The 70,127-nt window shown below is 52.7% G+C and overlaps 1 protein-coding gene across 2 annotated transcripts; it reads left to right on the top strand.

Moving 5' to 3' along the window:
* Positions 1-15,212: 15,212 nt before the first annotated feature.
* PKP1 (plakophilin 1) lies at positions 15,213-57,340 on the top strand. Of its 2 annotated transcripts, none has more exons than XM_037496118.2 (14): positions 15,213-15,419; positions 25,441-25,547; positions 42,310-42,704; positions 45,495-45,639; positions 46,386-46,593; positions 47,373-47,550; positions 48,918-49,032; positions 50,273-50,428; positions 50,930-51,106; positions 52,603-52,756; positions 53,064-53,250; positions 53,789-53,873; positions 55,903-56,009; positions 57,186-57,340. In XM_037496118.2, exons 1-13 carry the CDS (start codon positions 15,218-15,220, stop codon positions 55,975-55,977), a joined length of 2,184 nt encoding a protein of 727 aa, XP_037352015.1. In that variant the 5' UTR covers positions 15,213-15,217; the 3' UTR covers positions 55,978-56,009; positions 57,186-57,340. The 2 variants fall into 2 exon arrangements, with proteins under 2 accessions (XP_037352015.1, XP_037352017.1); XM_037496120.2 differs by lacking the exon at positions 15,213-15,419 and adding an exon at positions 23,210-23,330.
* The last annotated feature ends 12,787 nt before the right edge of the window (positions 57,341-70,127 follow it).

Raw genomic sequence — 70,127 nt, 5'->3', positions numbered from 1 at the left:
AAGGGATGATTGGAAAAACAAAATACACCATGGGATACCTTTGGGGTCTACACCACATTATTATATAGCAAAATGGAATATTATTTAGCTTCAAAAGGAAGGAAATTCTGACATGTAGAACCTAGAAAACATCATGCTGAGTGAAATCAGCCAGACACAAAAGAACAAATACTGTACCATGCCACTCCCAGGACCTAGAATATCAAATTCATAGCCGATAGGATGGTGGTTGCAGGCGGAACAGGGAATGAGGAATTAATGCTTTATGAGTACAGAGTTTTCACTCAGGTGATAAAAATTTTCTGGAACTAGAGAATGGTGATGTTTGTATATTGTGACAGTGCTTTATAGCACTAAGTTGTACGACTTAAAATGGTTCAAGTGGTTAACTTTTATCTTGTGTACTTCACCACAGTGAAAAATACAGCCCCATTCTGGATTCTGTTCCCTGGGGCCCAAGTGTCACCAGCTTGGAGGCACAGATTCCCTCCAGGAAGTTTCTTGGAGAGTCACTAAGAACAATAGCGTGAGGGAGTAAGAGAACCAGGGCTGGGCGGAGGGGACTTATGAGTAAGTTTCACTGGGAAGGATGGACGCTTTCTGGATGGACGTGGATGGTTGTGATGATTGTACAACAATGTGATACTCTTACCACACTTAAAAATGGTCAAAATGGTCCAGTTTTGTGTTATGTCTATTTTATCACAATTTTTTAAATGTGGTAACTGGACCTGGAGGGGACTTTAAAAATTTAGATTGCTGGACCTCCCCGCAGACATGGGTTGGGTTCCTAAAATGTACCTTTTTAAGCAGGTGCTGCCAGATGATTTTTAGACTCTCTGATTTAACCACTGGCCAGGATACAGAGGCCGGGTTAGTGATAACAAACTGGGCTGGGACCTCCCCAGTGGCGCAGTGGTTGAGCGCTGGGTTGCGAAGCTGCCCGCAGCCTCTGCAGCGCCGGTTAGATCCCCAGTCGCTGGGCGAGGGTCCCACATGGCGCGCAGACCTCTCCTGCAGCCCGCTGCTTCCCTCAGCAGTGTGTTTCGTCAGTCTGCCTGTTCTGCTCCCCGCTCTGGCTCTGGTGAATTCTCTCACCCTCCTGTGCTTCTGACTGTACCAAATGCTTGCATAAATAAATAAATAAATCTTTAAAAAAAAAAAAGAAAGAAACTGGGCTGGAGGAGGATCACAGTGTTCCCAAGGCCAGTGGGCTGTGCCCAGGAGCCTTCAGGCACCTGCACCATTTCACACTTTCTGTGGGCTCTGGATCCCCTCCTAGCAGCAGCTTGCCCAATCTGGTTAAAGCAGAACCTGGCCTGCTGCCGCCCCTGCAGCAGCTCCACCTCTGCTTCCACCTGACACTGGCAGGGCTGTTCCCTGAGAAATAAAGTCTTACAGGTCATCTACACCCTCATCCATCACTGCCAGGTTCCCCTGTACCCCAAACCTCCCATGTCTGGGTCCCAGAGCAATTCCCCATCCACACTTCTCTGCCAGTCTGCAGAGAAGTGTCCACAGGAAGCACCTGAGAGGGTGGACACTGGCTGGCAGCCAAGAGGGCCACACACCATCATGTGAGCCAGAGTGGAATCACCTGGTAAATGCGTGCTCTATCGTCATTGTTTTTATTCCCCATGGACCAGGCCCCTCCCCTGCTCAAAACACTCCATTATTTGTTATCACAGTTCCCAAACACAAGGGTACTGCAAGGTCACCTGGGCAGCCTGAATCTAGAACTCGGCTGAGACTCACTGCACCACTCCCCGGCTCTCTGTGATCTGCTTTCTCCTCTTTTGTCTCTCTGTGCACAGAGTTCTCTGCATGCCATTCAACAGGGGGGACCAGCCTCCTAGCACAGTCCCAGTTCCATATTCAGGGTTGCTATGTGTGGAGCAGTTGAAGGAAGCTGAACCAATCAGCCATATCTGGGGGTGGTGCAGAGCCAGCTCCGTTAACAGGGCTCCTGCAGAGGAGCTGCTGCAAGCCTGGAAACTGCAGAGAGTCCTGCAAAAAGGCCAGGAGGGCCCAAGGTCACAAGGTCAAATATGCTTTCCTGGCTCCCACATACCAGTGCAAATTCTCCCTTGCATGGCACATAGTAGCTCTCCAGCTCTATCCCAGCAGCCCCTACTCCCAGATCTCCCCTAACTGTTCCCACACCTCTGTCTTTGCTTGTGTACCTTCTGTCTACAAAAGACCTAGGAAGGAGCATGCCGGGACACAAACCAGTCCTTCTGGCTCCAAGTCCCAGCTCGTCCCTCTCCCCTTGTTGCTATGAGTTTTCTGTGTAAAATGATTGCAGGTTTTCAAATCTCTCCTGATATAATCCAGATCTTTTCCTCCTTTCCCTACAGTTCTTCTGTGGTTAGGCTAATTCTGGAGGTTTATTGCCCAGGGAAGGATATTAAAAAGGGGGATGACACAGAGAATCGTCTGTTCACAGGATGAAGAAGCTCTTGTGTAGCCTGGGAGACGGGACAGAAAAGACGACGGGGGAGGGAAGAAGAGGGCCCTGCCCTCCTCCCAGACTGCTAGGTTCAAGATGGAGGCTGAAGGGTTGGGGGTTGCATGTGGGAAGAGTTGTAAAATACCGGTAGGAATACCTTGCTGGGGGTCCCTGTGCAGGAGTCTCATTCCAGCATCTCAGAATAAGAGTTTAGAAGATTGCAAGCCCCTCCAAATTTCTCATGTTCCTCCTGGGGCCACATCCAGGAAGGGACAGAGCAGTAGATTGGAAATGATGGTGCTTCCTCCATGTGTAGAGAGATGACCCTGAGCTTTTGCCCCTGGTGTCATGTGGTTTGCAGGGCTTCTAGAAGGTTCTGCATGCCCCCAAGAAAGCTGCAACAGGGGCCAAGAGCACAGACTAGCAGATTTGCCAAGACTCACAGTTGGACCTACCAAGCAGTCAGGCTGCAGGGTGGCACAGCCAGGCTGGGGTGGAGTCCTTTTCACAACCAGCACTTGGGACATCTTCAGGGACAGTGAGAGCTGAAATAGGTAGGTCTATCCAGCAGACGACATGGCCGCACTCCCTGGGAGCAACCCCAAGGCCCCTCCTCAGACATGGCAGAAGGATCTACAAAGGGCAGTGTAAGAGCCGCATGGCAGTGTGAGAGACACCAGGGTGGCTTTGGGACAGGGAACAGGAGGGGACCCTTGAGATAGCTAAACACAGCCCTGATAGGGAGTTTCAATTTTAAACTGATCTCTTATCCAACTAACTTTCAATGAATACAAACAAGGTTGCTATAAATAAGCACCCCAGCTTCCATGTTGGTTTGGTTTCTGCTGTCTCCCCACCATCACTGGAACTAGAAGAGCATCTGTGAGCCTCCTAGGACTGGGCACAGACAATGAGGGAATTTGCTTGCGTTGCTGTGCATCCTGCACACCAGCCAGGTCCGACCTCACATCCAGAAACCGAGAGCGCCAACTCAGGGCCAGAGACCTCCACAGGCGTGCAGGGTGGGCAAAGTGGGGTGGGCTGGGTCTCGGGGTCCACCTGAGCCACCTCTCTAGGACTCGGGGCTCTGGTCTGCAGCAAGCTGCTGTTCCTGGCCAGTTGGGGTGAGTAATGCCTATCCTATTGTCAGACTAATGATGACAGTATAATTAGCACAAACAGCAATTAGGGTAATTGTTCTGTTTAGACTTAACCAGACTTCACTGCACAGGTTGGGAGTCTAACCCGCAGCCTCTCCAGAGAGCTGCACGCTTCTGCCTCTGCCATGCCCACCTTGCCAGGTACTCAGGTTGCAGGAGAGGAGAGGACACTGATGTGGAGGTCGGGGAAGGCCCCGTGATCAAGAGCCCACATCTGCGAAGAGGTTGGGAGCTCTGAGTGTGCCCCCAGCACCCAGAGGGCGCTGTGCCTCCTGCTGCCCATTTACACCCACAAACCTCATCACCATGGAGACTGACCGCTGTTCCTGCCAAAGCCCAAGCACCTTCAGGCAGCAGGCAGTTTCCCAAGGGAAGTAAAATGCAGATTCCCCTGATGGGAGCCAAGTGGCCTCCCTCCTGCCCAAACCCCAACTGCTGGTGGTGGTAGCTGAGGCTGCACAGACAGGCTCCCCCAACAGCGCTGAGGGTGGGTGGTGGGGGAGCACATGCTCATAGGGTGTTGACGGAGGGAGCTAGGGTCCGGCCTCCACAGAGCAGGAAAGCAGAGGCACCTGAGCGGGACCCGGGGGCCAAGTGGCCACTATCTTGTAACCCTGTGGGTTGGAGTCCAGCATGGGAAGGGAAAGAAGAGGTGCGATGGGAGCACCAATCTCCTCCGCCTGGTGCCATGCTGTCTGGAAAGGGGACAGTGGTCCAGAGCAAGCATGAGAGCAGTTGTCACCAGTGTGCAGGTGTGCTGGTGCTGCTCTGGGCCTCACTTGATGTGCACCACAGCCCAGGAGGGAGACGCCGTCACCTCTGTTTCACAGGCTCAGAGAAGCATTTGCCTAAGGGGCCCTTGGCTGGTGAGAGGAGCTGAACTTGGTCTTGAACCAAGTCTCTTGGCTTCAAATATCAAGTCTTAGTCATATTATTGGTGATCTTTTTTTAAAACCATATATTTCTATGGTGCTTTATAGCTCACAAAGTGGCCTGCACACAGCAGCCCATTTGTTTCCCCAGTAGCACCGGGGGAGGCGGTGACGACGAGACGGTGTTTTAATGGTCACAGTGAGGTGGCTGCCTTGAGACATGTTGCTCTGCGTGTGGCACAAGGACCTGCCACACGGCATCAGCTGTTTGCTGATTAGAAACACAGAGTCGGACCCCTCCCCAGACCTGCTGAATCACAAGCTGCACTTTTAACAAGATTCCTAAGTGATTCAATCACATTAAGATTCTCGAAGCACTGACTTAGAGCATCCAACCCCCTCACTTTACAAGCAGGGAAACTGAAACCCATAGAGGGCCACTGACTTGTCCAAAGCCACACAGCAAGCTGGAGGCCACGCCAGACCCCATTTCTTCTGTCTGAGGCAGCGTGAGGACTCCAACCGCAGTGCTGTTCTACTTAATGGCCACCTTCTCCTGCCCACCACCTCCCACCACCAGTCAGTGTGGGCCGGCTGGCTGAGCCTGCTAGAACCATAGAGATTCCTGAGGACATTTTTCCGGGGCAAATGTCCTGAAACTACTAAGCTTCCTGCTGACCAATGAGGGAACCGGGTGGACCTTCAGAGCCAAGTTCTTGGCCAGCAGTATTGATATAACTTGACCAGAGACGTGTTCTGACTCGCTTCCTGGATAGTGCCTCAGTTTACCCATCTGAAAAAGAGTATCAAGGGCCTCCCAGGGTTCATAAAACTGCCTGTGCATTCAGAATGAAAGGCTCCATAGAAAGACAAAGTCCTATTATGTTTTCTTGTTGTGTTTAATTGTGGCTGTTGCGTGGACTGCCTAAAGACATCCCATTAAGTGGGGAAGTATGAAATGATGGGCCGCCAGGCTGGCGGTTATTAGAGGCTGGGCCCCTCTGACTTCCTGGCAGAGGCGTAACTGGCTTCGTAAATTCCTCCTGCTGGGGAGGTGACGTCGCCCTCGGCCGCTTCTCTTTTCCCAGGGCCATGGAGCATCATTCTCTCTTGGTGTGGAGTGAAACCAAACAGAGAGTGGGTTGGCAGGGGGCAGGGGAGGGGGCGGATGGCTGGGCTCACTGTCCTGTGCCGGCCTCCTCCAGCCCTGCATGGTGCCATTGCTGAGGGGTTTTGTCACTCTGGCATCCTCCCGCCCCCCAGCCCTGGGTCTCACACCCCCACCGGGGCTCGTGCCGAATGGTTTGCTGCCAGGCTGCCAGCTCATGGCTGGTGACGGGGTTTCGGGCTAGCATCGCTGTTTCCTGGAGTGGCTACAGAAATTACGACAAACTTGGGGCCTTAACAACAGAGAAGTTGGCCCCATTTGTCCTTGGTCCTTGGTAGTGTCACTCTGGCCTCTGCTTCACCTGGCCGTCCCCCTATGTGTCTTAAGGCTCCTTGGACCTTTCTCTGTCAGACTTAGCGCCACCCTAAATCCAGGACAGCCTCATCTGCAGAACCTTCACTTAATTATATCTGCAAACCCCTTTTTTCAGCATGTCACGGTCACAGGTTCTGGGGGTCAGGACCGTGAAGCTCAGCACCCTCTCTACCCACAGGTGTCTCGTGTGGGTGGGGAGGAAAGAACTTGGCTTGGGTTGCAGGAAGAACCTCTGAGTCTTGGCTCTGCCCTTGGCATCAGGGGCTGTGGGCTAAGGACTGAGCCTCAGTCTCTTTTGTGATGGGGTAAGAACAGGATGGAAATCCCCCAAGGAATCGAGGGGAAGACCCCAGAGACAAAGGACAGGGTGCCACTTTGTAGCCTGGTAAGGACTAGACGTCTGTGAGACAGCCTGGTGACACTGCAGTAGGGAGGAGCTGAGAGCCGCCACGGTTTCCCTTGGCAGCGTGAACAGCAAAATACTTGTCCCGTGCACTGCCGAACAGCAAAATGCTTCTCTGGTGTTCCCTGTTTCCTAAAAGACCTCCAAGTTCTGTCTGTCAAATACCCACCCTCCCAACCCCCTCCTCACCCCCAGTCTGAATCCTGGACTGAGAACAGTGAAGCAGGTGTATCTGGCTTATGTCAGGCCAGAAGTCACTGGACTTCTGGTGACCCATCTTGGTGATGAAGTCCCCGCTTGGCTGGCCAGGATAGAGGCCACCCGGGGTCTCCCTGGGAGCAGGCGAGGCTCCAGAGCCAGACCATCAACGGCCAGGATCAGCAGGTACAAAACATGTCTGGAGACCCTTTGGGAAGGAGACTGAGAGACAGAATGCCCAGAGCCGTGGAATGCAGACCTGGACTCCCTACCCCTCCGCCCTGATCCCCCAGCAGCCAGTAGAGAGCAAAGGCTGGAGATGGCTGGGGGGTGAGACATCACCGAGAACGCCGCCCCCACCACACACACATTCCTCTTCATGAAAACAGGCCCAGGTTCAGCCCCAACCTCTGGAGGACCTGAGGTCAAGCTTGCTATGCTGCCAAGGCCTGGGAAGAAGGTGGAGAAGGTGGGAGCAGAAAGACACGTGAAGGGGGATCTGGTCCCAGGAGTGTCGTAACGGGACACATACATGGAATGCATGGGAATGGGATAAGCATTCCTTGAGCCAGTTTCCAGGGCACAGTGGCAGGCCCGCGGTGATGTGGAGAGCTCAAAGCACACAGGGGCGAGCACAAGAGAGGCACAGCTGCTCCGGGAGTTGGGGGAGGGAGGAGAAACTTCCAGCTTGGACATCTGGGGCCCTCAGGGGAGCTGGGCTTGAAGGGCTGGGGATACCATTATCTGAACAGCAGGGGAAAAGCCGCAGGTCTGCTGGGGAGAGGGAGCCACAAATGACCCTTCTCAGCTTCCAGTTCCAACCTGGGAGGCTACAGGCCCTTTGGGAGCAAAGCCCAGGGCCCTGGTGAGCACAGATCTGGGAGATGAGGTCCTCTGCTTGTTACTGGAAGCCCTAAGTCACCTGGGCCAGGCTTTCTATGGGAGACCCCAGTCCTGGCACTGGGATAACACAGACAGGAGGTTCTGTCACTCAGCAGGTTCGTAGCCTGGCGCTGAAATGCCTTGGCTCCCCATCAGTGCCCATCCGTGGCCTGGCAGGCTGCCTTCCCAGAAGTCCAGAGCAGAAACACTGTTGAGGTGCCAGCTGCCCTGGGTGTGGCCGCCCTGTCTGTGGGCGTGAGCGGGTGACTCATCAAATTACCTTCGAGGCTGTGCAGGGCTGGGCTGGGGCTGGGCAGGTGACTGTGAGACAGAGAGGGCGAGCACTGGGCCTGCTCAGCTCTTGGGCACACACCCCAAGCTCCTGCTGGCCTTTTCCCGGCTGCTGCTCCACCTCCCAAAGGCCAGTGGTCCTCCCAGCACAGGCAGCAGGAGCAGCGTCTCCAGGAACCACGGCTTGGATTCTGCTCCTTGTGGCTCAGTCCCTCCACCCCTGTTTCCCCCGCCACCACCACCCCCCCACCACCACCACAAGGGAGAGGGCCCCTGGGCCCCAAGACCCAGATACCCAGTCTTCCAATGAATACATCCCCAGGCTCTCTGCTTTCATTCACCTCTTCTGACAAATCCCAGGGCATGGCCAGATGGCCCCTGAGATCCCCTCCACTCAAGGGCACACAGTGACCGGCCACTGCTGTAGGCCACAGTGCTGGGCCTCAAAGGGATCTTCAGTGGGGGAAATGGGTGGAGGCTATGAGTGAGACCTGGAAGGAGGGAGCAAGGTTTGAGGGCCTGAGATGAAGGAGCAGAGGCGCCAGTTGGGAATTTGGCCCTGGGTTCACACTCTAAGTGTAGCATCTAGAACAGAGAGCACATCAATAGGCGGCTAGGAGGTGCTACTGGAGGAAGACCGTTAGTTATTATGCTACCAAGCACTGTGCTGGACATTTTATATATAACATATATTCACGGCCCCGAGAACCCTGTGAGGTAGGTGTTACAAGCCAATATCACAAATGGAAACTGAATTACATAGAGGAGAGGCTGGTTCAAGGTCACACAGGTAATAGTGGCCACAGCTGGCTGCAATCTTGGTCTGCTCCCCCGAAAGCCCCTGTTTCTTGTTCTCCCAGGCTGCCTCCTGGGAAAGCTTTCCTGGACTCTGCACGCAAGTGGCTTCTGATCCAGCAAAGAACTATGGCTTCCCCAGGAACCGAGGCTGGGGCTCGGGCTCAGAACCCGTGTCTTATCGTGGTGGCAACAGCACTGCCAGCCGGGGTTGGAGGGCAGACCGAAAGGTGGGACCCTAGGACACCAGCATCAGGAGGACAGAACTGGAATTTTGGGTTGGCAGAGGGGCAGGGAGTGAGTCTAGTGCTGACAGCAGCCTTAGGGCTGGGGCTGGGTCCCTGTTGTGTTATTCATCTCTGGCCCTCCTCCCCTGCCACTGCCCCACCCACCCTGCCCAGCGAGACCAGAATGGCAGCTCTGTGAGAGTCCTGGCGTGCAGGGCATCCTAGGTACACACCCAGGCCTCGCCCCTCAGCAGGCCCAGCCTGGCCCGCCTTACGCTCAGCCAGGCTCTGCTTTCCTGGCCTCTACCCAGCCCCTGGGTTCTTCTTTGCCCTCTGCCAGCCTTGCGCCTTGCCTTCCTCCAGGACAAAGGCCCTCTAATCCCGCCATAGGCCATCTACGGGCACATGCGCCCATTACTCAATCCTGGTGCTTGGAAACGGCTTGGGGTGTGGCTTTCCCCACCCTTCCATTTTCCAGTTCCAGTCATGGCTGGGAGCCTCTCTGCTCACCCTCCGCCTTGTCCTGGCACAATGGCCTGGATAGTAAACCTGGTATGACGTTGGGATCCTTGGGAATGACTTCCTTCCTAGACAGAATTTTCCTGAGATGATCAGGACAGGGGTGGGCGGGGGGTAGGCAGACAAGTTCTGACTTCTGAGTGTAAATTACCCATAGGAAGTGAGAAAGGCGGGTGCAGGTGCTGCTCAGAAGCCCTCAGAGAGTCCCGAGGCTGTGCTTGCATCCAAGAATAGTCCTAACCCACAGGCAGTGAGGACAAGGGTCATAAGAGAGAGTGACCTCTAGAAAGGCAAAAGCGTCACCAGGATGAGCGCAGCTCTTCCAAGAGACTTAGTAAAGGTCTGGATGTGGCCTTGCTCTGGGGTAAGAGGGTGGATGGAGCACCCCAGTGTCCACCAATATGGTGGGCAGAGGGGAAAGCGAAATATGGCTCAGGGGCATGTGACTGATGACATGGGACAGGGCAAAACAAAGGTGGGCACTGTTCCAGAGGGTCCCAGGAGAGGGCACTGAATTTAGTCCACAGCAAGGAGAAATCAGATTGACAAGCTGACAAGCAGCCGGAAGGCAGTGGCAAGACTGTCCACAGCTTCTCAGTGACCTCCGATTCCTCTTATAATAAAAGCCCTAAAAGATCCAGCATGATCCCATGCCTTCCAATATAGTCACCACGCATGATGAGGGGCAGTCAGGCACTTGAAATGCAACTGGTGTGATCGAGGGACTGAATTTTAAATTTTATTTAATTTAAACTGATTCAAATAGCCAGTGTTGACATAGAACATTGCCATCGCCACAGAGGGTTGTGCAGGACGGTGCAATCTAACTGCTTCCGTGTCCATCCCGTGCCACCTTGCCCCGCCACCATCCTCCCTATGTGGAGGCCATACCGGCCTGTTACACCTCTGCCTGGAGCACCTCCCCCCACCTGTAAGACCAGTGACTACCGCTCAAGCTTTAGTCTCAGCCAAGGTGTCCCTGACCACGAAGTCTGCTTCGCCCTTTCTGTATTCTCATCAGCCTCTTATTCTCTTCCTTTACAGAATTCATATAAATCGGGGCTAAGCACCACACTATGAAGCAATCCGCAGCCTCTGCAGCACGAGTTCGATCCCCAACCAGCCAGGTGAGCAACCCACATGGCGCAGCAGACCTCTCCTGACTCGCCCGCTGCTCCCCTCAGCAGTGTATTTCAGTAGATCTGCCTGTTCTGCTACCCCACTCTGTCTCTGGTGAATCCTCTCACCCCCTGCATCTTGTATGCATAAATAAATAAATCTTTAAAAAGATAAATTAATTTAAAAAAAGAATTCATATAATGTTACCATTTTGCTAGCTCATTTACAAATTTACTCTTTGTCTCCCTGGTTAGAATGAGAGCAGGATTCAGTCTTTTTTCATGTCAGGGACTGACATGGTGTGTAACCCCTGAGATGCTCAAGATATACCTAAGCGAGGGCCTCCCTGGTGGCACAGGGGTTAAAGACACAGTGCTGTCAAGCTATCATCAGCCACTGCAGCATGAGTTTGATCCCCGGCCAAGGAGCTGACCCACACGGTGCAACAGACCTCTCCTATCTCGCCCGCTGCTCCCCTTAGCAGTGTATTTCAGTCAATCTGCCTGTTCTGCCCCCACTCTGTCTCTGGTGAAGCCTCTCAGCCCCCGCTTCCCCCCCCCCCAACATATCTGGCCTAGACCCTGGTTCTTGTATACATAAATAAATAAACCTTTCTTTTCTTTTCTTTTTTTTTTTTAAAGATATACCTAAATGACGGAGAGAGTTCTACACAGATGTGCAAAGGCACTGAGACAAGCGTTGGCAGAGGGCGAGTGCGTTGAGGGCTAAAAGGGAAACAGGATGAGAAGGGAAAGAACACAGGTTATTTGGAGACTGGGGAAGGTTATAAGCTTCCTGTGTGAGGCAGCTACTGAGGAGTCTACTAGCTCACCACAGGGCCTTAGCTAGAAATGGCCAGGCAGTAGGGCACTGACCCTATGGCCTCAGTCCAGGAAGCCAGAGGAAAGGGCAGCAGATTAGCTGCAGAAGGACTGGGCTAAAGAAGGTGGAGCCATGATGGCATCCATGAAGGAAGGCTACCTCTTCCTGCTCTCTGGGGGCATCTTAATCAGTTTGGGTTTCAGGTGGACGCTGGAAGCTGAGGGATTGGAACTGAACAAGCTTCATCCCAGTGACTAGGAAGCAGCAGGAAGGCATCCCAGAGGCCACGTCTCAGCCTTCAGCTGGCCCAGTCTTCCCCCACCCGCCCCATTCTCTTGCAGGTGAGCTCTGAAAGTCCAGCAGCGTGGTCCTGCTGTTGTCCACTTCACCTTCACACCCCGGTACCCCGGAAAGGTCTGTCACGGAGCAGGTGCTTCATCAGCACTTGTGTAATAAATGAATCCACAGTCCACTTTGGTTACTGTTACTGAGGTCACAGGATATTTCACTGCCGTGCAGACTGGAGGGCTTGAGTGTGGCATAGGAAAGCCCAGTCGCACTTAACACCACACTTAATGTGGTATCTAATCCCACAAAGAGAGCCCCAACCCCATTCGGCTCTGTTCATTCCAGTGGCTTTAAGGATGAAACTGACTCATTTCAGAATCAGGTCTAAATTAACTTCGTTCATGAAGGTTTCTCCAGACCGCCCCACCCCATTTAAACTCAAATGAACTCACAACTGTTTGAATGAATTTTGTCACCATCTAAATAGATGAAATAAATGAAAACAAGCCACTTCAGGGCTCGGCTCCTGTGCCTGCGCCTCCTCAAAGTTTGCTCCTTGAGCCAGGAATGTGTCTCTGTTCTCTCGTCTGTTTCTGAGGTGGGGCCCATGTGGGTGGTGGATAAACCTCGGGCCTGTTGGCTCAAAACCATACCCTTAAGCCCCAAACCAACATTTCCAAGCTGGATATGCCCCCTCTCTTTGACCCAAATGTGTGATTTAACTGTCCTTTCTTCCCAGGTGGGAATCAGGCCATGTCTATTTCCTCATCTACAGAATAATACCTCAGGGAGGGGGTGGGGGGGGTGTTTATGGAGGATTAGATCAAAATAATGTGAGCAACGTGGACCTGCAACTGGGGTACCTCAATGACCCGGTGGGTGTTACACACCACAGCCCGCTTCTAGACTCCCTTCACTTTGATGTTAAGGGTATGGGAAACCAATTCAAGACTCTCCTGCTCTACAAATCCCCACAAATGGCATCAGAATGACAGTGCGAGGGGCTAGAACAGATTTTAGGAGCTGTCAAATCTATGGCCTTCCTTTACAGACTTGGTGGGGGGTGGGGGTGAAGGGCAGGACTTGTCCAGACTGGGAAGCTTGAGACTCAACTGGAACGGGAAGTGGGTGGCCAACTTTGATGACCTGGGATGGAGGTATCAATAGATGCTGTTCAAAGATGGGTCCCTATGAGGCTCTGAGCCCGTTGCTGGTCACTGGGGTGTGGTAAGGAGGGAGCCCAGCACCACTGACCACTGTGTGCCCAGTATCTGGATCCAGGCAACCTGTGCTTGGCCCTGCCTCTGTCACTTACCAGTTTGTGACCTCACTGTACCTACCTCACCTGAAAAAGAACTATGATGACCCTGGCACCCACCTCACAGAATCTTTTTAAGTACTCAAATGCCGTGGCCTGTGTGAAAGGCCCAGAACCAGGCCTGGTGTGCAGGTGTGGTGCTCACAGCACAGCCAATGTTGGCTGCTGCTATTAACTATCAGAATAATGTCAATATCAAAATAATGGAGAAATATCTGGAAAAACTGAACATGAGACCTGGAAAACACTTTACAGAGAATCAGTTTCAGTTGCCGGGGCTAAGTAGGGCCTTTTATGATCAGCATTTGGGCCATCCTAATGACCTCCAGGGCCCTTCTCAAGGTTATCATTATTTAAAGATGTAATTAATGCTTATTGTGGCTAGCATTAGGTTTTAGATAGGCCAATATGTGATACAATGGAGTTGTATTTTTATGTGCTGTTATGTGTACATTGGGTCCTTATATATTCAGTGTGCACTGTACTTTAATGCTCCTTTTATAAGACTTTTATAAGGGAGGCTGGATGGTTGGAGGGGAGCACACTGACCCAGGAGACACCAGGCCTGATTAGAACTGAGGCTTTGCTGTGTATTAGCTGGTGACTCCAGGCAAGACACCTCTTCTCCTTAGAAAAGTGCAGAGGCCGGGCTGATGGCCAAGTTCCTGATGGCCAATGCTGCGTCCAGCCCCCACAGTCTATGGCTGGAGCAGAATCTTAACATTGTAGGTGATGAGAAACCTTTCCAGGTGTCTCAGTGTTGTATCTGTGACATGTTGGTCACCTCTCTGGCTTATTTGACCTATAAGTTCTTAAGGACACAACCCTCAATTATGAAGCTATTTCTACTGGAAACGATGAACTACTTTACAAGATTCTGCTCTGCATGTGACTACCAGGCATTCATTCTGGAGGAAAACTGGGGCTTCATGCATGAGACACCCACTCTAAAAAGTCATGTGTTCCCTGAGGCTGTCACTCAGTCATCTTGATCCCTCCTGGACATAAATCTCTCAGCAAGCATAGATACTGATGGCCTTTCCTCTGTAGATTGGAAGTGTTCAAACTTAAGGTGAAGTGTGTGAGCTATGAGCAGAAGTGACGGCCCCCAGGGACAAGAGACCCCCCAGGACCACACTGCTACACGATTCATTGATGGAAGTCGAAAGTGAAAACCCTAAGTCACAAGAAGTTCATCCAATATGTTCATGATCTTTTGCCTAAGGAGGCAAGGCGGGGTGCAATTCCTTGTAGAAAGATTTCCATTGACATAGTTTTAAAAGTACCCAGCACCTGTCCCACACCAAATCCTCTGGTGTGGGTGCCCGAGAATGTCGCTCCATGGCTGCACATGAGTTTCCAGTGTGTGTGAGAGAACGCACACAGAAGCCTAGAATACCAGGCCTCCAGTGGGATGGTTTGCAGAGCGAAACAAAACTCCAGGTTTCTAGTAAGGATGTGGGTAGGATTCAAGTTAGACTGAATTGACTTTACATGAGTTAGCTTTCATTCATCCACTCAAAAATATTTATATCGAGTTGCTAATACATGGAAGCATCATTTTAGGGGCTAAATCTGGAGTTAATAGAGAAAATCCTTGTTCACTTGATGTTTTCCCCAGAAACCCCAGGAAGGGCAGTGGTGGTGCTTTTTTCTCAAATCTGGTCCCTGGTGTGGGTTCACCCCAAACCCACTCCCTGCAGGTTGGAAGCAGTCTTTGCACAAAATGGGCTGTCTGCTACTCAGAGTCAGCACTCCCCTGGGACAGGGGCTGAGTTTCTGGGAGACCCACCACATCACTGGTCTGGTCTGGGCCATGACCTCAGGACACAGGCATCTGGCTCTCCTGGGGGCCTGGTGAAGAAAGACTCCTTTTTCCTAGAGAGAAGTCTCCCTCCTTCCAGTGCCGCCCTGAACAAGCAGGAACAGGACAGAGGGCGTCACCTAGGGGCCTCGCCACCTGCCGGGTTTCCCCTAGCCACCGCGCGGCGAGGGAAGGCAGAGAAGAGGAGAGAGCGCCAGAAAGGGCCGGCTGTTCCGCACTGGGGACTGGCAGCCCTGCCCCGACAGCGCCCGCTCCCGCCGCGGCAGTGCCCTGCAGCTCCGCACCTGAGCGCGCGGCGCGCCCGGAGTGGAGTGGGTGGTGCAGGGCAGGGGCGGTATATCCAGTCTGACGGAGGGCGGGCCTCGCCAGTGCCAGGAGAGGGACGAGCCAGGGTGGAGGCGCCAGGAGCAGCCGCCGGGAGCCCTCACGCGGACCACTCACTCTATGGCCATAGGGAGCCGCTGAGCGCCTGAAGAGCACGCTCCGGCCGCCACTGCACTGCACCCCGCCGCGCCTCCGCTCCGCTCTCCCAGGGCCCGGCCCCAGCGCCTCCGCCTCCCGCCACCATGAACCACTCGCCGCTCAAGACCGCCTTGGCATACGAATGCTTCCAAGACCAGGACAGCTCGACGCTGGCTCTGCCGTCGGACCAAAAGATGAAGACAGGCACGTCGGGCAGGCAGCGCGTGCAGGAGCAGGTGATGATGACCGTCAAGCGGCAGAAGTCCAAGTCCTCGCAGTCGTCCACGCTGAGCCACTCCAACCGAGGTAAAGGCTCGGCGTCCGCGCGCTCCCACCACGCTCCGGGCACATCTCAGCAGGAACCCAGGCCTGGTGCAGGCATCCTGGGGCCAGGGAGGCGCGGGGATGCCCGCCCGAGGCAGGGGTGCGCGGAGTGCGAGCTGCCGAGCTCTGGGCAGGTTCCGACAGGGTGGAGTAGCGGCAGGACACCCACCCGCGCGGGCTCCAGGAGCTCCGCGACCCACCGACGCACCTCCCGTGGGCGCGAGGCTGGCCCACCAGGGGGCCCGGCCTGGAGAGTCTCTTCCGCACGCCAGAAGGCTGAGGAGCTCCCGTGAGCTACTCTGTGGGCTCAGAGTCCCCCCCCATCTTATGCCACCCTGGCTTCCCTCGGGACTGTGACTGAAGGGTTCCCCCAGGGTAGTGTGCCCTCTCGCCCACCCCCACTCTTCGCCCCATCCTCCCCGGCCTCGGCCTCATAGTCCACTGCGCCTTGGGCAAGCAAGCGGCCAGCGCCCAAGCCCTCGGGGTCCGGGTGCAGGAGGGGTCACCGGTGCAAGGGAGTCACTGAGACTGGAGTGGGGACTCAGGAGGGGCGCTGCGGGGGTGCATAGGGGGCACTCACAAACCCTCCGGGTGTCTCCTCGTGTTAGCAGGGAGCCTCACACCCCAGAAGCAAGTCTGGTTCTAAGGTCACCCCAGGGCAGCTTGCTCCCTGAGGTCCCTGAAGGGGTTCCGGGAATGCCCTCTTCTCCCTATAGCTAAGGAAGAAACGCCTTTGCTGTGATTCTCCCTGCTTCCCATAGGCTCAAGTAGGACCCCTGTGTTAGGAGAGAGCAGAGGACTGGGGTGACAGGCGGGAAATCCCACTGGGCCCCTCCCTGCTGAGCCGTCAGGATGGACTCTTGTCCCATTTGGGTGCTTGACCTGCCCAGGGCCCCTCTCCCCCAGGGGTAAGGTCCCCGCTAACGGGGAAAGCTTAGAAGAAAGGGGTAAGACCCCTCAAACTTAAGGAGGAAGGTAGATTATCTGGTGGGGGCTTTCGTGGAGAATTTAAGACCAAATACTTTATTTATTTTTTAAGACCAAATACTTTAACACAAAGGATTCCCAATATGAATTACCCACAAATCAGTGAACCTTCTATTTATTTATTTATTTATTTATTTATTTGGCTAAATAAGTAAAATGCTGATAAAGACTCTGCAGTCTTCAAACCAATGCGGGTCAATCAATATTTACTTATTGATTAGGGCCCTCATGAGAAAGTGAGGGGAGTGGGGGTAACAAAGTAGAAGAGGACAAAAGAGACAGAACCCTGTCCCTTCTCTCTTTCTCTCTCTGTCTCTCTCTCTCTCTCACGCACACACACACACACACACGCACGCACGCACACACACGCACACGCACACACACGCACGCACCAGCACACTCTACCCTGGCTTCTCCTCCTCCTCTCCCTCCTCCTCCTTCCCGTACCCCACTCCTTCCGGAGAGGCCCTGCATAGAAGTAAGGAAAAGAAAATGGCTGGCTGAACCCCCAAACCTCAAGGTCTTTGTTGCTCTGTGTCTTGCTCTTGTCTGTGCTCCTGGTCCTTCTCCTGCCAGATTTCCGCTGGGGTCATAGAGCCCCCAGAGCCTTTGCCTCCTTTCCCTTGATTTAGTGCCTTGGTGCCACAAACCAGTCTTTTGGGATAACAAAGTGACCCCACTTTTCACTTCCACCCAGTCAAGGCTCCAGCCAACTTACTCTTTTCTCTGCAACAAGACTTATTTTTTTGTATTTTGCATTTTTTTAAGCAATATTTGCTTTCCCCTACCCCCTCAGGTGGAGTCCCCATAGACTTTCCTTCCCCAAGGCACCCGTGCACCATCACCACAGTCCCCTTGCACAAGACTTACTGTCCCCTTTCCAGTCCTACTCCTGGCCTGAGATCTGGCCCACAACTCCAGAAAAATCTCAAAGGAGCCCTGGTGTGCCAAACGCCCCTTCTCTCCCTACCTCTCATGATGCGGGCCGAGTATCTGCCACTGTTCTTTCTGGCCTTGACCTTTGTGGGCAGCATCTATCTGACCTCTCTCCTGTCCCGGCCACATCTCCATTCCTAGGTACTCAAGGGGCCTTCCTCTGGTGGGGGTGGCTTCCCATGGCTAATGCCTCTCTCTCCAGAGATAGGGGCTCTCCAAGGATTGGCCCTGTGGGCATGCCCCTCTACCCTCGGCTCTGGCCAGGCTCCCACAGGGCCAGTTTCCCTAGCAGCACCCTAACTGGAGGAGGCGGTTGGGGCGCTTGGAGCTGGTGTTTCTGGTTTGGCTGGCTTTGTTTTCATCAGATTTCCCCCTCCTCTTCATCAGAACCGCCCAAGCTGCTCCACAGCCACCTGCACTCACTTTGCTTCTCTTGCTCCTCTTGAGTCTGCTCTGGCTCCTTGTTGGGTGATTAGTAATGGTATAAGGACCAGGCCCCAGACCATTCCCCGTGCCCCCACCAGAGAAGGAAAAGTTTTTCTGGGGTCTTAGATCTCCTGAGCCCCCAAATTGCATCCAGGTCCCCTCTAGTTAAGAACCTCCACCCTAAAGGCCAGCCACACCCCACAGGCTGCCTGGCAGAGTAGCTGCCCCTCTGTGTGCCTCCTGAAGGACTGTCAGGAAACTCCCAGCCTGGTCCTAGCAATAGAAGCAAACTTCTCCCATTGGATTCTTGTAACTTGCCAGGAGGGGCAGGTTAGACACTGAGGGCTCAAAGGAGCCCATGGAAGGAGTCTGGCACCAGAGTCTGCTGTGCCCAGGCCTTCCTGAAACTCAGCAGTTGAGACAGATGCCTTTGCCCAGGTCAGGTGGTCCCCAGGGAGGAGGTAGGGGGTCTCTGAGGCTGAAAGGGGTTGCTCTGAACCTGTCTGGGTCTTTTCCTGTTCAGTTCCCAAATATTGACCCCCTGGGCCTGGGACCCCAGGATGTCCCTGTGGGCATTGGGGTGTCTTCTCAGACTATATGGGGAGCAGGAGGAATCCCAGGGGAATGTGCTCACTCAGCCAAAGATCTTTGCTGGAGAAACTTGACCTCCCTGAGTCTGGGAAATTCCCGCAGGTGTTGATCGGGACATTAGCTCATTACCCAAGTGTTGTTGGAGGGTAAAGGGCTGGCACACTGCTGATCTGGCTGCAAGGAAACACTTTTCCACATTCAGATTCTTTGTAACCTCACTTGGAATCTCTTCCTAAAGCTTCACCCCAATCTCATTTGATCCAGACCCTGCCGCCAGCTGCTACCACTTTGAAAGACATGTCACAAATTTTAATGAAAGCAGCTTCCATTTTCATATCACTTCCCTTTCTAGGGAAAACCTAACACTGGCAGTGCCGTTGGCCTGCTTTGCCTCACCATTGCTTGAATGACTGTGACTTTTTACTTTCCACCTTGGGCCTGAAGTTCTTCTCCCTTCTCAGAAGCACCATTTCCCATTTAAAGTGTCTAAGCCTGTATTGCTCCCTGCTCAGAGATAGGAGTTGAGTTGGCATTAAGCTAGAGGAACTGCCTGTCTCTCTTTCATCATCTTGCATTGATGCCCTCCCTGGCGGATGCCGCTTGAGACCCTCAGAGGGGGCAGACTCAATGGCACTGCAGCCAGCGGGAAAAGACCCACCATGCAGGCTTTTAGGTTGTGCTCAGCTGTGTCTCAGCTTGGACCGCTGACTGAATGGGGTTTTGCTCATTCTACCCTTTGGAAAGTTGTCCTTTGCAGACTACAGACTGAATAGACCTCACTTCTGGGGTGGTTTTGTCAGAGCAAAGCCAAGATGGGAGATGGCCGCTAAAGAACAGCACGTTTCTGCCTTAGCAAAAACATATTAATTAAACTGCAAATGATCCAATTCTTATTTCTTTACAAGTCTCTTGGCTAGAAGTCAGATTTGAATCAGAATTTCCATTGGCCTGTTAAAACACATGCAAAAATGCTGGGTATTCCAGGCTGTTTCACAGCAAATGCTGTGTCTCCGCACCTTGCTCCTTCGTTAAGTTCACTGGCAAGATGAAAAAAAAATTCCTCTCCCCACACACCAAAGTCAAAATATCAATAAGCCAATTGTTCTAGCTTTAAAAATCTGGAAACAACTTATGCTATGGGGTGTGGCCCCCAGAATGTGAATGACGTTTAAACAAAAATAAAAAGGAAGAACGTTAGGTACCTTCATGTGAAGGCTTTTATAAGAAAGAACGTCCTCCAGATGCATGCACATTTATACTTATATACACACACGTATGTACATACACACATAAACAGGTGTGCACATCCCACCCCACCCCACCCCCATCAACACCACCTTACTCCTTGTGCAGGAGGCCAGCTAGGTGGCAGGAGACTTGCGTTCTCTTTGCATCCACACACTGACAGGCGTGTGATCCTGGGCAAGTCACTGCCTCTCTCCAGGTCTCTGCGGCTGGAAGACATTGAATGAGATCATCACCAAAGTGCTTGCTATGGTAATGCTCTTTGGAAATCGACTGTATAACTCACTCCCTCTGCAAAACATTTCAGCCTGCAGCTGTCCCGCAAAAGCGCTCCTTCCCCGGAGGCATATCAGTCAGAGTTGCTCCTGGTAAACACCCTCGTTTACCCAAAACATCTTCTAGTCTGCTGCTCTTTAACTCGTTGGAATCATTTGGGAATTTTAAAAAATGCCAATGCCTGGGTCCAACCCCCAGAGATTCTGACTTAATCAGTATGGAGGACAACATGGGTATCAGGGAATTTAAATCTCCAGGGCAGTTCTAATGTACAGCAAAATCCAAGAATCATTGTTTTGGTTCTTCACTCACGTCCACACCCCGTGTGGGAATCAACCTTGTAACAGGCACCCTCCCACCTCCTTCCCTCTCTCTCTGTCTCTCTCCGTCTCTCTGTCTCTCTCTCTCTCTCACACACACACATGCACACACACACATACGCTCAGATGAACATCTACCATAGTAGCTGCTGATGACAATTTACTGCCGACCCACAGTCAGGTGGCTGACTCCTGTTCTGCCCTCGCCCGCAACAAGCCGTCGCACTGTCCCTGTGCCAGTTCTGTCCCCATAAGACATGCCTACCCTGTGCCCAATCCTCAGGTATTGGTGGCCCCGAACAGATCATCAGAAAGGGAGGCGAGACCTAGCAGAGGGGCCTGAACAGATTCCAGCAGAGCCCGTGGGAAATGCGTGCGCTGGTGCGGGACCAGGGCGGACACAGAGCAGCCCCCTCTGTTCCGCGGCTCTGTTCTGTACACATGCCCAGGGAAAGGGCAAGAACCCACCAAAGTGCCTCCTTGTGGACACAGAGGCTCTGGGACGGGGCTGTACGTCCTACCTGCTCCCAGCTGGCCTGGACGGAGCAGGGGGTGCTGGCTGTTCTCGTCCCGAGGTCCGAGACTGTCCCAGACACAACTCTCGTTAACTCTCAGACATCTCAGAGGGAGATTGTCTCAGAATTATTTTCCTGCCAGTTCCTTTTATCTCATTTAAAATCCTCTTACTGTGGGCCTAGCTTTACTGGGTCTCATGGTGGGAAAGACCTCAGGGGTGAAGAAATGTATTTTCAAGGCTGAAAGAGCATGGCTTCCTTTCTTGAACTTTCTGTGCTGAGGAACTGATGGATTTTACCCAAGTGTAAAAGAATCTAGAAGAGACATAGACCTTGGAGGGGGGTTGGGGGGTACAGATTCAGCAATAGACCCACTGAGACACCCTGGAGTATAAACTCCAAACCATCACCCCAACATTCCAGGCCTGTGTGAACAGAAGAAGTTCCTTCCCAGATGTCCCCAGGAGACATTCCCCACCTGGAACTTGCACTTGGGGCAGGGCTGGGGGACCTACCAGAAGCAGAAGGTACCTTGCTTCAAGGAGTTTCCAGCCTGCCTGGGGGAGATCCAGGACAGGCTTTCTGGGAGAAGGGTACATGGGTGCACACACATGCACACATGCACACACACGGCCCAGAAACCACATTCCAAGGAACACCCAAGCTGGCAGAGTGCTGAGAACAGTGGACGCAGTGCTGATGTGGTTGCTGGAGGGTTCAGAGGCCCCAGAGCTGGGTGGGGTCATCTTTAGAGAAGCTGATTTTTGTGCAAGGTTTTGAATGCAGGGAGAGGGTTTGGCTGAGAAGAAGAGAAGGAATGTTTCAGGTGCGGTGGGTGTGACCTAGTTGAAAGCTTGGAGGTGGAGGGGGTGAGTCATCCTCGCAAGGTTTACCCCTTGGAGAGAGAATTCCATGTGTCCTAACAAAGGAGCTGCCTCCATGTTCAAAGCCTCTGGAGGTGAGAGAGCTTGGGTTGCCCCAAGACACAGGGCGCATCAGGCCGTGGTCTGGGGCACCATCACAGGGAGACAGCACCCCAGGATGCTGGTCCTCTGATGGGAGATTGTCTGTGATGACTTTATACTTGAAACATTGACATAAAATGTGGGGACAGAGCAGCTGGTATGGCTTGTATACTGGGGAAAGCAATCTGCTCCCTGAGACATTTACTCTTTAACCTTGGGGTTCCGAGGGTAGGCGCATGCTTCCCGGGGCTGATAATAGGCTGGGCTGGCAGCCAGCCATAGGCAGAAGCTGCTACCCTTTGTTCCCGTGTATGGGCCTTCTGTAGGGAACAGTGGGAATGCTAGGCTGGGAGGGTAGGAGTGGTTCTGTGGGTGAGTTGGGTGCTGAGATCACCTCCCATGCCATGGCCTGACCAAGCATCCTCCTCAAGAAGGTAGTCCTGGCTGTTCTAAACCCTGGTCCCACACTACAGTTATGGGGACATTGAACCTCCCAGCACCAGAGAACCTCACTTTCAGGGGCGGGGGCAAGGGAGATCTGGTGGACAAAAAGGGCCTGCTCAGTCCTGGTTGGCCCAATCCCAGCTGGACCAGTACCCTATGCCAGGAATCCAGGGAAAGAAAAGGCATGATTCTCGCTCAGGGAGTGCCCTAAGGATTTGACGGTGGATACTGCCACCAACAGTGAGGGAAAATCAACCACACCTTACCTGTAGTGATGAGACAGTCGGCTGGGGTGGGCTGGGGGAGCTAGGACCAGATGGAGTTGATCAGGAAAGGTTTCCTAGAAGTGAGTTCTAGAGAAGTTGGGGAACCGGTGAGGAAGGGAAAGCTGTCAGAGCTATCACCTTCACTCTCATTGAGAAACCCCATGCCTTCGCTATTGAGCTTGACTTTCAGGTGGTGGTTCAGCTAGACACCCTGGGGTCAGGGAAGGAGGCAATCACTTCTATTGTAGGAGCAGCGTTCTCATAAACAGAACTCACCTCCCACCTGTGCGCTTTTATTATCTGGTACAATGCAAGGTATGACTTCAAGTGTGTAATGTCTCCAAACTCTTCTCCCGCCTTACCACAGTGGCCCCAAGTGCATCTACCTGCTATCAGAGATGCACTGGCTGGGGTGATGGCTGCTTTGTTGCCACAAGGAAGCCAAACAAAGCAGCTTCTGGTGGCAGTTAGGTCCCTAAATGTGAATCTTAGGGGGTACCTTAATGACTAACCTAGAAGGTCCTGGAGACCTCGGCCCAAGCAAAATTGAGAGTTACTGCCCACACCCATCATTCCCAGAGTCACCACCAGGATATGGGAACTGATTTTTGCAATCTAGGGCATTCCAGAAGCTGCCTCCCTGTCCCTGGGAGAAGAGACAGTGTATGAGAGGGAGGCGGGCAGGTGCAGGGCGTGAAGGGAGGAGACGCTTCATCTGATGGCCAAGAGGGCAAGTGACATCACCGCTGACAGATTCCCCTGTGAGAAGGGGCGGAGGCCCCGTGGGAGCCTGCCCTCCACAGAGCCTCCTGGGGATGCCTCTCCTCACAGGAGGCCTCCCTGGGACTCCATGGAACGCTTTGTCTGTCACCACCCTAGATTTTCCATCCAGAAGAGCTGGCTGACCCATGTCTGCCCTTTGGTGAGAAATCCCTGCTCATGGGGCAGTTGCCAAGTGAACTCTGGCCTGCCAAGCCTTGGGAGGGATGATGGAAGTGGGTTGGGAGGAGGGGAGGTGGCTGAGACCTGGCTCTTTGTGGGCCGCCTGGGGGCTTGGCTGTGCTTGTGCCTGGCTGCAGCCTCTTCCCTGGTGGGGCAGCTCTGGTGGCAGAGCCCTGAGATGCAGCCGGTCACCTCGGGACGAGGGCAGCCTTTCCAGAGGGCAGCTTCTGGGAAAGGAGAGAGACATGCCGCCTGCACTTAGTAGGGAGCTCGCAGACTAGCAGACTCAGAGGGCGGTCCCTATGGGAGGCAGGCTGGGCCTGGGCCTGGGCTTTTCAGGGATGCCGCCTCTGGGAGCACCCTGGGGCAGGCAACCGGGGCGTGGTGCAGCCTTTGATGTTTGCCCTTCTTCCTTGTAAGCTGAGCCCCATCTCCAGAGAAGAGAAGCCTGGCTCTTCTGAATGGCAGCAGGCAGGTGTCACTGTAATCACGCCATCACCGGCACAGGAGCAGGATGGGGCCTGTGGTGTGCAGAGGCCATCCCTGTCTTTGTACAGAGGGAGCAGGGCATGGAGAGAACAAGTGACTTGCCCAAATGCCAGAGCCGGGGTCAAGTTCACCGCCTCTGGGCTCCAGGGGCGAGTTGTCTCTGCCACTGCCCAGAGCTCTAATGGCCAACAGATCCTCCATGATGGGGTGAGGGAGGCAGGGAATTGAGGGTGGTGCCCCCTCCTGTGAGCCCTGGGTGGTCACCTGGCATTGAACAGGGGAGTTAACCCCAGGCACACCCCAAAGCTGCCCCTCTGCTATTCCTTCTACTCCCCGCTCTGGTAGTCCAGTCTCACCACCCACCCCCAAAAGGCAGGGGAGTCTGAGTGGGCGTGGCAGGTGAGAGAGGAGCCAGGTGAAATCACTGACCAGGTCAAACCTTCCTCATAGACGGAGCTTCCGACGCTGGAGTCTGACCATCACTTTAGAAAAAGGGGAGCTCTTTCCCCTTAGGAGGTTCTCACTGGAGCCCAGATTCCTCTCCCTGCCCCAGAGGCCACTACTTAAGAAGAGTGTGGGGAAGCCAGCTCTGGACATCTGGGTCATCTAGCCTCATGCCACTCCCAGTGTGGGGACTGAGACACTACGCAGGATGTGACTTGGGGTGCAGGTAGCAGGACTGTTTGTGTTTAGAAGCAGGAGAGTGCCTCAGGCAGGAGTGGTCAAAGAAGGCTTCCGGGAGTGGGAAGGTCTTGAACTTGGCTTTGAAGGATGGGTGAATTTGATGGAGACTTGGCAAGGGGCATGAGGTGAGCCAAGTCCTGGACACATTGCCATCAGCCATGTTTCAAGGACAGCAGGAGAGTGAACACGACCAGCTTTTACAGAGTTGGGGCTTTCCTTTAGGGTCCCCAACAGGAGCCCAAATCCAGCTCTGCTTTCTGTAATTCAAAGCCACTTTGTCACTAATAACCCTAATGACACTCTGTTTTCCTTTGGAGCCTGTCATTTGTGGGTCTCTAGCGCTCCGAAAACATTAATTAATCCTCACTGGGGCCTTTGAGGTGGATGGCCGCTCCCCCTTCCCCAGCTGGAGCCCCTAGGAGGTGAAGGAAGGGGTGGAAAGTCATCTCGTCACTAGCGGGGGCCGGGCTGAGCTTTGAAACCAGAGTCTTGCCCGAAGTGGACTCTAATCAGCCGTTGCTGCTCCGCGGCCTGGACCTGGGATGTCGAGATCCAGCCTGTCTCTCCCCGGCGGGAAGCTTATCCTTGTGGAGCGGGGAATCGTGATTCCCTGGAATGGAACCACCTTTCTCCGAGCCCTTCCAGGCCGATCTCTGACTTGTAGGTGGCCACCACCCTCAGCAGCATGAAAGCGTTAAGTCCCCAGGGAGAGGTGGCCGGGGCTCTCGGGGATATGGGGAGGTGGAGTAGAGGGAGAAGCCGGTGGATGACTTATTTCCCATCCTCCCCCTGCAAGAGCTCAGACCTGGTCTCCTCCAGGGTTCATGGCAGGCCTGGGTGCAGAGGGGCTGTGGCGGGGAGGGGGCTGGGGAAGAGCGTAGCCATCGCTGTCCTAACCGCCCACCTTTGCTTTCAAGGTTCCATGTACGATGGCCTGGCCGACAACTACAACAACTATGGCACCACCAGCAGGAGCAGCTACTATTCCAAGCTCCAGGCGGGGAATGGCTCCTGGGGGTATCCGGTAAGGAGCATTGATGTTCGTGGGCACAGTTGGGGGTGTCTGTTGACGGTGTCTACAAGGTTGATCAGAGTGATGCAGGGTGGGAAGAGGCCCCTTTGGTCTGTGAGGTGCGGCCTTTCACTTCTGACCAGGTCTGCTGCTCTGCTGTTATTTCATAGATGACTCTTAATGGGCCTCCCATTTGGATGACACTCCATGAGTGTCTCAAATAAGAAGATTTTAGAAAAGTATAAAGAACCTTTTTTTTTTTAAAGAGCCCATTTCCTAATACTTCTGATTCAATCATGGATTTGGGAGAAGTTTGAATTAATAAGGTCCATTTGTGGATCAATTTAGAAGTTGCTAAATGTCTTTCTACCCCTGTATGTGCTGATGGTCACAGAAGGGGTCCTGGCAGGCTCCCTAAGGCCAGGAGAGCGCGTCCTCTGCAGGGACTCTTGAATAAGAGGACAGATGCTGGAGCAGAGCTTGAGTTTGTAAATTGGACAAACCTAGGTTCAAATTTAACTTCTGTTATTCGGCTGAGCACATGACCTTGAGCAAGATACTTTTACCCCTGGGCCTCCTTATCCTCACATACAAAATAGATACAATAAAATCTGCTTCATTGTCAGGATTAAATGAAATAATGTCCATGGGAAAAAAAAAAACCCTGATAATTATTCTTAATATTTTTAAAGAAATAACATGAATAGAGATTATTCCAGGTTCTTAATGCTTGCCCCATCACTGTCTTCTATGCTATTTCAACCCACTATGCTTTTCCACCCATTAGTGAGCAGATGTTTATTGAGCCCTAATTCTGCACCAGCACCACGATTGATACTCTGGTTTAATCACACCAGTCAGGGCAGGACTTTTCTTTGATTCTAAAATCTGGGTTATTGGGCCAGCTGACAACCAAGGTTTCTCCCAGTGCCCAAATTCTGTGACTTTCATTTATCTCTGCTGGTTTCAACATTAGCTCACATTGGACATTAGCCTGCGAATTCTTTTGTGAGACCCTCAAGACCTTGTGCAAATGGGCATAAAGGCTACATATCTAGGGAAAGCTGGGGGCACCGTCTTTGTGGAAATTCAGGATTTCAGCAATATTTGCTGTGTTCACAGATGCCTCCCTAATTGTTGAGGTCTTGGGCAAGAGAGAGCGCGAGTGGTTTAAGGGTGCGGTGTTCCTTCTTCATCAACATAATTCCTTCCTTCTTGAGTTCTCATTGGGACTAATTTCCGAGGATTTGTCTCTCTTCCATGTTGTAATTGAAGGACTAAAAGGAAAAATTTAACTAGGTTTGCTGCAAATTTTTGTGATTCATGATGTCAATTGATACCCTCAGTGCAGCATAATACGGATGACTGAGACCAACAAAATTGGCAGGTTGGGCGTAGATGTGAAGAAAGGACTTTGGCACCAAGTAATGGCCAGACAGAATCTGAAAAAATGACTTAGTGATGCCGTATAAAAGGCTAGGTGAGACCCAATGCTGGAGCGCAATCAAAGAGATAATCCGGCTGAGAAGGCAGCTGGTACGTGTCTTCACACACGCTGTGTTAGCAAATCAGTGCTTAGAGGCTTAATCTTAGTCTCAGCTCTGCCACTTCCTAGCTCTGTGACTCTAGATAAGTCTCTTAACCTCTCTCAGCAACAATTTTCTCATCTGCAAAATGGTCATTTTTTTATGAAGATTTATTTATTTATTTATAAAAGCACTGGGTACAGTCAGAATTGCGGGAGGGTGAGAGAATTCACCAGAGCCAGAGTGGGGAACAGAACAGGCAGAGTGACGAAATACACCCCTGAGGGAAGCAGCGGGCGTTGCAGGAGAGGTCTGCGTGCCATGTGGGACCCTCACCGGCGGCCAGGGATCGAACTGGCGCAGCAGAGGCTGCGGGCAGCTTCGCAGCACAGCGCTCAACCGCTGTGCCACCAGGGGAGGCCCTGCAAAATGGTCATTTTAATACCTGTGTATCCACTTTGCTCACGGAGTGGCATGTTCTGGTGACTGTGACATATTTTCAAAATGGTGGTGTGGGGTAATTACACATGGAAATTTATAACTGACAACTGTGGGGGAACTTTTTGGGAGAGATTTTCTTGGAAAGAAAATCTTTATGTGGCCCTGTTGAGCATTTCTTCTGGCTAATTAGCTCAGCGTTCAGCGATCTTACCAGCTCTTATGCTCCCAAACTGCAACCTTCCCTCGCTATGCCTGTTTTCTGACAACCGGTGAAAATTCCTTTCCTTTCCCGCACCCGGAGGCCCAACCTCCTCATTCTTCTTGCTGGCGGGACTTCAGACATGACTCATGTCAGGGTAGCTGCTGAGGCATGTCCTGTCTCCTCTCAGTTCAGCAGAGGCTATGGGAACAGCTAAGAGCTGAGCATACATGAGGATTTGGCAGAGGGAGGGGGTGAAGAAGGGAGGAAATGGAATAATTGATATTGGAGCCAGGTATATAATCAGCCAAGGACTGAGCAAAACCAAATGGGGTCCAGACTTAGGGAAAAGGAGAGGAGAAGGAAAGGCAATAGGGATTGGTAGCTGTGGGATAAGCCTATGCCTGTGGGATTTTCCCATGGAAGGCACAACTGGCACAGAACCATTTTATTTCCTACCCTCTGGTGAAAACAATATGGCGACAGCAGGCAGCTAGTGAGGGAGCTGGGTGTGGTTCGTCTGCACCAGCCCCGTCAGCAGGTCTCAGGAGCTTCTGAAAGCTGCTGAAGGACCGTTTGCTGTAGATACTTTATGTTCACTCCGTCAGCCAACTTGTATTGAGCAACCGCTCGGGCACGGCAGGGAGCGAGGCACACAGCAGACACACGGAGGAAGAGACTCTGTCTTTGCCCTGAGTGAACTTGTAGTTGAGCTGGGAGAAGCACAGAGGGCAGCAGACGAATCAGTTGCAGGTATTAGTTACAACCCTGGAGTATCACAGCAACATGACCATCACTCCGACTGCTGCCAGACCCTCAAAGAGGTTTCCAATAGAATAGTCTTCAGTGTCATGTTAGGGGCCATGTGAGGAAAGACGGTCTCATTTCTTTATTGTCGTGACCTGTGTTTGACCAAAAATTACATGAACCACTTTGAGTGACTCACTTCCCAAATTTGGCTGCAGTTCCCAATTGCAAATCACCCTCATAATACAAAATTTGTCACGATTGAGTATAGATTTTTATTTAAATATGTAAAGGAATCTGTAGTCAATTCCAAAAAGAACGTTCTAAAAATATTCTAAAGGCAGTGGCTTGGCCATATATTTTGTATCAGTAATAGCCTTTTCATCTTCCTCCCTCCACCCCTCCCTCCCTCCCTCTCTTTCTCCATCTTTCTATTCATCTAACTCTCTAGTTTTCTGTCTATAAACATATATATACTTACATACATATATTCATGCTACCAATCTATGCTCGCTTACATCATAAATTAGAAAAATTGAATGTAGAGAATCTTGTGATAAAGCAGAACTTAAACCAAAGTCAGTCTAACATAACGAAAGCATCAATGGGCTTCAAGAAAAGATTGGGTCACAGAAAGTCCTGGGCCGTCAGGTCCCCACTGCACTGGCCGCCCTGACCGCTCCTCCACGGTCTACTTCATGGCGTATGGAAGCCCCACAGCCACAGATGTCAGGGAGGAGGAGGTGCCCTGTGAGAAGGGCATTTTCTAACCCTTGCTATCCTCTGTGCTTCTCCCAAGTTCAACTGTGCTTTCCAGAACAGACTCAGCTATGCTGTTCCAGTCCTCAGGATAAGACTCGTGGCTATTAGAGCCCCAACGAGACTTGCATTCACTGCTATAGAAATTCAGCTCAGAGAGGTTCAGTGACTGGAAGGTCACATAGCTATTGAGGGGAGAGAATGGCCTAGACCCCTGTGTTGAGTCCTCATCTAATGGGTTTTGTTTTCCTCACTCCAAAGATACATTGTCTATATCCATATTGCTACAATCATGCTCTGAGGCTTGCAAGAGACCTATGAGTTTGGACCCCACAGTTTCTTCTCTCCCTCTGTCCCCAAACCAAGACCACTCTTTCCTTGAGGAGTCAGCCTAGCTCAAAAGAGGCAGGAGAGTGGCTGTTTTTCCCTTTCCTACACTCACAGCCATAGCATTGGTGGGGCTTGGGGTAGCGTCAGATAAAATATAATCAGATAAAATATATACTAATACTAAAATGTTCTGTGTAATTCAGCTGAAATTTTAATTTAACTGATGTCCTGTATTTTTATTTGCTACATCTGGCCACCCTAGATGAGGGTATCTTCCTTCTCGTTCCCTGTAATAAAAACAAGACTCCCCGAGGCACTCCTTCCTGGCTAAGGACCCAAGCAGAGTCCCTTCAGGCTGGACCATTTCTGGTGTAACCCATGTTAGGGGTCAAACCAACAGATCCCTGGAATATCTTCCTCTATCTCTGCTGAGACCAGGATGGGGGAGCAGGGAGCTGGAGGCTTGGAAGGCACATCCCTTCTATTCAAAGTTGAACATGGACCTCCCTCATATAGATGAAACTAAGGCAGGTAGATAATTTTAATTTCCAGGAATGTCTTTGGATTAAGATGACAATCTCCTTTTCTAACAGCTTCAGCCCTAAAGGGCTTTCCTATTTACAAATTAAGAAGCACATCTAAGCACTCAGTTCTGGGAGTCATGTCAAGTGTGCCGTTCTTTGGTTATGGCTTGGACTAGACCAAAATCTCTTGTACCTGATCCATAGAGAAGCCATGTGGGCATCACCAGCCAGGAGATCTGGGTCAGGTAGACCGTGGGGACGCCATCTTGAATCATTTCACCAGGCTCAGTTAATTCCAGCCTAGCAGCCCTGAGGGTGAGAAGAGTATAACTGGGGAGGGCTCTGGTTTGTCCTGGCTTTGTCCTACTCATTGGCCGCTGCTCTGTACTTCAGCCTAGGACTCTCTAGACATCGTCCCTGCCCCCCCTTAGCTGTGCTTCCCTAATGGACTTGTCCTCGTATTTGATGATCCCACCTGATTGGGTGTTGTGGGAACATACTAAGGACCCTCACCCTGAGAACTGCTTCTTCCTACTCCCACCCAACACCAGCTGGGTGAGCCTCTTACAAGCAGGCTGGGGTCTCATGGAGATTGGGGTAGGGATCTGCAGTTCGCCATGTGGATGGGGTGTCCACTAGGGCAGGGCCCTGGGCCATGTACTGCAGAGGGGCTGTGAGAGAGACACAGGGCAGGACCGTTGGAGCAGCAGAAAGAGGCCATCTTGACCAAGCCACAGCTAACATGATCCACTCCCGGAAATAGTCCAGACCTTTCAGTCCCAATTCCAGCTCTGCCCCTTGACTAGTTATTTGACCCTAGAAAAGTTCTTAATCTGCACCTCAACTTGCCCATCTCTGAAATGGGTGAAATGTCTATTCCAAAGGTCGGTAGGGTTATGGATGTGGTGTGTCAGATCAGAACTGGGACGCCTGAATCTAGGCCCAGCAGGGTTGTTACATGCTGAGGGGCGTTGGGGGAGAAGGCCTTCACCTCTTTATACTTTGCTTTCCTTATCCACGGAGCAAGACAGCTGGACTAGATCCTAATAGAGGACTCACTCAGCGCCGACTCTTCAGGCCCTGTGTGGCTTGAGAGCTGACTGCAAGGCCGGCAGCCAGTCTGAGTGGTGGTCTCCCCAGGAGAACTTTTAATTTAACTGATGTCCTGTATTTTTATTTGCTAAATCTGGCCACCCTAGGTGAGGGTATCTTCTTTCTCATTCCCTGTATAAAAACAAGACTCCCTGAGGCACTCCTTCCTGGCTAAGGACCCAAGCAGAGTCCCTTCAGGCTGGACCATTGCCGGTGAAACCCATGTTAGGGGTCAAACCCCGAGGGGCGGGACAGCTCCTCCTGCAGAGATCTCCAATTCCAATCTACATGGCTTGCCCCTCCTATACTTCTTTCCTGCTTTCATCTGAGCATCTCCAGGCACCAGGAAAACAGCAGTTAATTAACCCTTACAACAGGATGGAGGGGTAGTAGGCCCATTGACTTCAGCTTTCAGAGGAGAATCAGACATAGCCACTGCCTCGTAACTACCCTGACTAAAAGACTCAGCCCCAGCTTCCTCCCTTGCTCCCATTTCTCAGCTGCTAATGCCACCTTCCAGATGCACCAGCTGTGATGCTTTCCCTGCCTGGCAGTGCCTGCTGGGCCTCTGCTCGTGAAAAGTCCGAAAAGAGAGAGGTGGGGGGAAGCAGGCTGTTCCCCAGCAGCCCTGGCTCCTGCTCCAAGAGGGAGGGTTTGCCGACTCAGTGTCCCTGCTGCCAGCTCATGACTCACCCCCACCCAGCCCTGGGAGATAGGAGGGTCTCGCAGGGCCTCAGGCTCTCACCCAGCAAGAAGAGACAATGATCCTACTTGCCAAGAGACAGAATGTGCTGAGCGAGAATGAACTGAGGGAGCAGAGCCGACAGGGCTGGCTCCACGAAGAGAGTGCAGTAAGTCCTCACGCAGCCTTGTTGATCCGTTCTTGGAAGCTGCAGCTCCAAGTAAAACAGCAGCTTTGTTTGAAATCAGATCCTGGAATAACGTCATTACACTCAGTGTCGGCTGGGATTGTTTTTTCTCGTCCTCATTACAACGAAATGATGTGGAACCAAATGGAGTCCTGAGCGCCCACTGTGCCCCTACAGCCACCCCGCTAGGCCGGGACCTTTCTGTACTGAATGCCCTGTGTTGACTGCGGAGATGCCAGCGCAGCCCCATGGTACGGCCCTGCTTCATGTGAGCAGGGTCTTCAGGGTAGGGGCCAGAGGAGCTTGTTCCTGCCTGTGTTCCCTGCCTGGCTTGAGCAGCTGGAGGCCCTCATCCTGGGGGCTGTGTGGGCCAGGAAGAGCTCTTGAGAGAGAGAGATAGGGTGGGGAAAAAGACAGCACAGATCTGGGGATGGGTCACCAGGTGACCCTTGCTGGGACCTTCCTGGCTGGGCCTGAGGTTTTCCATGGATAAGATTAGACAGTTCTCAGACCACATCTTTGTGTCTGTGTCTTTGAATTCTGTGTCCTTCCCTGGGAAAGTTGAAGATTGTCCCCCGTGTCAGCACCACAGACCTGCAGAGAGAGGAGCACACGGTCCCAGCACGTCTATGCCAGTGGTATCTTCCGGGACTGGCCCCTGGCGGAGGAAACAGGACGGATGCCTGGAGGAGCTGAGTTTGGAGCATGGTGTGAAGGCAAGGGGAGGGCTGCTGGCAAGGAGCAATGCCTCTGGGCTGGGGGCTAGGCCCTAGTCCTGGCCCCTTCCTTTCTGACTGTCACAGAAATAGGCTTACCAGCTCACCCCCAGAGGAGCGGCAGGAGCAGGCTGGCAGCTCAGAGGCCTCACAACCTTCCCAAACTACTGCAGCCAAACCCCGAGAGACACGGAACCCACAAGGCCCCTCATAGCTGAGCGAGCCCACAGGCCCACCCCTTCCTCCTCCCACTGAGGGGCCCAGCAGAAAGCAGCATCTCACCTGCCCTGGTGAAAGGGGAGATTTGGTCAGAGTGTTCACAGAGACATGCCCCCACCCAGAGACTCCGCCCACAGCCGTGAGGGTGGGGGTGTCGGGCTCTGCCAGCTCAGGACATGGTCAGCCACGGACCCTCTTCAGACCACAAGGAGGAATCCCACTCCCCGTGAGCGGTCACAGAGCCGGAGCATCTTCTTCCTGCCTACTCCCTCGGCAAGTCTTCGTCAGTCACAGAGCCCGCACAGAGCCCGGGGCTCCTGGCTGGGCAGGGGACCAGCTGGGGTAGCCCAGGGCCTCCATTTCTTCTTGCCTGAGATATCCTGAAGCAGGCGATTCTCCAAAGAAGGAGTTTCCACTGAGTGACCCATCGCTCCTCACACATGTATTCAAACTCGAGCTTCTGAATCTTCAGAGGGAAGATTTAAAGAATCGAGAATCATTGGAAACATCTTTATTTTGCTCCAAAGGAAAAATGGGATTTGGGGACTTTGGTTTTGACCCCCTTTTTTTGTGGTCCTGAAAAGAACTAATCTACTCAACCTACAAGTTTTTAAAGTCTTCACACTCCAGTTAACAACAACTAATAGATGAAAGGAGGCGTAAGCACAAGAGAGGATGTAATTAAATGCTACCTCTTGCCGCCCAAGCTAACTCAGCCTCTCCAGGTCTGTAAATGGCGGGCGGGACCCGCGGTCTCCAGGCCGCCTTCCCCAGCTCTGCCTGTCGGTCAGCAGGAGGACCAGGAGGTCTGGGCTGGGGCCCTCGATTCTGGATTAGCAGACAAGTTGTAGCTTGCCAGGCTGCTGGGCCCGCCCTTCATCTCCCTTTGAGCTCACGTGGGAAGAGCTCCTATACCCCCTCGTTCAATAATCCCCTGAATTCGTGCAGCATCTGACCTTACACAGAGCGCTCGTGTGTTCATTTCCCACTGATCCTTCCATCTTTGTGAGCTCTCGAATGAACTGGATGTTATTTTACTTTCATTTGCAGGGAAATCAAGCTACAGAAAAGGGCTTGCCTGGGACCTCATAGGTAGACTTGGCAGACCAGAGTCCAGAGCCCTGTGGGCTTTGTGTATTGGGGCTAGGGGGGCCTGAAGAGAGGGGAGGAAGGAGCCAGTCAGCAAAGGTAGGGAGAGATGTGAGTCAGCTCGTCCCCTCCAGGCTGGCTTGTGAATGTTCCAGAGCAAGACGCAGGGCACATGGAGAAGGGCCATCAAAACAAACTCCTGGGTAGATGTGCTGGTGCCTCTTTTCAGGTTGGAGAGTTTTCCTTTTGTCACTGGGTTCAGTGAGACAAACGCAGCAGCTTTCCCAGGTGGGTGGAAGAGCCATCCCCGCCCTGGCTAGGGTGAGGCTCAGCATTCTCCCCCAGGGCCCTGGCATGTCTCTGCGGAGGCCTTCCTGCCCCGGAGAGCAAACTCAGCTGAAAAACAAAATCAAACCGGGCAGGATGTAGAGGCAGACATGGGAGGGAGGCAGCTGATGCTGTGGGCAGACCTCGAGCCCCCCATCCCTGCCCTCACTCAGGGCCTGGCCTGAAAGGGGAGAGAGCAGGGCTTGGGGGTTATTCTGAAGCACTGAGCCAGCTGGGAACGACATTCCTCGTGGCTTCAGTGAGGGCTGGATCCCAGATCACCAAAAGTCACAGTGGCCTTCCAGGGCACTCTGCAGTTAGAGAAACTGAGGCTTGGAGAGGTGAGGTGACTGCTCCAGGTTGCACAGCTAGACAGGGAAGAGCCAAGCCCAGAAGCCCCTCTTCAGCTCCCTGCACAGTGTTCCTCAACCCCCTGTATTCCTTGTCTTGCTCTTCTCCTCGTCCTGCTGTCCTCCTCATCCCCCTGTGCTCCTCGTCCCCCTGTGCTCCTCATCCCTCTGCTGTGCTCCTCATCCCACGCCTTGTCGTGGAGCAACAGAACTTCCCAAGCCTCTTCCTTGGTCTTCTGCTATCACAATGGTCACAAAATCATCACACCAACTATTTTTTACAGAATTTCTAATAGAATTACTTTAAAATTTCATGCATTTACTGTGAAAGGAAATTTGTCATCACTAACACGAGTGCAATATGGCAATATCCTTTGCCATAAATGAAGGTGAACCACAACTTATTACCAATAGCAGAATGAAAGCAAATCACTATTTATTTCTACCTACACCAAACATTTTTCCTTTCTGCTCATAAAGGAAGGTTGACAAGTGCTAAGGTAGAAGCTGACACCGAACTAGACTTTCTCCTCGTGGTAATCGAAGCAGAAAAAAAGGAGGCGCTTTCTCTCTAGTTGGTGTCATTTGTATCCTAAAGCATCCTAGAGCCTCTGACCGACCCCCTCCGTGTGTCTGCCTGGGAGGAGTGTGTGGAGCAAAAGCTCATCCTGCAGAATAATTGTCCCAAAACTGGTCCAGCCTGTCGGGCAGAGCTGAGGGCCAAGGAACAAAGTGGCAAAGGGGAGCCCCTTCCTCACTGGGGTGATCAGCCACACACCTGATTGACTGCTTCTGAGCGTTGTAGCTCTGTGCTTAGCAGGCCTGCTGGGTGCGGGGCTCTGTGGAATTGCTCCCTGGGCCAACCTGGACAGGGCCAACAGGAAATCCCAGAAGTTCTACATCTCCTGGCAGCCCCAGTCAGCAGCTGGACCCCCAGCACTGGGGACAGAGAGCGGGTGTGGTGGGAGGAAGCCTGGAGAGGCTTAGGGAGCTCCGCACAGGTGGCCCATCCCTCCCTTCTCCACCCTCCTGGCCTCCCCGAGGCTGGGAGCAGAATGGAGAGACTTCCAGACCCAAAGAAACTCAGCAAGACTTTGCTAATCCCAGGAAACTCCAGGCTCAGCCTCAAGTTACCAGCCTTGATTTTCTGTTTTCTTAGCCCAACTTGTGTGTGTGCTCAGGGGTGCATTTGGATTAAAGTGTGATTACAAGCATACCAAATAGTCACCGTTCCAGCCCAGATCTTTAGCCAGTAGAGTCTTGTCACTGGGCAGACGCATTCTCATGAAATATCTCCAAGGACTCCCTATAATCAGCCCCAAGAGGAACTGTGGGCCCCTTCTATGTCTGGAATCCCTGGGGAGGGGGCTACCAGCCTGCCAGAGGCCCTGGTGGCATTGCTGCAGGGCATCCCCAGCTGCAAAACTCTTTGCAGTTTGGACTTGTTTGAGTCACCAGACACTGGTGGCTAAGTAGCGAGGGGACAAACCCGGGGAGAGAGGCTGGAGCGCTGAGCCCTGGTTGAGGGTCTGCTGCATCTTAGCTGCATGACCTTGACCAAGTATAGCAAGTTCTCTGAGTCTCATATGCTAACAGAGAGAATGAGGACTCTGCTGTCTGTCTTGACACTTCGCCAGCCAGGCAGAGAAAGGGGTGCTGTGGGGTTCCAACAAGATGATGAAGGGAGGCTCTTTGCAAACTGCAGAGCACCCCGCCTGCTAAGGTGTGTTTAGAACATGCTCAAGGAACGTCAAGGACTCCCCTCCCTGGTCTGTTCCCCAGTAGAGTGCGGAGATATGAGTCCATTAGCCAGGTGTGCACAGGGAGTGTGTACATGTGGTGGTGGAGGGGAGGGCTGGAGCATACTTGTGTGCAGACTCATCTTCCAAATGGGGATCTGGCACCCAGTCCAGCCAAGTGTCCCTCCCCTCCGTGGGCAATTCTTAACTCTCCAGCAGGAGTGGTTTCTTTCCAAAATTGGTGTCTCTGAGGTGTTCTTTTGGGGGCAAATAGGCATTTGCCCCTCAGCATATACCCATTTTTTCCCTCTTCTTCTTAGGGTTGGGAAGCACCTCGTAGCTCGGGTGGGGCCAGTTCAGGGAGCCAGCGAGCCTCCCCCAGTATCTCTCAGTGCAGACCCGGGCTGCCTGGCCAGTGGGGTCTTCCTGAGTCACTAAGGTGCTCTTCCAAGAACTGGCAATTCATCCAATATCCCGGGGATTGTCTCACACTGGCACCTTGTAAGCCTCCCCTCCCCCTCCCATGATGGACTGTCACTCACACCTGACACAACACACAAAGTGAAGGGCTGGGAAAAGAAGGGGGGAATCAGCTCTGGTGGGACCCCTGCTCCTAGCCAGAGAGGAAGGGGTGTCTGGGAGGAGACAGGAACTGGCACTCCCCCTGCCCAATTCCAGCCTGTGGTGACTCAGGCCCGGTGGTTCCCACGCTGACTCAAAGTGCTGAGTAAGCAGCCCCCTGCGCCCCCACCCCTGCCTCAGGGAAAGCTCCCACACCCTGAAGCCCCAAGTGCCTCCTCTTGGGCTTCTCTTGTTAGCCAAGGACCTGTGTTCTCCAGACCCCTGGAGTGGGCAGAGCAGGGCTGGGGTGTCTGGGTGAAGGCGTCCCTCCTCCTTTTGACTGCTAACTATGCCTACCCCCAGACCAGCTGAAGCAGGCAGCAGAGCCCCTTAGGCCCAGGAGGCATGAGGACCCTGTGGAATGATGAGGTGGGGGGACATGCTCATATGCGAGATCAGGGCGTTGGCCACGTTGCTGTTCGGGTCTTTGCTGCTGTGTGACCAGGCACGGATGAGCAGGGTGTGTCCCGTGGGGGAGCCGGTTTGGCCAGCCCCACCTAGCTGGCTGAAGCTTGGTTTCCAAATGGGCTAATAGCTGGGGACACAGACACTCTTTTCATCTTGGCCTGCCCAGCACATACCTGGTTCCCAAGAAGCCAGGCAGCTTCGATCTGGTCGGCCAGAGCTGGAATTAAACTCTCTGGGCTCAGCCAACCAGCTGCTGCTGTCCAGGGCTAAAGGGAACCATCCCAGGTCATCACAGGTGACCCCAGCTGCTGTGCCCCTCAGCCTAGACCTCTGCCCTCCCAGCAGCTCCCTTGGTTCACTATGGCTCCCCTGGCCCCCTTGGGCTGTGACACCCCAGTGTCCATCAGGAGTTTGAGTCCCTGTTGCCAGCATGAGTTTCTGTGAGCCCTGCTCCTGTTGCCATAAAGGACATCTTTGCTCAGACAGCTTGGGAAATGACAGAAGCTGACATTGGCAGCTAGAGAACACACAGGAACACAGGCCTCTGGGTGTGAGAGTGAATTGGGCTAGCTCTGGGCATGGCTGGTATCTGGAGAAAGGCTTCGTGGAGATGACAGATTAGGGAAAGGGCTTGGAGCGTGAGGCTTTGAGAGGACGTGGGTAAGGAGGGCCGCCCAGGATAGAGGAGGCTCTGAGCAGAAGCGGGAGGCTGGACGAGGCTGCGCACGCAGAGGGGTGTGTCGGGAAGGGCAGAGATGACTGGATAGGCAGGGTGGGGCCAGGCTGGCGGGTTTGTCTCCTAAGTAGCAGAGAGACACTGCCCACTCTCAAACAGGCAAGGGCTAATGAGAGCTTTGTGGACCAAGGTCACGGTGATGGCACCACAAGCCCAGCAGGGCAGCCCCCGGGGGCCCTGGATTGGCCAGCGATAAACTGATGAGCTTCAGGCCCATGGTCTGGGCAGCAGGGGTGGCAAGGAAGGACTCAGAAAGGACGCCATCTTTCTGAGCCTGCCACTGTCCTGTCAACAATCATGGTTAAATTGGAGCTTTTACATTTTGGGGGCCACTTCAGAGTGAAGGATATGCATGTGGGGACCCTGGCCCTATGTAGCTCTTGAAGACCCTGAACCTGGAGCTTATGCTGTTTAACTTTGGTCCAGTTTCCCTCTAGAAGTCACTTTCTTTGCCTCAGGGTTTGGGCTCTGAGCGCTTCTTAGGAAGAACAGGGAGAAATGATTGTCTTGAGGTCCTAAGGATCATTCAGCGGAGGTGGGGGTAAAACCCACTTCTCCAAGAAGGAAAGGTAGAAAGGGGTGTGAGCGCAAGCCTAAGTCATTAGCACAAGAGGGGAGCAGAGAAAGGCCTGGAGAGGAAGGGCTCCTTGCTAAGAGCGCCCCTCTTTGGCCCACCTTGGAAGATGTTTCCAGTTGTTGACCCCCCAAGAACCCACTGTTCTCCAGTGGAGAAACGTGTCTCTCTGCACACACCTGGGCTTCCTCCTAGCTGTCCAGCTCAGTCTGCTTTCTGGAGGAGGGGTCAGCTCTCCTCCCAGGAAGTCAAGTGTCTAGCCTCTGGAATGTTCCCATCCACAGGCCATTCCACCTGAGGCTGGAGTTTCCCAAGGAAGCATGAAATAACCAGACAAGAGGTGTGTGTGTGTGTGTCTCACTGTCCTTTGTATTCAAAGCAGAGGACGCTGCCAGCTGATTGCTATCTGAGTGTGGGAGTGTGCCCGGGAGACCCGGCATTGGCAGCTAAGCTCTCCCACCTGTTGTGGGCACACGTGTGCACTGCCCTGCACACCCCGCTGGGCTGCAGCTGCTCACCCTGACCTGGAAGGGAGTGTTTGGGAATGTGGGGGGACATTCCTGCTAGTCACAATGACTGTCTGGCGTGGCTGGCATGTAGGGCCTGATACCGGGCTCCCAATCATCCTGCAGTGCTTGGGGCATCCTGCTCCAGGGAGAACAGTGCCAAATGCTGATAGTTCCGTGTAAAGACACACCCCACTATCTTATCAGGATTGGGCTTCATTCTGGGCACCCCACCTGAGTGGACAGCACTCCTCTTATTGTTCTGAAACCTACTGAGGCCTGCTCTAAATACCAGTGTACCCCTTTTCCTGGGCTATTCAGGCTTCCTGGGCTTGCCCTCTCATGTGCCAACCTGGTAGCTCCTTTAGGTATAGCTTGGATGGTGTAAAACCCTCAGCCAGGTCCCACAAACAGCTACTCTCCCCAGTCTGGGCATCAGAGGGACAAGCCATCCCTCCTGAGCAAGAGCTTGGTCACACATGGGCCTAAGTGCAAACATTCCTTCCCTGGAGTCTCCCACACTGGTCCAGAGCAGCCCCATGTCTACAGACAGAGACACTGGCTCACAGTCTCAGTCACCTGCCCAAGGCCGTCGTTGCGAGCCGACATGGCCAGGGCTCAACCCAGGCGGCCTGGCTCCAGAGCCTGTGCTGTTGCCCACCTAGTGTGCATCTGCCCAATGTCTCAGCTCTGGGCACTTGAGGTTCACACCCAGAGCCCCAAGATGCCTTCACCCCTTTTTAGCCTGAGAGGCCACAAGAGGGAAGGTGCCAGCTTCAGCTAGGTTACAGGCCCCGGGGAGGGCAGGGTGGCAGCTCGCTCTGTCTGAGCCTTGGAGGAGACCAGACCTCGGTGGCACTAGGAGAGGCAGGCCTGGCTGAGAGGCGCTTTGCTCCTGCGAGTACAAGGAGGGTGAGAGTGTGATGGGAGGGTTACCGCAGCTGTCCCCTGCTGCCACACAGCCTGCCTGCCACCGTGCTGTGGGAGCCGGCTGTGGTTCCCAGAAAAGGGTGACACTAGCGGGTGTGGCTGGTGGGAAATGCAGTCCCACCGGGGTGTCTCTGCCTTCTCCACTACACCCGCTGGGGCTCAGGCAGCTCCCGTTCCCTCTGGGCAGCCCACCCTTGCTGAGACTTGGCAGGGCTGCCCACTGCTCCTTTTCCCAGACAGGACAGCAAAGTCCCGAGTCTCCGGCAGGCTCCATCAGCATGATTGCATTTTGCTGGGTTGGGGCCAGGATGAGCACTGGCCTCCTCACCAGGTGTCTGAGATAACGCCCAGGGGTGTCGCTGACAGAGAACAAGAGAGGGCCTTGTGTTTCTGTGAAGGTCTAGCTGCCGTAGGGGAGAGCTCCGCTTTCACTCCAAAGCGCAGCTGTCACTTTCCTCCCCAGAGAGACCTGGGCAGGGGTAGGCCAGTGGCCCGGAGCTGCCGGGCCTAATGGCATATCTTGTATGTCACCTGCGAGGTGCCATCCCATGCCCCACGACTCTGAAAGCTGCCCCTACCCCTTCCTCTTGTGTTGTTATTGTCTGCTTAGGCCTCCCCAACACCACATCCCAGTTGCCTTTGGGGTAGGTTGGTTTGACCCAGTTTGGGGAAGAAAATTGTGCCTGCCTGAGTGTGCAGCTGTGTGTGGGTGGGGTTGATGGAAGCAGCATTAGGCCAAGTTTGTGGCTTCTGAGTTTTAGAAGCAACTTCTGACCCACAGGTGGGCAGCTGCTCCCTAGGACACACCCAGAGAGATGGGGAGGACCTGGCCAAGGACTGGCCAACCTTGTGTGGCCAACTCTGGTGTGAAGGGGAAGTACCCAGGTGCCTAATGACGCCCACTGCCCCCCACCCCCTTGGCACACACACACACACGCACACACATATGCACACATGCATGCACACACCTGCACACACACAGGGTGGGGCAGGCAGGCTCTGAGCTGCTGGACTTGGCCCTGGCTCACCAGCAAAGGTGAGTCCCAAGTCGGCACCTGTGTGGAGACATTTATCAGGCTCCATGTTGATCCTCTCGTCTGAAGACAAGTCAGAGCAGGCCACCCCACCGGCCTGCGAGCTCCTGGGAAAGTCCTCCTTCGAGGGCTCTGTTGGGAGCTCATTCCCACTGTGTCTCTAGCCTTGCTGGCCCTTCTCAGGGTGCCTGGCTCCCCAGTTAGGCAGACATGTGGCCCTAGAGACACCTCATTGTTGTAAGTTTTCCTGTTGGATTGAGCCTCTGCCCCATCTCTCCCCTCCCACCCCCAAGCCCAGTGACCAAGCTCAGGAGGCCTCCCTGGTCCCACCCTGCGGCCTCCAGGCCTGCCCCCACTTGTGCAGTCACCCCTGAGACAGAAGCTCCAGGGAGCACATGTTTTCCTCTTGGCCTTTGAGGGGTTCCCCCATGTGACCTGTCCCCATAAGCGTCTGCCTGGCGGAGGGGAGGCAACACGAGGAATTCAGGTGAGAAGTAACAGAGCTCTAGCCAGGAGTGATCCCCCCCACCCTGATACAATTGTCGAAAAGGCCTGGCGGGGCCAGAAGCTGCTGGTGCCAGGAGTGGCGTGGGTGACGGGGAGGGAGCGTGGGGATGCAGGGACAAGCCCTGTGTTGTCCTTCCCTCTCCAAATGCCTGTGGGAAGACCCTCTCTGGATCTCTGGGCCTCTGGCTGCTCTCCGCACTGAGCCCAGGTGGGTTGCGCTGTCCAGCTCCTTGCTGCCCCCACGGCCCCGTGCGCAGCTTCACAAAACAATACACTCTCACTGCTTGCATCGATTTCCGATGTTCTATATTTGGGATGATCACAGCTTGCCAAATTGGTGCCATAATCTGTAATGGGTCACAACCTGCAGTTTGAAACGTAATGGCTCAGGTGATGGCTAAGTCCCCTCTATTCCAAACATCTGCCATCCCATGAGCGTCATTGGAGGCCGGGGAGGGCTGGCCGGGGTCAGCTTGATGAGGACCCCTGGTTGGGAACCTTGACTGAGCCTTTCTCCTTTCCTCTGGTCAGATCTACAATGGGACCCTCAAGCGGGAGACGGACAACCGGCGTTTCAGCTCCTACAGCCAGATGGAGAACTGGGGCCGGCACTACACCCGGGGTGGCTGTGCCACCACTGGCGCAGGCAGCGACATCTGCTTCATGCAGAAAATCAAGGCGAGCCGCAGTGAGCCTGACTTGTACTGCGACCCTCGGGGCACCCTGCGCAAGGGCACGCTGAGCGGGAAGGGCCACAAGACGACCCAGAACCGCTACAGCTTCTACAGCACCTGCAGCGGCCAGAAGGCGGTCAAGAAGTGCCCCATGCGCCCCCCCTCCTGCATCTCCAAGCAGGACCCAGTTTACGTGCCCCCCATCTCCTGCAACAAAGACCTGTCCTTTGGCCACTCGAGGGCCAGCTCCAAGTGAGTGCTGCTGGGCTGGCGTGGGGCCGGGCGGGGCGGCGGGAGACACATTAGCAGGGCTGGCCCCTTAGGATGTGGGCGTGGAGAGACCTAGGTCTGTGCCCAAGGAGTTCACTGTACCTCCTTGGGGAGTTCCTGGCCACATGGGCCCCTGGCGTCAGAGAGTTCTCAGCGTGAGGGGGAAGCAGAACCCACTAAACAAATGCACTGGGTACGTAGGCTTCAAGGGGTCACTGGTTGTGAGTAGAGGGCAGCTAATGGGAGACTAGCGAGGTCAGTGGTTCTCAAAGTGTGTTCCTCTGACCAGCAGCATCAACATCATCTGGGAATCTGAGAAATGCTAATTCTCGGGCCCCACCCAGCCCTACTGGCTCAGAAACGTTGGGAGAGGGGTCCAGAAATACGCGTTTTGATGGGCTAGCTCTGGAGAACCTCTGAGCGTAGGCAGATAATCTCTGCATTCTGAATGCCCACCTAGTGTGCACCTGCCCAATGTCTCAGCTCTGGGCACTTGAGGTTCACACCCAGAGCCCCAAGATGCCTTCACCCTTTTTTAGCCTGAGAGGCCACAAGAGGGAAGGTGCCAGCTTCCCTCTTCCCTCTTCCCTCGGTGTAACGATGGGAAGGGGGCTCCGTCTTATAGGCCAAAAGAAAACCAGGACAAATGAACATAAGAACTGATCAGTGCTAAAGAACAGGGCACACTCCTGGCTGTGATCACAGAAGGACCATTGCCGAGTGGCAGGGAAAGGCCCGAGTGAGCTGCCAGTAACGAAAGAGCCGACGGGCAGGGGTGGCTTGGGGACACTGAGCCTACCCCAGGACGCTGAGCCCATGGACACTCACTGAGCACCTATGTGCCAGACTGTGTGGGAAGTAAGGGGTCACACAGCTATGGACAGGATGGTTCAGCGCTGTTCTACAGCTTCCTGATGGAGCTTGCCCAAGGCCTCACAGCTGATGCTAGAACCTGTGCTTTACCTTACTCTATCATACTCTTTTCATAACAAGCAGAACCCCATTCTAGAATTGAACCTCTATAGCTACTTGAAAGTCATAGGTCTATTGAGAATGACCGGGAGGAGAAGTAAGAAACCTCTTTCCCTTGGAGACTGACCAGGGAAACCCCTGGCCCTGGCTCATTGTCCCAAATGAGAGACCCATGGAAGGCAGGGTGTAGCCGAAACGCAGATGGGAATGAGTGGCAAGTGATTTAGGGGTAATATTTGACTAGCAGATGCAGGTGACATTCTCTTAGTATGGGGTAGGGATGCTAAGGACACAAGACCAGAGGAACTCTGTCCCTTGGGTGATTTTTCCAGAAATGGAGTTGATTGGCCACACTAAAACCACAAGCACAGATAAACTGTGGCAAGACAAGAGGCTAGCATGATGAGAGCAGGGTTCCTCCTAGAAATTTTGGGAGGACTTCTCGTGTGTACGGCTGGATGCCACAGAAGGGACTGCCCTGCCCTTGGGGAACACACCATCTCTGCTGGGCACCAAGAGCCAGGTGGAAAGGCAGCCTGAAATCAGCACCATGAGAGCCAGAGGGGTTCCCAGAAGAAATATATTCCTTCCGGGGAAGGTTCACAGAAGTGGGCTCAGCTGGTCACATGGGTGGTGAGGAGAAGGGACACGGGCATTCCTGAGCCTGATCAGAGTACAGTGAGGAGAAGAGCTGCTGGAGCAGACCCTTTAATGGGCGGGGACTGTGCAAGAGGACACAGCACAACCAGACTCCTAGGTGAACACGTGCCATTTCTGGTTTTATGGCTAAGGTACACTACCCAGCATTTCATATGTTTTGGCCTAACACATGCCCTTGATAGCAGTCTGGCAGTTTGAACTTGAACCTGCCATTCAGGGAAGTTATTGACAGCAACAACACAGCGAACAGCATTTCAGGACTGCTCATCTAGTAAAGGGGTATGAAGTAATGAATTGGGAGCTTAAAGAAGAGAGTAAGTTGTGGGGGCTGATTTGTTGCAGCCCCACACAGAGACTGATGACGGTCAGAGGTGGTGGCCATGAGAATAGGAAGAAGGAATAGATGTGAGAATTTTTGTTTAAGAAGAATTAGCTGTATTTGGGACTGAGGGGAGGGAGGGAGGGATGGATAAGAGGATGGGTGGTAGATGGACAGAGAGGGAGAATGGATGGATGGCTGGATGGATGGATGGAAGGTGGATCATGCATGGATGGAGGAATGGAGGGCAGGTGGATGGTGACAGGTGGATGGATGGATGCATGGATAGATAGTGAATGTATGGAGAAAGGAAGAGAAGGAAGATGGATGGATGGAGGGATGGAAGGTAAATGGATGGAGTGATGGGGGAAGGTGAAGGGAGGGGGAAAGAGGGAGGAAGGAGAGGTGAATGGATGAATGAAAGGATGGATGGATGGATGGATGGATGGATGGATGGATGGATGGATGGATGGATGGACAGGCTTACTGTCATTCTTTTCCATTTTCCTAACACCAGGCAGAGACATGAGAAATGGTAGGGTGGGCGGGGAGTGTCCCCTTGGGAACAGGGCAGAGTGTTTTCTCAGTGCAGAGGTAACTTACCTGCTTGGATATTAACCCATGACCAGAGCCGCATTAGAGTCAGTGTTCACTGCAGGTTGAGCCTTTTCCCTCCCCTGGAGCTGTTTCCCAGGGTGCTTTCCAGGGAGGTCAGGGCTGCCTCATTCTAGGTCTCCAGAAGGCCAGCTTGGACATGCAAATGGAATTTTCATCCCCTACACCAGGGCTCCCAACCCAGCCACACTGCCCATTTCTTGCAGGATCTGCAGTGAGGACATCGAGTGCAGCGGGCTGACCATCCCCAAGGCTGTGCAGTACCTGAGCTCCCAGGAAGAGAAGTACCAGGCCATCGGGGCCTATTACATCCAGCACACCTGCTTCCAGGATGAATCTGCCAAGCAGCAGGTAGCACGCTGTGTACCTTCCTCTCTGTGGGCCTGGGCAGGGCCTGGGTGTGTCAGCCTGACCCTGCATTTAGAGATGGGTGGGGGCATTTGCAGTTGGCGCCTTCTCACCCTGCCCAGCTGCCTGGAGCAAGGAGTGTGCTGGGCATCGCCCAAGAACAGAGCTGGGCACATTAACCCTCTGTGCAGAGCAGAGCCCTCTGGTTGAGTGGACAGCAGCCAGAGCCATTTCCTCGGCTCGTCTGGAAGGCAGTGACACCAGGGGCTCAGCAGAACCTTCTCACCTTCTACTAAAGAGCACCCTGTCCCATCCCCGAGCCCCTCCCACCCTCTGTCTGTCCCTCTCCATGCCATGGTCTTCTCTCACCAGGCATCCACGTGGAAAGCTGGGCTTGTTGGTGCCTCCTGAGCTTGGCTGGCAGGGAGGGCACCCGCAGGGCTCAGCCATAATCGCACTTGCTAGAGTCTGGGATTCATTTGCCCCTGGGTTTCTGCTCGAGGAGAGTCTCCCTTACAGAGTGCGTTTCTGTCCTGCTTCCTTGGTGCAGGGAAGGGAGCTACCGGGAAGGTTTCCAGCCAGGGTGTGAGGAGCACAGCTCGGGCACCTGACTTAGCTCCCTGTGGCCATTCCTCATCTGTTTTGTTCAACCTCGATGTGTTTCTGAACTGAAAGTAGACTTTCGGCCTGAGAAGCTCGGCGTCTAGCGCTCAGCTCCTCACTCGACCGCGGCGCCCCTGTTCCGGCAGGTCTATCAGCTGGGAGGCATCTGCAAGCTGGTGGACCTCCTCCGCAGCCCCAACCAGAATGTCCAGCAGGCCGCAGCAGGTGCCCTGCGCAACCTGGTGTTCCGCAGCACTGCCAACAAGCTGGAGACGCGGAGGCAGAATGGGATCCGCGAGGCTGTCAGCCTCCTGAGGAGAACTGGGTGCACCGAGATCCAGAAACAACTGACCGGTAGGGAAGCCAGCCACAGGGAGCCGGTGGAGGGGATCCTGAGCAGGACTCTGGCTGTGGCCCCCAGATAGGGTGTGGGGCACTCCTGGGGCTGGGCCAAGGCACACGGTGCAGGTTATTTGGCCTCAGGCTAGTATCCTGGAGCCCCATGGCACTGGAATGGCCAGGTTAGTGGTGTCCAGGTGGTGACCTGGGCATGCACCTAGCCGCAAGGGACCATGGTCTTTTTAAGGAGAGAATACAAGGAGTCCAAGTTGGCCCTGAGATTTGCCTGTTATGGTTATGGGAAGACAGTGAGGCTGATGGGAGCAGGAATCAACCCCTTAAAAATATGACCAAGACTCGGGGTGGGGGCATAAGAGACAGAACTTGCTGTGAAGACCTCAGATTGAACCAAGAAAATGAGACCTTGTTCAAACTAACCATGATGGGTGTGGGTATTTCTGGAATGACTTTCCCATGGAGAGCATTAGAAGATTCTGGATGCTAAAATGTCTATGAAAAACCACGAATTAATCAAGGTGCTTGGATCTCTTTCCATGGGCATTGCTTTGACCTGGATAGAGAATTCTTGATAATTTCTTCAAAAAAACCTGCAGCCTGACTGAGACACTGAGAACAGTGCTCATAAAACAACCAGGCAGCAGATTTAGATTTATCTGGAAAGGGACCTCGCAACAGTACTTCATTTGCTAGAGCTGGGGTTGGGGGGCGGTGTCCCACAATCCGTGGGGTCGGCGGAGCTTGGCATGTGTTCGCTGACCCTCCCCAAACCTCAGGGCTGCTGTGGAACCTGTCTTCCACTGATGAGCTGAAGGAGGAGCTCATCGCCGATGCCCTGCCCGTCCTGGCGGACCGTGTCATCATCCCCTTCTCCGGCTTGTGCGACGGCAACAGCAACCGGTCCCGGGAGATGGTGGACCCTGAGGTCTTCTTCAATGCCACGGGCTGCTTGAGGTGAGAGCAGGGGACCCTTGGATCTTTTGCCCCAGCTGTGGGCCCTGCCCCAGACAGCCCCATCTCAGCCAAGACACAGCCGGGGCAGAGAAGGTGACGTGAAACCTCCTCAACCTCATGGACAGACTCCAAGACACGGGGTGCCAGGCACACCTGCTTTCCTACATCTGAATGGGGCTCAGGACCCCACAGCTTCCTCTGCTGGGCTGCAGAAGACTCAGTTAGGAATCTAAGCGTGCAAATGCCTGGGTTTGAATATCCAAACCGTTTCCACCTTTTCCCCTCACCCACTCCTGGAAAATGTGTTTCTTGTACTATCTTGAAGAACATTCTTTTAGACCAGGTCTACTTACTGATTGGCTCTCAATGAGTCACTTCCCGGCTGCAATGCTAAAACCATGTGCCATATCCATTGGCATGAAGATGGAACTGCTTTCCCCAAAGTTTCCTGAGCTCCACACCAGGGTGTGGCAGAGCCCCTGGGGGGCTGCTGGAGGAGGACCCTTAGCGTGCTTGTTCCAGGACGGGGTTTACAAGCTGGGGGGCTGGGGAGGTGAGGCTGCTGGTTTGAGGTGGAGCAGTGGAGCAAATCCCTTTTAGGGTCACACCTTGCTTTAATGGGGTTTGTCTTCCCCAAATCCTGGGAACCTCCCCGCAATGGGGGTGCCATTGGCATGTGTGCCTGTGTTTCAACTTGTGCTCCTCCTGCCAGCCTTGGCCTCCAAGAGCAGAGAGGCTGGAGAGATGAAAAGCCAGGGTAATTAAGGCCTTAACCCGGGCAGTAGCAGCCACACCCCCTGCACCAGGCAGGTGGGCCCAGACTGCTTGGCAATGGGTCCCTGTGGAGCCATAACACAGCTTCCAGCGGGAGGGGATATCAGCCCCCAGTCCAGCCTCCCAGTGACTCCAGACCCTGTTCAGCCCATGGCCCAGGACCCAATGGAGCCTCTTTACCCAGACACTGGGCAGGCCAGGCCCTAATCTTGTTCAGCAAGTGCCCCCTGGTGGTTAGATGTGTGCTTGGCTGCTAAGCTGTAGTCATTGCCTGGCAGTTAACCAGCCAGGACAAAATTTACAAAAAGAAAGAATTAAGTTCAAACAAGAGCTTAATCCAGGCTGCTCTGGGGGCAGAATAGGCTGAATAATTTCTCTTTCCTTCCTATTTTTCCCCTCTTCATCCCTTTCCTCTGTTTCCTCTCCTCTCCTTTCCCCTCCCGCAACCTCCAACCTCCACCCCATATCCTCTCTGCTCCTTTTTTCTCCACCTGTTCTCTCCCTCGATGCCCCCCACCACTCTCCCTGCACCCCCACCATTCTCTCTCCCCTCCTTCCCTGCACCCTCCCACCCTCTCCATTCTCTCGCACAGGAACCTGAGCTCTGCCGATATAGGTCGGCAGACCATGCGGAACTACACAGGCCTCATCGACTCCCTCATGGCCTATGTCCAGAACTGTGTGGCGGCCAGCCGCTGTGACGACAAGGTGAGAGAGTGGCCTCAGGAGGTCCCCGCCCTGGGCCCCAGTCCCCAGGCTTTCCCTCTGTCCAGAGCTCCAGGCCTTTAAGCAATGAGGGCATCTCCTTGGACTCCGTCCTGACTTTTTCCTCCCCCAGACTCCACAAGGCGAGTCTGCTCTTTCCAAAGGAGCCTTTAAGGTGTGGCCTGGACAGGAGCCTGTCAGTGCCAGTGGGGTGAAGGGGTGCCTGGGTGCAGTGTAGCCCCCCACCCCCACAGGTGGCACCCAGGACAGTGATTGTCAGAGTTGCTTCCGGACAGTGGTTGTCAGTTCCTGGAATCAAGTCATCTCCCTCCCTTAGGGGTTTTTTAAAAGCAGATGCTTCCATGAGCTTCTGTGTTCCGCAGATGACACTTTGCTCAAATGGAGACGATCATAATGATATCTACTTCTTGGGTTGCTTTAAGTTAAGAAGCAGAACACAGGCAGCACGTGGCAAAGCGGACCTCCCAGAATGCTTTCCTGCCACTGCTGTCCTCTGACAAGAGGCTGACTGGTGCTCCAGGGCCTGGCCCTCCCTGAGCCTCCTGCTGCAGTTGTCCCTCGTCCTCCCAGACAGGCCTTGGGCAGATACCCTCCTGCCCCCTCCTAACTATGGACAGAGAAAGGGAAAGTCACAGAGGGAAGCTACCTCAGGCTGTGAGTGGCACCAAGGAGGGCCAGTGCAGTCCAGATGATGGGCCTGGGCCGGCATCCCAGGCATATGTGCCATGGAGTTTCCCTGTGGAAGGTCTGGTCTTCTCCCACCACTTGAGGCAACAATAGGGCCTCAGGAGAGAAGCTTATCACGGCTGCTAGGCTTGGTCCCCGTGGACCTCAGCTTTGGAAGTCCAGTCCCCTCAGCCCAGCAGGGCCAAGCGTCATTAGGAGGGTAGACCTGCTGCCCCAAACACTAGCCTGGCAGGTTCCCTAAGGAAAATGCAAAGAGCTGTAGCGTGCAGTCCCAGGTCTCACCGTCCGTGTGGACTTGGAAATGGATGCTGAGGACCGGCCACAAAGAAGGGGGTGGGAGGGACATAGGCACCAGCTGGCCATAGAACCTCAGACGCCAGGGCTGCTCCTGAGGGAGTGTGAGCCGGTGGAAGGCGAGCTTAGTGGCCCAGTGTCCACTCACTTTGGCGCGGCCCTCTTGCTGCGTCCTACTGTGTGCTGGGCCCTGATGGGAGCCAGGCAGAGGCTCAGGCGGGTGCCTCTGCTTGGCCCCCAGTCCGTGGAGAACTGCATGTGCATCCTGCACAACCTCTCCTACCGCCTGGACGCGGAGGTGCCCACTCGCTACCGCCAGCTGGAGTACAACGCCCGCAACGCCTACACAGACAAGTCCTCCACTGGCTGCTTCAGCAACAAGAGTGACAAGATGATGGTGAGCATCATCCACTGGTTTGCCAATTGGCAGAGGAGGGCCCGCCCCCCACTCAGCACCCCACTGGGCTCTTCCACCCTTTCCTCTCTGCCCTGATGGACCAGAAGCCAACCCGAGGGGACAGGCCCTTGGAGATGCGTGAAGGGCCTCTATCTTGTCTGTGTTCCTGGACTGTAGGAGCCCAGGCCAGCCCTGAGGGCAAAATCTCCAGCCCTCTGCAGGCCTCATCTGGAGGGAGCCGGGGCTGTAGGCCCAGGGTGGGTCAAGCTCAGCGGGGAGGAAGAATCATGCAGCAGGAGGGTTTGGGCAGAGGTAGCTCTGGAGTCCACTTCATGAGACCCCAGAACACTCACTGCCTGCCTCAGAGACAACACTGGACCATGGCGAGGGGAGCAGGCAACCACTCACTCAGGCACCCCCTAGGCACCCGCCGCTGGATGTTGGGGGAGCCCCCCTTCAGTGCCCTCATCAGGCTCCTCTTGACCCTCCCTCTGTCCTCAGAACAACAACTACGACTGCCCCCTTCCCGAGGAGGAGACCAACCCCAAGGGCAGCAGCTGGCTGTACCACTCGGACGCCATCCGCACCTACCTGAACCTCATGGGCAAGAGCAAGAAGGACGCCACCCTGGAGGCCTGTGCTGGTGCCCTGCAGAACCTGACTGCCAGCAAGGGCCTGGTGAGGGGCCCACGCAACCCCCGCCCACTCGCCAGTTCTCCTACAACCTGTCCCCCATCTGAGTTGTCTCGACCACTCTGATCCAGAGTTTGTTCTGCAAACACCAGTGTAGGGGCAGTGAGAGTTAGGCTCTGGGAAGCCTAACGAGTGTCAGGGGAGCAGAGACATCCCAGGCCTCCAGGACCCCTGGTGGTGTGTAATGGGTGAGCCTACCCTGGTTGGATTCTGAGCCCAAGAACCCCCATTTTTCGTGACCCAGGTCCCATGCTGGCCTCTTGGGCTCTGGCAGGGCTGAAGGGTGTGTTGGTGGCAGGAGGAGTCTCCTCTTTGTCGAACTGACAGAGGTGGCAGTGGAGTGTTTGGGGTATGCACAGGTCCAGAAGAAGAGGTGGCATTGTCAATAGAAATCTTGAGGCCTAATGGAGGACAGGCTGGCATGGGTGGAACCAGAAGAGCCTGTTTGTAATGAAGAAGCATCTAGAGAGGGAGGCAGCCAACTCTCCCTCACCTTTACTTAGGACAAAAGGTCATCAGATAGCAGCAGGACAAGAGTGAGTTGAGGTTAAAGAACTTTCCTGACTGGGAGAGGGTGGGGCTGGGGTCTGTGAGAACGCCAGAGCTGCCTGAACTATGTTGCAGCCAAGCTGGCTATGTTGCTAGAGGCCCAACTGAACTGACCAGCCCTATGGGTACCCTGGGTTGGATTTCCAGGCCCTCTCTTACCCATCTTTATTTCCAACAAGTGCTCAACAAACATTTTTTTTTAAATATTTATTTATTTATGCATACAAGAACTGGGGTACAGGCCAGAGGTGCAGGGGTGTGAGAGGATTCACCGGAGACAGAGTGGGGAACAGAACAGGCAGACTGACTGAAATACACTGCTGAGGGGAGCAGTGGGCCAGGCAGGAGAGGTCAGCTGCACCATGTGGGTAGCTCCCTGACCAGCTGGGGATGGAACTCATGCTGCAGAAGCTGCAGATAGCTTCACAGTGCTGCGCTGAACCCCTTGTGCCACCAGGGAGGCCCAACAAACACGTATTGAGTGCTACAAGATAGGGAAGTTGGAAGAAGATGGTTGGCATGTCTTCAGTTGACAAATTCCCTTGACTATAGGGCTTTATGTGAGCAGACACTGCTGGGAAAGAAGAGGGAGGCAGAGTGGAGACAAACCAGGGAGTGTGGTGTGTGATACTTTGGTGCATCTGGAAGTTGACTCTGGGTCCCTGACTAATGAGGGAACTGCCTTCTCCTCCCCTAGCTGGGCTCCAGCTGACTCAGGATCAGGGCCAGGGACAGCAAAGAGGAGGTGTATTTGCACCTGTGTCTTTGTAGTTGCTGTGTGTGAGCCAACTTTGTCTGTCTTTGCCAGTGCTCCCAACAGGAAAGAGAAAAAAGACCTGGGTTTCTCTGTTTGGGGCGCCTTGCTCAACTCCTGCCTGCCCTGGTGTCCAGGAAGCCACAGGCCAGGTCCTCACTCAGTCCTTCTTTCTCAGATGTCCAGCGGCATGAGCCAGCTGATCGGGCTGAAGGAGAAGGGCTTGCCACAAATCGCCCGTCTCCTGCAGTCTGGTAACTCGGACGTGGTGCGGTCTGGAGCGTCCCTCCTGAGCAACATGTCCCGCCACCCTGTGCTGCACAGAGCAATGGGTAAGCCCCCCAGAGGCATCTGACTGCCCTGCTGCCCCACCCTAGGGCTGGCAGCCCCTACTCTCCAGGGACTAGTGGGAGCTCACCCTCCAACCGCTCCTTGAGGTGCATTCCAGGATGGGGGACAGCCCAAGAGAGGCTGGATGAGAGGTGTGCAGCGCCAGACCCTGTACCCTGAGTTGGAGCTAGACTTTGGGGAGCCATCTTGCTTGGAGCCTGGCTGAGGGCAGCCTGGGACGGCAGCCCCAGAGGGTCCCCTCAGCCCTTTCCTTCACCCTGACCCCTTCCTCCACTGCTTTCTCCCCAGGGAACCAGGTGTTCCCAGAGGTGACCAGGCTCCTCACTAGTCACACTGGCAACACCAGCAACTCAGAAGACATCCTGTCCTCGGCCTGCTACACCGTGAGGAACCTGATGACCTCCCAGCCTCAGATGGCCAAGCAGTACTTCTCCAGCAGCATGATCAACAACGTCCTCAACCTGTGCCGTAGCAGGTGGGCCAGTGTCCCGCGTCCCCGCCTTCCTTACCTGGCACCCTGGGAAGACACAAGTCGGGAGCAGGAACAGATCCTAGAGCCGGGGCACTGGGATGGGGAGACCCAAATGGAGAGAAGTTCCAGAAGCTGAGGGCACTGTGGAGCCCAAGGGTCCAGTAGCCAGGCTTCAGGGCTGCACAGAGGGGCGGGGCAGCATGTTTTTCCACTGGGGAGCACAGGGGACATGAGCCCTCGGGGGGGCAGCAGGAAGGCCTGGAGCAGCAGGGGATTTTATTCTGGTTCATGGACTCTTGGGGTGACCAGGATGGGAGAGCACGTCCCTGCATGGCCCCCGAGGGCATCCTGGTACCTCTAGGTGGGCACGGGGCATGGGGTTGTGCCTGCTGTGTAGAGTGACCTGCCCAAGGGGCTCTTCTCTCACGCACCCCTGAGGCCTCCCCACATCTCCAAGACCCTGCAGGGGGATGGGGAGGGGAGAGGGTCCTCATTCTATGTCTCCTGGAGTCTCACCCAACCAAACTTCCCTCCTGCCCAGTGCTTCGCCCAAGGCAGCAGACGCTGCCCGCCTCCTCCTGTCTGACATGTGGTCCAGCAAGGAACTGCAGGGTGTCCTCAGACAGGTAAGGGCCCGCTCCCTTAAGCCTGTCGGGGCACCCCTGAACTTCCCCTGTACTGAGTGACGTCTCACTGAGTCAAGAAGGTGGGGGCGTGGGGAAATGGTGCTGTAGTCCCAGATATGAGTGTATGTGACAGCTGGTGTGGGACAGCCCTGGGCAACAGGGGGGCAAATCAAGGAAATGCACCGAGGCCTGGGGTGGGATGCTTTAGGCACAAAGTGAACAGCAGGGTGGACGAAAGGCGTGGAATTCATTTGGGGGTACACTGGGTACTCTGGAATGATACCAGCTGACTCAGGATCAGGGCCAGGGACAGCAAAGTAGTTCAGTTTGGGCTGAACTACAAAGCCCCTTTCATTTCACACCAGAGTGGAGGGTTGGCCTTTGGAAGCCACAAGGGGTTCTAAGGAGATACTTTCAGGATGAAAGCAGCACCAGGAAGACATCTCCCAGGACAAGATGAGGGCAGGGCAGACAGGGGACCCTGGGCTGCTGCTCCCCCTGACCTTTGGCTCCCCCTGTCCTCCACGCCTCCCAGCCCCATTCATCTCCGGGGCTGTCTCCTCTCAATTATAGAGGTCATAGCATCACTGCACGCTCCCGGCCCCCCATTCGTACGGCAGCCGCTCTTTAGACCCACAGACAGTAGCGGGGATGGAAATAAAGGGCAGAAGGCAGGAGAAGCGGACAGAGGAACTGACAATGCTCAAACTTCTAGCCCGGAGACTCTGGTGACCTTACCAGGAAGCGGTCAGTTGGGAAAGTATGCAGGTGTTGGCCAGTAGTGGCCTGCGTCCTCCATTTTCTGGAGTCACCACAATGAGGGTGGGCCTGGCCAGGCAGCAGCTGCCTGAGAGACCAAGTGGAAGGGAGGAAGGTGAGGAGAGCTTCCTTGAGCTTCATTGGGGGTCCAGAGGGTTCAGCTCACCCCAGATACAAACAGAGACCACGCCTAGCCTCAGATACTCAGGGCACCACTTCCCAGGCTCATGGGAAGTAGCTCCATTGCTCAGACCCATACCTCCCTCTGGGCACTGGACACGGCTCTGGCATGATGCCGGCAGACATTGCTTTCCCAGAGCTCCTGCACACCCATCTCTTGCTGGGGTGGTCCAGCCATGGCGAGGCAGGCCACGGGGTGTGTGTCCATCCTGCAGATGAAGGTTCGGGGTACGGGCTTAGCCTGGACTCCAAGAGTCAGGACAGGAGCCAGGCTGAGGCCTGGGACTTCTCCTTCCTGGGCTCTTTCCACCAAACCCAGCCAAGCTCAGGGGGAATGAGCCAGCAAGCCTTTGGGGGAAATCCATGCCACATGGTGCCCTGACCTGTAGGGGTGGGTCTGGGCACTGCCTGCTATCGGCGACCCCTCATATTTCCATGGGCCAGTGAGAGCTGATCAGGCTCCCAGGACCCAGGGATGGCACCTGGGGCCTCTTCTCCAGGACCCTGGATACCTGCTGCTGCCTCATTCACACCAAAGCATTTAGGGAGCGCCTACTGTGTGTGAGGAGAAATGGCAGGAGTGAGATTCCGTCTCCACTCAGCAGGAGCGTAGGGGTCAGTGAGGGCTGGGGGAAGTGAGCAGCTGGCAGCAGAGCCGCTCCTCAGCGCCAGTGCCAGTGCCTGCTGGGGGTCCGAGGAGTGCCGGCCATGACCCCCGTCAAGAGCTCTTTATATCAGGATATAAAGAGACAAAAGGTCAGGCAGAGTCAGAGGGAAGGGTGGTTAATAACTTCTCTGATCTGATCTTGGTTGTTCTGTTTAAAGAGAGTGTCCTAGCCGAAACCCTCAAGCCTTGATCAGGTCTCTGCCAGTGCAGGGAGGAAGTTCAAGTGTGCTGGCAGAAGTCCAGTCATCCCACTAAGGGCCTTGGGTTTGGTTGCACATTCAGTTAGGCCAGTTTTGTGGAGCCTGTTCAAAAGCCCAGGGCTCTGGCCAAGGGTACTCTAGAAGGGTCATCTCTGTCCCCCTGGGGAGCCCCACACTGTTTTGTCTGGGGTACCTCATACAGCTGATGTTTCTCCTCTTGCAGCAAGGTTTTGATAGAAGCATGCTGGGAACCTTAGCTGGGGCCAACAGCCTCAGGAACTTCACCTCCCGATTCTAAGAAGAGGCTGCCCACTCAAGTTCCACTGGGAGGTAAGGATCAGCCCACCTTTGGAGCAGGGGGTGCCTCCAGGACCCTGCAGCAACTCAACGAGTCTCAGAAAGAGGGACCAGGCCTGTGCTCCCCAGGGGCTCAGAAACATCCTTTTACCTGGCAGAGAACCTCACTCAGCCAGACACAGGGCTCTGAGGGCAACTGTGCAGGGTGCCAAGCAGTCCCATCCCATGACATGAGGGATGTGCCATGGCCTGGGGGAGTCAGTAGGCCAGAGGTCTGGCGGGAGTGCTGTGTCCCAGTACCTAAGTTGCACATTGCATGACTCAGGTGGAGGCTTGCCGGTGACTGAGGTGTGAACGACCCCAGTGGAGTCCTATGTCATTATGGCTTTGGGCATCCATAGTTCTTTTTTTTATCCTTTTAATAATCCACTCAAGCCTCTGCACCTGCCCAGTGTAGGCAAGTTTCTTTCCAGCTAATGATTCTGAGAACCAAAACCACGGAACCAATATCTATGTATGACAGAGACTGGCAAGCCTGAGTTTCCATCAGAATCATCTGGACGCTTGCTAAAATGCACATCTTGGCCCCAACCCCAACAATTCTGATGTCGTATCTCTGGATGGGCTCCAGGAAAATGCATTTTTAGTGTTGTCAGTGAACCAAGGCGCACACTTCAAGACTCAAAGCAGACATCAGCCCGAGAGCGGTCCCCAGAGGTGGCCTCAGCGTGGAGCCATCTACGAGGTCAGGCTCTCCCGAGCTGAGGGGGACTCCTTGGCACTCCAACTATCTGCCTTAACCCCCAACACTGACACCCAAGGAGGGTCCTGGTTGGGGAGAGGTCTGTACTTTTGGTCCAGACGAAAATTCAATAAGACTGCAGAAGCCCTCTCCTGACAGAGGAGTTGACAACACGAGACAGAAAGGCAGAGAAGGCTACATTCAGTGGCGCCTTGATGAGCACTGTCTGGTCTCTCAGTTCTGTGCTGGGAACTACGTTTAGGGGAGTAGGTGGGTGTGGCAGTGGGAGGCCAAAGCTGACAAGCTCTCAGTCAATAGGAGCAACCTGTGGGTGCATCAAGGGTGGCCCTGAATTCAGGGTAGGCCAGAGTCAGTGCAGATGTGGGTGGGGAGGGGGTGACCATATTGGCTGGACCCCCTGTGGGAGCATCACCCTATAAATGTTAACTGGAGGGCTTCTTTTCCAGAAATGATGTGACCGGCTGAGAAGACCTCGAGCCTTGCTGAAGGGGTTGTTCTGTCCACCCTGTGCAGCACTTGGAAGAGTCCAAATGCAACCAAGGGCAAATCTGAAAACTGTGGATGATGGAAATCTTTTTAGATTTTTTTTTTCCTCCGGGGAACTGGCAGTCAATGGGGATTGGGGTGGGAGGGGGAACCTTTCTTGAGTTAAAGGGGCTTATGTCTGATGTCAATACTTCTTTTGCTGAGAAACAATGTGCATGTGTGTGTGTGTGTACATGTGTGTGCAATGGAAGTACGAATGTGTGTTTGTGTGCATAGAGTGCCTGAAAGATGACCACAAACTGCAAAAACCTAGGTCAGCTGCTTTCCTGCAGCCGGTGTTTCTTACTCATGTGCTTTTTGATTAGCTGCCCATAGTTTCCAAATGTACCATGCCAGGGTGGGGACCCTCAGCATGGACTGTCCAGGCGGAGTCCCGCAGCATCCTGCCTGCCACCTCCCGGGATGAGTCGGGAGGGGAGAGTAATAAGGGCTGGACCTCCCTCCCGATGAGGCAGCTTTGCAGGCAGGAGGTCAGCAGGGGGCTTGAGGTTCAGTGCATCTCATGGGGAATCTAGCCATGCGACCAAGTCACCCTGCCCCACAGCCCCACCCCACAGGGGCTGGGCAGGGAGTGGTGCCCTGGGAGATGGACAAGAACAATCACGTTTGCCTTGCTAGATGAAGCCTGTCTGAGAAAGAGGGAGAGAGAGAGAGAGAGAGAGAGAGAGAGAGAGAGAGAGAGGGAGAGGGAGAGGGAGAGGGAGAGAGGACTTGTTGTTCTCTTGGGCTCTGTACTGACAGAGCAGCTCAACCGACAAAGCCCCCACCTTCAGGGGGCATGTAATCTAACTAGTTGCAGGAGAAAGAAGGTGAAATGGTGCTCAAAGCCAAAGAGGTGCTGGAGAGGGGTTGGTCTTCACATTGCCAGTGGAGAGGGGCTGCCTGGGGCTGGCAGGGCTCAGCTTCCAGTGGAATGACAACCATTTGGGAATTGACCAGGAGGACACCCGCCCTGGCTATCTGCTGAGACTCCAGGGAGGGTGTGTTTGGGGTCCCGGGAGACTTGGGGAAAGCGGACTGGGAGAGACCAGGAAGGGGACTGTCAGCTCAGGGCCCCAACAAGCCCAACCCCCAGCCAGAGGCCATGCCCGCCGTCCTCTGAACCCCAGTCGTCCTGTCTCTGCCGCCTTTGAAGCCACCTGGGAATGTGATCAAAGAAGCCACCAGAAACACCAGCCACATCCAAGCCCCAAGACTCGTGTATTTCAGATAAGAAGTAGGAGCAGGGCCTCCTGAGGGCCTTGTCAAAAAAGCGTGCTGTAAATAGCCCCCAGTACAGACTGTAAAATAGAGCAGGATGGGCTCCCCGGGGCTCCCCGGGTAGCAGCCCCTCTTCCCCCACTGGTGTTATTGGTGTCACACAGGAATCCACTGCCTGTTCATACCCTTTTCGAGAATAGAACGTGCCCCTCAATCCTCATCTCCCTTCCTCCTCCTCCCAAGTTCCTTCCCCTGTTGTGCTCCCCAATTCAACCCCCTCCTCACCCCAGCAATCAGAACTGAAGACATCTTTCTGGGCTCAGGAGACTTGGTCTCTGAGGCCGGGAGGGCAGATGAGGAACATAGCTCTGCAGAGCGTCTCCAGCCATTTCTTAGGTACTTTCTGGCAAACGTGATGGCACAATGCTTGCTTTAGGGGCCTGTGTGCAACCGTCCCAGAGGTAAATTTCTTGGAGACCCCCCTGCCAGTCGGGGCCCAGAGGGATTAATTTCTTGCAAAGATCTGTGACATGTCTGGAGCACCACTATGCACCAGGCAGGCTTCTCACTGTGGGCACAACAGTGAGCAAACCTTACCCCTGCACTCTCATGGCTTATATTCTCCTGGAGGAAAAAGCGGACACAGGGTCAGGCTTTGGGGATCCCCCAGTCTGAGAGGACTGTCTAGTCAGGTTGGGGTAAAAGGGAAGCAGCCCACAAGTGAGCCCATGACAGCCCCGGGGGGTGCCCGCCCAGGGATGCCCTGACCCCCAGCCTCTCCCTTCACTGTCCTGGCCTGACCAGGAGCCAGAGGGCCCAGGCCTCTGCTTGGGGAGGTGCAACCCTATAGACCACAGGGGCCTGGGCTGGCTTCTGTCATGCCGGCTCAGGCCAGTCAGCGGGGCATGTCACCCAGGCCTCTGATCCAAGCCCATTACTTTGGAGGAGGTGAAATTAGGGGGTGGTGGGGTGGAGGCTTGAATGCATGTCCGAGAGAAAGAGAGTAAGGGTGTGCCAGCCTTTCCTAGCCGAGGCATGTTCTGCACCGGCTCACGCTACCAGGGCAGACCCCTGAACAAGACGTGGCAATGTGAGCCCAGCTGGGGAAGGACATGGACCACTCGCTGTCTCCTGTGCCTGACAAGCCCAGGCACCGGCCACTGGCAGCCTGTCCAGCAGGGAGCAGACCAGCAGAAGACCCCGCTCTTCTCCCTGGGACTTGGGGTGGTGATGCGCCCTGTGCACCTCGCAGTCTGGCTGAGAGGTGGCATGGCAGGGATGGCCAAGGAGGTTGCCGGCAGGGGAGGAGGCTGGGGGGATGCTGCGAGTTATCCTGGTCCCCTCCCAACCCATCCCTCCTCTTGCTCGATGTTTATGTAAGAACCTGGTGCTGGCTACGCCCAGTTTCCCTGTGTGATACTCTATGTATTTGCTTTTTTTTTTTTTTTTTTTTTTGGAAATAGAGGAAATCAATAAATTGCTGGCGTTTCTTTGAACTTCTTCAAGCAGTGGTTTATTTGGGGTGTTGTTGAGGAGTGAGGGCTGCTCACCTCCTTGGGAGCTTCCTTTGCTGACTGGCAGGCAGGGATGGGAGCACCACGGGCTGGGCCGGGGAGGGTGTGAGACACCCACTCAGGCTCCTGCTCTGTGTTAGTGCCTTTGATCCATGCAGCAGCTCTGTCACCCTCGTGGTGAAACTGGGCAAAGCTTGGGGGATTTCACAGTGTGTGGATTCACAATTGTACTATTGTACTCACAATCGCAAGACATGAAGGGAAGCTCAGGTACAACAATAGGGTTTATTACAGAGTGACTGGGAAAAAGAACAATTTCTAAGGCCCAAGTGGCTGGCTGTCCGCCCCCAGATATTGCCACCATGTCTGGCTGTCCAAACCAAAAGCAGCTCCTGCCAGGTAGTGTGGTCCCTCCAATGACAGCCCAGATTGGGTGGCACAGCAGAATGTGGTAGACCATTTTCAAAGCTAGCTGGGGATTTAAGCCTGAAACCTGGTATCATGTCCAGGGCCCTGCACCGGCCTTGCCATCTGGCACTGGGCATGCAGTGCAGGGGGTCAGTGGAGTTGGTCAGGTTTAAACAGTTGCATTTTTCCCCCTCTAAAACCCAAACCTGCCTGCATCCAGTGGGGTGGTGACCCCTCACACTGCGGCTGATGTTGCCCCAATGGGGGCTGCTGCAGCAGCTGTTGCAGCAGCTGTTGCTGCTCTCACAGTGGTGCCACCTTAGTCTTGTTTCCCTCTTTGGGGAGGGAAGCAACTCCGCCCCCCACCCTGGGGTTGCACAGTTTGTAAAGGATTGAGCCAAGAGTGGAGGCTGACCCTGCAGGAAAGCAGGCTCAGGGGCTGGCTGTGTGTGTCCGCCAGTCCTGGAGGAGGCGGGGAGGCTCGCAGAAGCAAAAGATGTGCTGGTTCAGCCTCTGGGGGCTTTAAGGGGACAAGGCACACATTGGAACTTTCTAAGATGTGATTCTGAAAGTCCAAGTGGTGATCTGGACATAACTGCTGTGGGTCGTTGGTGAGAGTCAGGGTTCCTGGCTGGAGAAGGTTGAGAAGACAGGGAATGCTTCAAGAAGTGGCTGCGGCAAGCTTTTTATTGTCCAATTTACTAGAGTCAGCCCAGATTCAAGGGGAGCAGAGAAGGGGCTCGGCTCCTCCAGGCAGGAATGGCCTGAGCCATAAGAAGGAAAGTCACAGGTGGCAGTCACCTTGGAGACTAGCGACTAGTCACCATGAGGATTTAAAAGCAGAGGGGCTAAGACCTGGGAATTAAAATGCTAAATTTCTCTATGATCTTTGATTTTTCCTCCCTTTAACTGGCCTGGCCACTCTACAGAGCCCATGGCTATGACCTCTGGCCTCAGTTTGGTAATGATCAGGGCGGCCAGGAAGAGGGGTTTATGCTTCAGCCCAGAGGGAAGAAGATGGCCTGTCTGTGACCCCGATTGTCAATGCACTTGGCCTAGGGCCTCCAAAAACATTTTGGAGCCTAAAAATGTGTGGGTTCCAAAATTTACAAATTCATAATCTTTCAGTGTGTAATTGCTAAGTTTTCATTAAAGCAGAGCACACTTGCAGACTTAAATGCCAGCAGCTCAAGAAATCTTCACAAACTGGACACCTCTATGTGACCAGCACCCAGATCAAGAACAGAGGCTCTGCACCCAAAGGCCCCTCAGGACCCTGCTTGTAACTATCCTGCTCCCCAAGGGTAACCACTACTCTGACTTCTAACACCATCTAGTAATGTTGCCTGGTTTTGCAACTTATATAAGTGGAATCAATATTTTTTGCTTCTGGTTTCTTTTTCATTAATTGTGATACAATTCATGCATAACATGCTGTTTCAGGTATACAACATAACAATTCACATATGTACAATGTAATGATTCACACATTGCAAAACATCACCACCATAAGTCTAGTTAATATCTGTCACCGCATGTGTGTCTGCCCTCTTTATTTTTTTTTTAAAGATTTATATATTTATTTATACAAGCACTGGGTACAGTCAGAAGAGCGGGAGCGTGAGAGAATTCACCAGAGCCAGAGCGGGGAACAGAACAGGCAGACTGAGGAAACACACTGCTGAGGGGAGCAGTGGGCGTGGCAGGAGAGGTCTGCGCGCCATGTGGGACTCTCACCGGTGGCCGGGGATCAAACTGGTGCTGCAGAGGCTGTGGGCAGCTTCGCAGCCCAGCACTCAACTGCTGCGCCACCAGGGGAGACCCATGGCTTCTTTAGTTCAACAACATGTGTATGAGATTTAGCATCACAATTGCATGTCATGTTCACTGCTGTCTACTAGTCCATAGTGTAACTACAGTTATGTGCCACTTAATGACAGGGATGATGTTCTAAGAACTGCCCCTTTCAGTGATTTTATTGTTGTGAGAATGTCACAGAGTGTAATTACACAAACCTAGAGGGTGTGACCTGCTACACACTGAGGCTGCATGGCACGGCCTGTTGGCACCACTATCATATATGAAGTCCATCCTAAACCAAAACATTTTATTTTTTTTAATTTTATATACTTTTTAAATTTTTTTAATTAATTTTTTTATTTTTTACATCATCATTTTTTTTTAAGATTTATTTATTTATTTTATACAAGAACTGGGGTACAGGTCAGAGGCGCGAAAGGGTGAGAGAATTCATCAGAGACAGAGAGGCAACAGAACAGGCAGACAGACTGAAGACACTGCTGAGGGGAGCAGTGGGCAAGGCAGGAGAGGTCTGCTGTGCTATGTGGGGTTCTTCCTGGCCGGCGGGGTATTGAACTGGCACTGCAGAGGCTGCGGACAGCTTCGCAGCACAGCGCTCAACCACTGTGCCACCGGGAGGCCCATCACTGTTCATTTTTAAACAATATTTGCTTCCCCAACCCCCTCAGGTGGAGTCCCCATAGAGTTTCCTTCACAATGCACCCGTGCACCATCACCTCAGTCCCCTGTAACTAGAACATTTTAAAGTGATGCTTGACTCAACACTTACAATGCAAAAAGCATTACCTCATCATCATTGTTGGGTCTAGTGCTTACAAGCATTTGTAAACAATGTGTGGATTAGTTGTCACTTTCCCGGAATCCATGTGTAATAAGATTACTGGGAAATTACAACTAACAGTAGAAAAATCAGATTTTATGTGGGATGTGGATGCAGCTAATGTGTAGGTGTGCCAAAGGGCTCCAAAGGTCTAAATTCATCCATCCCTAGCCAAGAGGGTGGCTGACGCTCAGAGGACAGGTGGAGGATTTGGGAGGGCCGTGTTGTCCATAGCAGATGGTCAGACCAAACTGGGGGCACCAGGAGGCGCTGGGAGCCTATGTGGCAGGGAAAAGTTATTGTGGTCCTGAAACTGAGCCTCCCAGCCTCATGTCCAGGCTGCCCCAAGACTCTCTGCCCTGGACCCTTGATGTCATTTCCTCCTGTCATCTTTTCGAGTGGCCTGGCCTGGAGTCCAGCTACTCTAGAGAAAAAGCAGTCCTCACGTTATGACTTCCAGCACAGTGGGAGAAAGACTTATTAATAACAACAAAAAAATTTTTACTTGAGGGACCACAAAAGAACCCCTGCCTTTCAGAACCTTAGAACATCCATCTCCTGTTTTGATCTTTATTCTAATAAGACAGGCAGAGCTGAGTTTTAAATTCCAGCTTATAGACGAGGAAATGGAGCATGGAGAGAGTCACTCACCCAGGGTCACTTCAGTAAGTTTGTGCCAGAACAAAGCCGGCCCCTCCTGCCAGCCCCATGGAGAGCTCTGAATCACAGGGCCTTCCCAGCACCAAGGTGATGTGGCCCGTCATTCAGTCTTCAGGGATTCAGAAGCTCACAATACTTTTAGGCAGTCTAAGATTGTCCCTTTTAAGAGCTGGGTTGCTGTGCAAATATGCTGATTAGTAGAAAGTTTGATTCATGGGAAATCAGAGACCAGAAACCACTGTGAAGTCTCCTAGTCTGAGGCCTGCTGGTTTGATTGGTTAGAATACGGGGCTAATGAGACCAGGAGCACATCCCGCAGACACTGCCCCCGGTTTCAGCACTCTGGGGGAAGTGTATCAAAGCTGATGCGCCCCACTGATGGTGGATCAGCAAACACCCAGATAAAAGGTCCACATGCACCCAATATTCCAAATCCCTTTAGTCAACCCTTAAGAAGTTTCCTGACTGGTAAATTAATTAAAAAAAAAAAAAGTGCTCCAAGTTTATCAAGTGGTTCTAAACCTTTGGGCTGTAAACGCCACCCTCCACCACACTGTTGAAACCCTGCTCTCCCATAAAAGGCATCTGCACCCAGGTCTGCAAGTCCAGTGGGGTCCAAAAGGAACCCACGTGTGTCATTCTGGATCCTTTCATGCTCATATTTCTGAATTCTGGGGCCCAATGTTTTTCGGTGGGGGGGGGCAGCTGGGCTGTGGGGCACGGGTGTAGACAGAGAGGAGGAATAGCTTCTTATGCGACCACATGTTAATCACCATTCCTCTTAACATCAATTCCACAAACCAAATATGACCATTCCCATTTCACAGATAAGGAAACTATGGCTCAGGAAGACTGAGGAACTTTTTCAAGGTCACACAGCTGGTAGAGGTGAAGGACTTAGAATTTGAACCAGTTCTGAAGCTGAGGCTCTGCTCTACCCCTGTTGCAACAGCTGCCATCTGAGGTGGCAGGTGCCAATGGTGAGATTGACTTCTAATCTGCCTTCTAGAGACCCCATCCTCAGACAGTGCTGCCCCTCAGCTTCTCAGCTTGAGTCTGAGACCGAAACTCCTGTGTCCCCATCACATGCTGCTCACTTTTTTTTTTTAATTCAACAAACATCCAGGAGAGAAAAACCTTCTGTCCTCCGAAAAGCCACTCAAGACAAAGACCGAGTCAACCCCCACCCTGGCCTGCTCCTGAGAACTGAGAAAAGCCCTTTCCAAGGCAACTTTCCCTTCCGCAGTCAGAAGGAGGCCACTTCTTGGCGGACTCTCCATCTCTTTCGCTTTTGCCAGATCAGAGACGGCCCCCGCTGGCCCCCACATCTGTCTGACTTGGGGGCCTCCTGGGAAATGACCTTTATTCTTGACCCTAACAGACCAGAGCTCCTTGATGGTTGATGAAAGCAGGACCACAGAGGGGGCTCGGTGGCCCTGGAGGGTTGGGGGTGATGGGGCTGGAAGGCTGGCTGGCAGGGACCCTCACTGGGGTGTGGCCACGTGGGGCCCCCATCCAGCATCTGGAACCCTCTCTCTAGAGTAGCCTCATCAGAGTGTCTGTGATTTGCGAACGTCTGGCAGAGGCAGGATACTTTCAGTGAAATCCAACACGAAAGGCAAGATGGAAGCCCTGACAGAAGAGGCCTGCAGTTCCCTCTTTTCCCAGGAGGGATGTCCGAGGAGCCACGGAGAACCTCTTGTCTAGCCCAACTCCCTCCTTTTGCAAAAGAAGAAACAGGCCCAGAGTGGGAAGGTGACTGCTCATGAATGGCAAAGCCATTTTCACAGAGAGCCAGGCTCAGCGCTCCCTCAGGCCAGCCCTCCAGCAACCTCCCCAGCGGCCTCCCCAGTGGGCCTCCTGCTGCTCCTACCCATGCCCTCCCTGGAGCCCTCAGCTGCCTCTCTCTGTCCTGGAAGGGGAACTCCTCCAGGGCAGGGCCCAGCAGTAACTAGGCCAGAGAAAGGGTTGGGGGGTTGTTTGGTTTTGTTTTTTTAATGAACAAGGTTGGAAAGGAAATGGTTAATAGGGTAAGAGAAATATTTTCTTGTCTGGAATACTGTTTTATCTGGTTTCCAAGATTTAACTAACGAAACTAAAGGTAGAGGAAATTTCTCTCTCTCTCTCTCTCTCTCTCTCTCTCTCTCTCTCTCTCTCTCTCTCTCTCTCTCTCTCTCTCTCTCTCTCTCTCTCTCTCTCTCACACACACACACACACACACACCTACCTGCATTAAATGTTATCATTTTGGCTTTAAAATGTCACATGTATTTGAACGAAATGAAGAGTAAATAGTCTTTAATATTTACCAGTTCCAGTTCCTTTCATTTCTTTCCTGAAGATCCAGGTTCCCACTGGTATCATTCCCACAGGGTCTGGAGAAACGCCTTCAGTGTCAGGTCCTGCGTCCACTCACTGCTGATGAATTCTCTTGCTTTACATTTACCTTTTTTGAAGGGCTATTTCTCTGGATATAGAACTCTGGCTGGGAGTGTCTCTTTCTCTTCTATCACTTAAGGATGCAGTTCTACAGGCCTCTGGCCTCCTTCGTGTCTGCTAGGGCTTTAGCAATCACCATATGTTGTTCCTCTGTGTGTAGTGTATCACTTTTCTCTGTCTGCTTTCCAGATTTCCTCTCATCTTAGGCTTTTGACAGACTATAATGTGCCCAAGCATGTGTTTGTTGTTTGTTTGTTTTGTATATCTCTTGCTTGGGGTTTGCTGGGCTTATTAAAACTATACATTTTGTCTTTTGTCATGTTTGGACGAAATTTGGTCATTTTTTTAATTATTATTTTATATTCTCATTTTTCTTTCCTCTCATGTTGGGGTTGCAGTTACATACATGTTACCACTTTTAATTTTTTTTTTTTGAGGCCACATCAATGTGCTTTTTTTATTTATTTAAATATTTTATTTTATATAATTCTCACATCTTTTTTCATCTTTGCACATTGTATGCATTTTTATTTTGGTTATATTCCCCATAAAATTGCACACACACCCTTATTTTGACTCTAGTCCTTCATTTCCCCGCCCCTCCCTCTCCCCCCTAGTGTGTCTCTGGTTTATAGTTGCTTGGTGATTTTGATTTTTACTTTGTATTGATTAGTCTTTTTCCTCGTCTTTTATTTAGGTTTTCTAAATTCCTGCTGAGTGGGACCATCTGGTATTTTTCTTTTCTTTCTGACTTATTTCACTGAGCATGATCCCTTCTAGTTCCATCCATGTTGCTGCAAACTGCATGTGTTTATCTTTTTTGATTGCTGAGTAATATTCCATGGTGTATATGTACCACATCTTCTTGATCCAGTCATCTATTTTTGGGCATTTGGGTTGTTTCCATAGCTTAGCTATTGTAAATAGTGCTGCTATAAACATAGGGGTGCAGGTGCTCTTTGGAATTAATGTTTCTGTGTCCTTTGGGTAAATACCTAGGAGTGGAATTGCTGGATCATATGGAAGCTCTATGTTTAGTAGGTGAAGAAATCTCCACACAGCTCTCCATAGTGGTTGGACCCATTTGCACTCCCACCAGCACTTCAGGAGAGTTCCTTTTTCTCCACAACCTCGCCAACATTTGTTGTTGTTGGTTTTTTAATATGTGCCATTCTCACTGGTGTAAGATGGTATCTCATGGTAGTTTTGATTTGCATTTCCCTGATTACAAGTGATGTTGAACATTTTTTCATATGCATGTTGGCCATTTGCATTTCTTCTTCAGAGAAGCTTCTTTTTAGCTCTTCTGCCCATTTTTTGACTGGATTATTTTCTTTGTTTTTGTTGAGCTTCATCAGCTCTTTGTAGATTTTTGTGATCAGTCTTTTATCATTAGTGTTGTGTGCAAAAATGTTCTCCCAGTAGGTGGGGTTTCTCTTTGTTTTTGTTATTGTCTCTTTTGCTGTGCAGAAGTTCTTTAATTTGATGTAGTCCCAGCTGTTTATCTTTACCTTCACTATCACTGCTTTGGGTGATGTGTCTGTAAAGATGTCTTTGATGTGCATGTCATGTAGTGTTTCGCCTATATTTCCTTCTATGTATTTTATGGTTTCAGGTCTTATGTCTAGTTCTTTAATCCTTTTTGAGTTTTTTTTTGTGCATGGCATTAGATAGTAGTCAAGCTTCATTCTTTTGCATGTAGCGACCCAGTTTTCCCAGCACCATTTATTGAACAAACTTTCTTTGCTCCAGTGCATATTCTTTGCTCCTTTGTCAAATATTACTTGACCATAAATCTATGGGTTTATTTCTAGATTTTCTCTTTGATTCCATTGGTCTGTGTGTCTGATCTTGTTCCAATACCATGCAGTTTTGCACATCAATGTGCTTTATATCATGAGAACCACTTCCAGAACTGTCTAAATGCCCCCATTTTAAAGGAAGGCATTGATAAAAATGTCAAAAACTAGTAACAGCAGGGTTACCATTCCGAGTTCTTAATTCAGACAGCAGGTCCAGATATCTGTGGATAACTTGCCCAGAAAAAGAACTTAGAGACATAAAATTGAAAATCGTTTATTTAGAATATATATAAAACTATATATCATATAATAAATATTCTATATATAGAATATATAATATTCTCTCTACATTTAATAATATTTTCTTTCACAGTATAAAGGATCCTTTTAATATTTTCCTACAGATCACTGTGGATTTTTATCTCTGTTCTTCAGATTAGTTCATTTCTATTAGAAATGATATTTTATTCTGTCCACGTGTGTGTGTTATTGAGCCCATCCAGTGAGTTTTTATTTCAAGTAATTTTTAGTTTACGAATTCCCATTTGTTTCTATTTAATAACCTGCTTCTTTCATGAGAGTTCTTATTTATTTACTGTTTTTTTCATTCTGTTACAGGGCAACCCCGATATAAAATAGGTTGCCTAACTGTGGGTCCTCACCCTCGCACTTGAAAGGACTTATTAATACTCTACTGCAGGCACACACAAAAGGTTAATAAAAGGTTTGTTTACAAGGGAAGGGGAAATGAGGAAATGTACAACTCAGGGAGAAAAGGAGTAAATAAAGTCTTAAATGCGTCCTACCCTTTCCTCTGCCCTGGAATCCCAATGGCACTCTGAGAGCCAGCCGTGAGCCTTGAGATGTGAAGCTCACATCTCAAGAGAGAGAGAGAGAGACAGAGACCCCAAGGCCCACATGTCTGGTTTTTATACCAGACCTGGCTGCTTAACTCCACCCTCAGGTCCCAGCAACCTTCCCTTTGGTGGTGATGGGATTTGTCTTTCCCAATGTCTTGATGGCTTTGGTCTGGAGTGGGGGTGGAGTCCACAAAGCCTGTATAAAATTAGCTCAGAACATCCTTTCCCCCTAACAATTCTATCAAGTATATTTTCCTTTATATCTTTGATCAAGGTTATACTCTTGGCTTTAAAAATCAAGACGGGTACTACTAAAAATGGAGCTACCATACCCGGCAATTCCACTCCTAGGGATCTACCCAAAGGACACAAAAACAGTGATTCAAAAGAGCACCTGTACACCTATGTTTATTGCAGCACTATTTACAATAGGTAAAACCTGGAAACAACCCACATGCCCAAAAATAGATGACTGGATCAAGAAGATATGGTGTATATATACACAATGGAATATTATTCAGCAATCAAAAAAGATAAGCTCATGCCATTCACAGCAACATGAATGGAGCTAAAAGGAATTATCCTCAGTGAAATAAGCCAGAAGGAAAAAGAAAAATATCAGGGGGTTGGTTTCTCTTATAACAGGAATATAGGGGAAACAAATAAGACATCAGTGTAAAAAAATAATAATAGCAGTACAAAACACAACAAAGCAAAAACAGACAATTATAAACCAGAGACATCCTGCAGGGAGGAGGAGGGAGAAGGATCGGAAGAGGGAGGGAGGAGCACAGGGGACTGTGGTGATGGAGCGGGTGTCTTGGGGAAGAAAATTCTATGGGGACTCAATCTGAGGGGGTGGGGGGAAGCAAATATTGTCTAAAAAATGTAAAAAATGATAAATGTTAAAATAAAAAAAAATCAAGACTGGTAATTCCTGCATCTAAATCATTTCATTATCAATCACCATTCATTGCCTTTTATTTCAAATGTGGGTCATGTTTTCTTATTTCTTATTATGTTACTGAAATTGGATTGCATTTTGGACATTTTAAATGATACATTATGTAATTTTTGTAATCTGCTACATTTCTCAAATATTGTTGATTTCTTTTTTTTTTTTAAGAAGGAAATTAATTCACTGAACTCAATCTTCCTTCATAGTAGCTGAAATCCCTATTCAGTTTATTTAGCTTTAGTCACACTGCAGGAATTCTTGTCCATGCAGGAATAGTTCAAGGGTAAGCCAGAATTTCAGACAGAGTTTATATTCAGAATTTGAGGAAATCTCTGTGTTGTTCTCTACTTTCTGAATGTT

The sequence above is a fragment of the Talpa occidentalis genome, unplaced genomic scaffold (genome assembly GCF_014898055.3).
Source record: "Talpa occidentalis isolate TD23 unplaced genomic scaffold, MPIMG_talOcc4v2.1 talOcc4.8, whole genome shotgun sequence".
NCBI lineage: Eukaryota > Metazoa > Chordata > Mammalia > Eulipotyphla > Talpidae > Talpa > Talpa occidentalis.
Note: the sequence above shows the minus strand (reverse complement) of the source record. Positions and strands in the feature narration are given on the sequence as shown.

Excerpts from the sequence above, each read along its gene's own strand:
- PKP1 (XM_037496118.2), top strand. The coding sequence starts at position 15,218 with ATGAACCACTCGCCGCTCAAGACCGCCTTGGCATACGAATGCTTCCAA. Across the intron at positions 45,640-46,385 it reads ATGAATCTGCCAAGCAGCAG|GTCTATCAGCTGGGAGGCAT; the intron begins GTAGCACGCTGT and ends CTGTTCCGGCAG. Across the intron at positions 50,429-50,929 it reads ACAAGAGTGACAAGATGATG|AACAACAACTACGACTGCCC; the intron begins GTGAGCATCATC and ends CTCTGTCCTCAG.